This window comes from Magnolia sinica, chromosome 1 (genome assembly GCF_029962835.1).
Source record: "Magnolia sinica isolate HGM2019 chromosome 1, MsV1, whole genome shotgun sequence".
Taxonomy (NCBI): Eukaryota; Viridiplantae; Streptophyta; class Magnoliopsida; order Magnoliales; family Magnoliaceae; genus Magnolia; species Magnolia sinica.
Genome location: NC_080573.1, coordinates 21900163 through 21972251, shown reverse-complemented (window position 1 = coordinate 21972251; position 72089 = coordinate 21900163). Strand labels below are relative to the sequence as shown.

At 40.4% G+C, this 72089-nt stretch overlaps 2 protein-coding genes across 7 annotated transcripts; one reads left to right on the top strand and one right to left on the bottom strand.

Annotated features, from left to right (window-relative positions):
• Positions 1-21056: 21056 nt before the first annotated feature.
• On the top strand, positions 21057-42264 carry LOC131242817 (peroxisomal membrane protein 13). The gene is made up of 5 exons (XM_058241718.1): positions 21057-21207; positions 38023-38253; positions 38344-38675; positions 41632-41724; positions 41802-42264. The coding sequence occupies exons 1-5, from the start codon at positions 21183-21185 to the stop codon at positions 42015-42017; spliced, it is 897 nt and encodes a 298-aa protein (XP_058097701.1). The 5' UTR covers positions 21057-21182; the 3' UTR covers positions 42018-42264.
• A 3503-nt stretch (positions 42265-45767) lies between these two features.
• Positions 45768-65885, bottom strand: LOC131242796 (probable sugar phosphate/phosphate translocator At3g14410). 6 transcript variants are annotated; one of them, XR_009169731.1, is made up of 9 exons: positions 65678-65885; positions 55345-55452; positions 53637-53671; positions 49031-49143; positions 48644-48905; positions 48277-48545; positions 46336-46514; positions 46185-46248; positions 45768-46090 (listed from the first exon to the last, which is right to left on the bottom strand). XR_009169731.1 is itself a non-coding variant. In XM_058241707.1 (9 exons), the coding sequence occupies exons 1-7, from the start codon at positions 65768-65770 to the stop codon at positions 46357-46359; spliced, it is 1038 nt and encodes a 345-aa protein (XP_058097690.1). In that variant the 5' UTR covers positions 65771-65885; the 3' UTR covers positions 45768-46090; positions 46185-46209; positions 46336-46356. The 6 variants fall into 6 exon arrangements, 2 of the variants coding, with proteins under 2 accessions (XP_058097690.1, XP_058097681.1); XR_009169734.1 differs by having other exon boundaries at positions 46191-46248; XR_009169733.1 differs by having other exon boundaries at positions 45768-46027; positions 46191-46248.
• Between the last annotated feature and the right edge of the window lie 6204 nt (positions 65886-72089).

The following is a 72089-nucleotide window of genomic DNA, read 5'->3' as shown; positions in this document are numbered from 1 at the left end:
TGGGTCCTACATTAGGCCCACCACACACCTATATATATATATATATATATAAACAAAAAAAAACTACTGACCAGTGGTCAGAGGGATGAACGGTTTGGGTGTAAGGCACGTACAGCAAGGTGGGATATTCACATGCATGTAGGTGGGCCCCACCCTCACACGAGTCACACGTGTGAGGTGGCCCCACATCCCAGAGACATGTACGGCAGGTGTGGATATAAGCCACATGCATCAAGGTGTCCCACTGTCCAGAGACACTGGACGGTAAGGATATAGGACACATTTACCAAGGTGGGCTCCATCCAGATGGGCGGACGACTAGGATGGGATCCACACATCAGGTGGGTTCCACTGGACTTGCTGTCTCCAATACAACAGCTATATAAATAATATAATATTATTATTATTTATTTCAGAAATGTCCAACGTCCAGGCACTGGTCATTGGATGAACGGATCTATTGACATCATCAATCCAGTAGCTACATGCTGCTGGGTCTCCATCGTGATGGACGGTTAAGATATAACATATACCTGCTGATTGGGCCCACAAACCTTACTGGCACAGATACAGCAGTTATAAGCTGCCGGGCATCTGGCCCACCATACGAACGGTTTAGATATAACAGGCGCCTTATGGTCAGACGCACAGAACTTGCTGACATTAAATACAGCAGCTGTGCGCTGCTCGTCCAAAAGATGGATGGTTTTAGAATATAATACATCAAGGTGGGTCCACGCCAGTGTGGCCCACTAGGTTTGGATCAGCCTGATATTTGTGTTATGCCTACGTCCAGCAGCGCCTGCTGCTGGATGGTGTACATACAACACATAAATGGTGGGGTCCCCAGAAGTGGATGTCACGGATGAAATACATACATCATAGTGGGGTCCACGTGGTGGTCTGGATGTGCTGTACACATCAGGCGGGCCCCACACCATTATTATATAAGAGAGAGAGAGAGAGACGGTGTAGTTGAGGGACCCCGCCACTACGGGCCCCTCTTAGATCATAACACATACATCAAGATAGGTCCCACCACAAGTGGTCCCTCAAACCATCAAAATCACACGAATCAAACCTTAAAAGAGCACCCAGCTTTGATCTTCTTGGACCTCTTCTTTCATCAACGCATGCTAGAGTTTTGAGGGATGCATTTCAACGGTGGAGATGATCATTGGATGGTTGAGATGGGAGGTGGGAAGGTGGGCCACACTAGCTTCTCCTCTTAGAAGCCATGGACGTGGGTTGCTTGGAGAGAGGAGCTTGAAAAATGAGAGAGAGAGATGAGAGAGAGAGGTGTAAGAAAAGTGATGGGAGAGAGGATGGTGAGGTGATGGGAAAGATGACTTTTGGGATTGTCTTTTGTACTTGGGAATGGGAAGAGTAATGGGTGTACTTTTGACAAATGAGGTGATTGATGTGATGGATTCTCTCAGGATTTGCAACGTGCGGCGTTTTCATCGAACTGAACGCGGGCCCACATCTCCTGGCTAGGGTACCGCATCGGCGTGCAAGATGCGGCATCAGAACCGCGGCGACGACGCGGTCACTATGATACAAGTCTGTGTAGTCGACACATACCCGCCATTTTCCATTCAACTTCTTCACTAGCACGACGTTTGCTACCCAGTTGAGATAGTAGATTTCTTCAATGAACCCAACCTCTGGGAGCTTGCCGACATCCTCTCCAATGATGGCATACCTCTTTAGTTTAAATGTATGTTGCTTCTACCTCACTGGTCAGTGGTCCGGGTTAACGTTCAGCCTGTGAACCATCTGTCACGCCCCAAACCCGAAAATCGGATTCACAGGAATCCCGATCTCCTCTCGCTGACCTGGGACTAGCAACGAACCAACCTGAATCGTGCAGGTCAGGTCGATCTCATAGAGGGGTATAGTCACCAGGTCTTCCATAGGAGACTCTCTTTTAGTTGATTCTTCTCAGGGATCAAGACATGTGATTGTCATCGTTTATTGTCGTGCTTTCACCCTTAGTGTTGTTGAGTGGCACTATTGGGCTTTATTTTGATCACCTTTGACTTGTCCGACACCTTGCTCAGTCAAGGATTTCGTGACAAAGTGGTAGGTCGACATTGTTGCTCTCATGACATTGAGGGATGGTCATCCTAAAATGACGTTGTAAACAGAGGGACAGTCGACCACAAAGAATTCGATCATCACGATAGTTTGTTGATCCTCTCCTGTGGTCATTCATTCGGAGGTAACTTTCTCTCCTACAAACCCAAGCAAGAGAGTTCGAACGGGACATAGTCTGGATCTCCCAATCCCCATCTTATCAAAAGTGGCAGTGAAAAGGATGTCAACCGACCTGCAGATGTCCACCAATATATGGTGCACCTTGTGGTTGGCCACTATCATGGTCACTACTAGGGCATTGTCGTGTGGGTGGTGGATTCCTCAGGCATCCTCCTCGATAAAGGTCAAGTTGTAGGGAATCAATTTTTGCTCCTTTATAGCCTTACTCATGAGATTAATGTGATGCTCCGAGTTGATGATATCGATGCTCTAAGCATGAGCCTTACAAGCTCTGTTTAAATCTCCACCTCCTTCGAGACCTCCAAACATTGTGCGGGTCTCGCCCATTGCTTCATTGCCATTCATGTTGCCTTGTTGCTCGTCTCTCTTGTTTGTTCATTTGTCCCTCCTCTTATGGAGGTACTCCCACAAATGTCAGTTGAAAATGAGGGACTTGATCTCTTCCTTGAGATCGAAATAGTCGGCAGTGGTGTGGCCATGGTCACCGTGGAAGTGACAGTACTTCCATTTATCCCGTTTGTCGGTGTCGACTTTCATCCTACTTAGCCATTTCAGGATCCTCTTATCATTAACTTCCATGAGGACTTACTCGAGAGTAGCATTTAGAGGAGTGTAAGAACGGAACCTACTCTCAGTCGTCAGTTGGGTGCTGACCTTTGCTTAGGTCGTCGTCCCTTATCCTCTTACTACTGACATTGGGCGGCTCCCTTTCTTCTTTGCGCTTTCTGTCCTTAGCCGAGCTGCTTGTGCCTTAAGAGTTCTTCTACGTTAAAGTATTTATGTACTCGGTTAATGCGATCGGCCTAAGAGGCCAGGAGATTCGTACCAATCGAGAAGAGGAACCTCCCTTCCCTTAAGCCAGATATCATGGCGACTAGGGCTATCTAGCCTGAAGAGCCATCCACCTGAACCGCCTCCACGTTGAAGCAGATGATGTAATCATTCAACAGCTCGTCTTCCCTCTACATAATGATGAGGAGATGAGTCACTAATTTTTTCCTATTTATCCCACTAATGAACTGAGTGATAAAGGTTTTGTTGAGATAGGCGAAGGAGTTGATAGACCTCGGCTTCAACTGCCTCTACCACTTCCGTGTTGCCCCTGACAAAGTTAGGGAGAATGCTCGGCACATCACCGAATTGGTCGAATCGTATAACCCTATCCATGCTCTGTAGGACTCCGGTTAAAAAAAAAAAAACAAACGAGCAGCAGCAGCAACCGCTGCCACTGACAGAAGGCGCAGGCAGCGCCTGCGCCAGGCTGCTGACGGACGGACCGAGCAGGGCCCTCACGGCTCAGCTCTGGGCCCCACTTTGATGCATTTCGTTCATCAGCACCGTGGAATTGATAGGTCCCCACGAACCAGCCGTCTAGCCCAAAAATCAGCTGTAAAAGGGACTCAGACGGGCCACACCATCTAGAAACGTGAGAAGAAAGTCGGAGTCGGTGAGCACAGTAGTTCCCACGGTGTGGGTGGGCGCATGGCTATGCTATCTCAGTTGTTGCTAAGTCAACAGGTGCTTGAGGAGCCTATGATGGTCGAGATTACTCGGTAGATGCACCTACTTCTACTCCATAATTTAGAGGTGGATTCTGCCTCTCCAATATCTGCATTACATGGTTTATGTTACCAGTTAAGGCCTCGACCTGGTTTTCCAAGGAGATAAGTCGACCTTCCCGATTGCAGGACCTTTGTGCAGGTGCTGCAGGAGCAGAATTAGCTTGGTGTTGTGAAGGTGGATCTTGAGGGTCTACAAATTACTCAGCTAGTGCAAGAGCAGGTTGTATCGATAGTAGTAAAAGCCTTATTTCTTCCTTTCATTATTGTAGAACAACTAGAGATGATAGGTGAGTTGGGAATAGCTTCACTGACATTTCCCACAAACAACGCCAGCTGTTGATGTAGAGATCTGGATGTCCTTGTTAGATCGTTGTGTACCTGCAAAAGCAAATAACAATGGAGACCCTGACTATAGCAGGGGACCCTTTGATGCCGAAGTTAGAACAAGCTCCTAATGGTCGGCTTCCCAAGAGGTTGCAGTCAACAGTCGATGCCGACCTCTAAGTCGAGTTAGTTGAAGTCCTACAAACCGAGTTGAATTGTTGATTGTGGTCGGGACCTATCTTTGAGGTTGAGTCGGCACTTATAGTCATTCATTGGTCGCGATAGTGAGATATCAGCCAAAGCTAAGATCACCAATTATGCTTGGTGCTCGAGCTAGTTATGGAGATCGTCCTCGGCAATCCAAATTGAGCTCTTATCCGATTTCTTCTTCCGAGCTACCTGCCTTCCATTTTCTCTCGTTTTTGTTGCTTGGTCAGTCTGATTTTACTCATAACACCTTACTAGCATGAAACTCCCTCAGGAGCTTCATCTCTACACGTAATGAAACACCTTATTCCTTGATACGCTTCATTTCTTCTCCCAATGTGTCGATATGCTTCATCTCATATCTTAATTCCTGCATATCATTCAAGTCTATGGTCAAAATTCTTTAGAGTAAGTATTATTTTCTTATTTTGATAGAATACTTTTATTGTTCATTCATCGATTGAGACACAACAATCTGCCTCTAATTTTGATGTTTTATTTCATTTCTCTCTCACTTCCTCAACTTCTTCTCTCATTTTCCATCTTTCTCCCTCTCTCACATCCTCTCTCTCATCCTCTCCCAAGTTCTTACCATTTCTTACTTCCTCAACTTCTTCCTCTCTCATTTCCCATCTCTCTCCCCCTCTCACATCTTCTCTCACTTCCTCTTTGAATTCTTCTCTCAACTCGTCTCCCACTTCCTCTTCTTTCCCCTTGAACTTCTTTTTTCACCAACTTCTTCAACTCATTTTTCACTTCTTCTCTCACTTCTTTTCTCTCTAACATCTTCCTAGTAACACATTTCTCGACAACCTTTCTCGCTAACTTATCTACTCTAACTTCCAACCGTAGAGCATTATTCTTCGTATTAGACTCATCTTCAATAGATTTAATGACCTTAGTCTCTTCTTCCTCCTTCTTCAGTGTAAGCTTGGAAGTAATTAACAACTGCAGGAGTAATAATGACCTATTAGTTACAATATATAACCATATATAATACATTCCTATACGTAATAATAATAATGAATCGCCCTTACTAGCATGGTCTTGAAGACCCTTGAGATGGATTCATATCGACTTACTTTATAAGGATTCCAGTTGAGGAATCTAGGAATTCGAATGGAAAATATTCTTACAACTCACCTCTTATTGGTCGATAGCTTGGGGAATTGCTCCTATGGCCATATATGTTTAATTGATAATATGATGCATTAAACATCAATCAGGACATGCATTGAATATTTAAAAAAATGAGAAACAAACAACAAAACAAACTCTCTGAATGGGGACAACAATAAGTTAATTATATCGCATACGCGTATTCGTATATGTTGTAAGAAGGGGATAGTAACTATTCTTGTCAACATCTCCAATTGCATGCTTAGACCCATCCCTCAAATATTCGTACCCCATAGTGCCCATGGCGTAACTATTGAATTGATATATGTTATTGACCATTTCAATGTACTTATTTACATAGTTATTCTTCTATGACGATATAACTATCAGATTTTTCATGCAAATCATAAGCCCCAGCTTCACCTTATCCTTATGTTCATTCCGGATTGCAAGATACGCCCAATTTAAAGTTCGATGGTCTGGATCACTTCTGTCGTCGATCGGGCCTTTTCTGATCCACCTTGGCCATGTAACTATCCGCGATCCACTCTACATTAAAACCTTAGACCCATAATGATGGTAAATTTCAGTTCAATTAGTTTAATGATGGTGCTTAAATGTCGAAAGTCAGGTCACCAATATACCTTTGTATAAGACAGTGGATTACTTGACCATATGCCTTCCACCCAGCCATTGAGAAATCCAATAAATGTCCAAAACAAATCCTCCCAAATATCTCTTTTATAATAGGAATGTTTATAATAGGAGTGTTGTCAAAATCATCTAATATGTATTTCTTCAAAATTTGAATAAAACACCTGGGAGAGATTACTACCTTATCGTAATCCAAGCATGTGGTCCTTATTGGTTGTTTTCAACCTACATTCCAATAAGGGTTGAGATTATCATTTACTAAGGGTTGAGGTTGATAGTGGGATAGTAACAAGACAATCTTCCGTTAAGGGTCTACGTTGACGATCTTCTATTAAGGGTCGAGGTTGTCATACTGATAACCTCGACCCATATTATATGTTAACCTCAACCATGTCAAATATTGACAACCTTGATCCTTACTGGATGACAACCACGACTCCTACACTATGTACTAAAACAAGAGTGCAAAATGATTTAGGGTTGCCATTCTGATGTGATTAAGGCGATCATCGTTCCTAAAATATATCATTTTCACATTCACAACCCACAACCACTACCACAACCATCACAACAATAACCTCTACTCATAAAAATTATCGTATTCACAATCGAAATCACTTTTCCCCACAACAATCCGTTTCAATCTTCAATGGTTTTGAACTAATATCCCAAAAATAGCAAAAAAAAAAAAAATTAAACATTTCAAATATTGTCTACATACCTTGGATTACTATTTTTACGATTTTCTATTGTGAAAGAATGCATTTTACGGAAGTAAAAAAAGTCGGAGCCAGAGAAGATGATGTCAGAGACAATCACGCTGAAAAATAGCACCAAAGGGGGTGGAGGTGGGTCCCATAAAAGAAACCTTGAAAGGGAGAGGTGGGGTTGAGGTTGGGAATCGAAATATGGCTGAAAGTGCCCTTGGTTGTCAATTAACGTGAAGGTTGATTCTTAGAGTCAAGTGAGCCCCGAATAAAGACTAACAGTCTGAAGACTCGCTAAGTTGAACATGTTCAAATGTATATCAAAGGTAAATTAAGCCTCATGACCTTAACCAAACCCTCTCAGGTATTAAAACCCTTAATCATAGTCCATACTTGCCCAAGATCATCTTAGCGAACCCCTTGATAAGTATGTTAAATATATTAACTTGTTTGATGACATCGGAATCAAGGCCAATTTGTCTAGCAACTAAATTGATTTTATTTGAAAATTGTTGATGGCATTGAAGAGTGTTTGATGACATCGAAACTTAAGTTTCGATGGCATCGAACTAGCTTCGATAACATCATAATATGGCCAAAACTCTCCAACAAGATTTCAAGGAAAATCGAAATTCTCGATGCAATCGAACTACATTCGATGGCATGGAAGACAAGTTATCAATGTCATCGAAGAATGTTTAATGACATCATAATGAAGCCAAATAGTCCAGTGAGTTTTCAAAGGAAAAAATATAAATTCTCAATGACATCAAAATACCTTTGATGACATTGAAATTCAAATTTCGATGGCATCGAAGAATGTTCGATGACATAGAAATGTGGACGAAATGGTCTAAAGAGTTTTCAAAGAAAAATGAGTAAATTTTGAATGATATCGAAAACCCTTCGATGACATCGAAATTGACAGATTTCTATTATTTTCTAACAATTGATATTTTACTTTATAAAAGTTGGGGGTTGTTTCTAGGATTTTTAAGTAAGTATTTGAGAGAGCTTTGAGAGAGTTGTTCCGGGAGTAAATGTCATTCCTCTCAGGCCTTCTTTCCTCATAGGAGTTCATCATTTAATCAATTATTAAATGTAATCATTGTAAAACTTATTGCATAGATTGAACTATGAATTCCTATATTCATTGATGCTCTAACAACACATCTTAAAGATAAATATATATGCTAAATACATTGAATGCTTAGTTTGAAAAATCCCTTCTAACTCATAAAGACACATTATTAACTAGATAGGATCTATCCAAAATCTCTTATCTACCAACCTCAACATCGACATTGGAACATTTATAATTGGTTGCGGTTCAAGAGATCTGAAGAATCTTCAACAACCAATAAGATCTTTATCAATGTACTGAATATGGCTTACTCTCTTCTAGGTAAGTATTTGAGTCCACCTAGTATCTGAAAATTTTTTCTTGTATAAGATTGAGATTCCGAGTTTAGTTACCACAAACGCACTAAGACTTTTTGTAGGCCTTCGACGGGAGAATACGTATAGTGTGAAAATGTATGAACTTGTGGTGTAATGGGATTACCTCGGCTGTGCTTTACAGAAGCTTGGTGGAGCTAAGGAATGAAAGACCTATTAAAAATTATGCTAATTTAAAATCAAATTGACTAACTTAAACTAATTAACAATTAAACTAAGCAAGGTAATATAACTCTAAGGCTTCCAAGCCAATAGAGGGTGTAATCACATAGACTTCAATAGATATGCAAATAAACAACTAGTTTATATCAAGATAGTGTATATGTGTGTGTGGGATATGCTACCGATCAATCACTAAGCATTCATCTAATCATGCATGTACAATGTATATATTCAAACTCATAAGCATAATTAAATAATTGTATAAATAACAATCCCAAACACAATCATATATAGTGGTTCGACTACCTGCCTACTCCACTCCTAGCGGACGCATTCAACCCATGAGTGTACCAGATTTCACTATCGGAGGTTTTTAATCAGGTTTACCTCAAACATTTACAGCCTTATACAATGACTCTAAATTTAAGCTCTACACAATAACCAATGTCCTACACAAGAACCTGAGAGGTTTTTAATCAGGTTCACTTCAAACCTTTATAGCCTTACACAAGGACTTTAAATTTAAGCTCTACACAAGAGCCAATGTCCTACACAAGAGCCTGAGATTTTAGGCCCTACACAAGATCTAAGGTCCTACACAAGAATCTAAGGTTTTAAGCCCTACATAAATTCCAAGGTCTTACACAAGAATCTAAGGTTTTAGGCCCTACACAAGAGTCAAGGTCTAACACAAGAACCTAAGGATTTAGGATCTACATAAAGGTGAAGGTCCTATGAAAAAAACTTAGTTTGAGTTTGAGTTTACAAACTCTTAGCCTCAATCCTACATAAGGAAAGCGATTAAACTGGACTCCTACACTTACCAACTTGTCAGATTGAGTCCCTTTTGTAGTGCTTTCTTAGGTTGTTTGATCTCCTCTCTCCTGTGCTTCAATTAGCTCCCCGATGCTCCCTCGATCATGATGTCGTTGCTTTGCCAAGGCTTCAACTGCAAGATCAATAACTTTGGATGTAATGCTCTTCCGAGGTGACCAAGGTGATGAAAGGTTGGTTGAATCTCCTACAACTAGTGAGAAGTTATTTTTCCTAGGGATTCAACTAGATGGGTCTCCTAAATGATTTGGATAATGGTTTGCCAAGATTGCTTAAGTCCAATCTCTAAGAAAAAGAAGGGTTCAAGCATATCTTCAATGTTGAGGTTAAAATCCTCATTAGAATTGTAAACTCAAGGAAGATAACTTGGAACACCATGGTATAGAGGCTTGGGATGAGGGATATAAACATGGAATCTCCTAAGCTTCTATTGATCCAAAAATCCATCAAAATGCCCAAGAGACGAATGCCCTTTATAAAAAGTTCAAGCTCCAACGGTAAAAAAAAAAAAAAAACAGTCAGAAAATGGCCCTGTCAATGTCATTAAAGATTTCCTCGATGCCATTGAAATTTTCAGAAAAATATGATGTTTTATTGCTGGACTGTTCTGGACCATTTCCAATGTCATCAAAATGACCTTTGATGTCATTGAACTTCGAGTTTCGATGTCATTGAAAGGTCTTCGATGCCATCGAGAAAGTTAGAGAAAAAATTTTAATTTCTTGCTGAACAATTTTGACTCTCAATCAATGTAATCGAAGAGACCTCAATGCCATTGAGAATTTCAGAGAAAAATTTAGTTTGGTTGCTGGACATTCCGGACTCTTGATCAATGTCATTAAACAATCCTTTAATGCCATCAAAGGTTGTTCGATGGTAGCTCGATGCCATCGAACATCAATCGAATTATGTTGTTTTGGGCTAACTTTTACACAGCAGATTCACACCTCTTCTGGCCTTATTTATCATATTTTTCTTAGTCTCTTAAGGTTAAGGGATTGTGAGGCCCGTATCCTAGCCCGTACCATTCTGTATACTTCCGCGGTCCTCTCGGTCGAATTTCGACAACCCGCTATCTGTAACCGGCGTTTGTACACGATCCTGAGTCGTATCCCATATTCTAGAGATGGCTTGACCCGAGACTTGTATTCTTGCGATCATGGTGTCGCCATATTTTCGACACCGTGTCTCACATATGGAGGCGATACCTAGGCCAGAAGATGTGGGCCCGTGTTCAGTTCGAGAAAAATGCTGCGCGTTACAAAATCCTAAGAGAATATATCCCATCAAATGTCAAGTACACATCCCATCACTCCCATCACTCACACCCATTTCCAAGTACAATACCTATCTCTAAAGTCAACTATGTCAAGTACATCCATCACCTTTCACCCATCCCTCACCCATCACACCCATCTCTTACATCATCTCTCTCTCTCTCATCTCTCTCTCATTTCCTCCCAAGCTTCATGAGAGCAACTGTCCAAGCTATTTTCATGAGAGAGAGCTAGTGTGGCCCACCTTCCTACCATCCAATCCCACCCTCCAAGCTTTATCTCGACCCGTTGAAATGCATTCCATGGAGCTCTAGGATGCATTAGTGGAAAAGGGAAGAGGAGATCAAAGGTGGATGTTCATAGTATTTGATTTTGATGTAGGGTCCATATGATTTGAGACCCACTTGATGTATGCATTGTATAGGGAGGGCCCATAGTGACGGGGTCCCTCCCCCCCTCTCCTTTTCCTTGATTGCATGGCCCACCTTAATGTATTATCCTCACCGTCCGATCTTGAGGCCCACCATGTTACTACCCATTTTTGGGACAGATCTGATGAAGGAAAAACACAAATATCGGTTTGATCCAAAGCTGGTGGGCCATGCTGTCGTGGACCCCACCCTGATGCATGGTGTATCTATGCCGTCCTGCATGATGACCACCATGATTTATGGGTCTTATTACACTGTCCAGCAAGATGGACGGTGAAGCCCACTTGATGTGGAATCGGATTGGCTAGTGTACCTCACATAGCTATTTAGTTGTTGTATGGACGTCAGCCCCATGTGGGCCACATCGTGATATATATGTTTTATCTATACCGTCCATTCAACTGGACATAACCCCACACTAGCTAGGTAGCTGACGTATTTACATCAGTAAGTAGTGTGGGACGCCACTGAGATGTATGGGTCTCATCCACATCGTCCACTATCTGGGATGGTGGGACCCACCTTGATGTATCCATCCTATAATCCATGTCACCCATCTGTCTAGCGTCCAGGTCTGGACGCTGGAACTTTTTCAAAAAAAAAAAAGAAAGAAAGAAAGAAGAAAGTATGATAAAGTAATAATATAATATAATACACACACACACACTGTATATATATATACATGGTGGGCCCCATGTGGGACCCACCTGCTGGATGGTTTATAGTGTTATATTATAAATATATATACTTATATTACATGTATATATGAACGTGGTGGGTCCCATGTGGGACCCACCTGCTAGACGATTTGGCTGGGGAACCTCACACCAGCTATATAGTTGAGTTGACATCAGCAAGTGCTGTGAGGCCCACAACTATGCAGCTGGTCAGTTGACGTCAGCAAGCACTGTGGGTCCCGTTTGATGTATGTGATCTCCATGTCGTCCACCTATTTACATCCAAACCATCCATCTGGATGGTGAGCTCATCTTAAGGCTCGAGATAAAAAATAAATAAATAAGACAAATTTAATTATCAAGTGGACTACACTGCCAAAAATAGTGGGGAATGAACGTGTACCAATGAAATTCCTTTGGGGTCACAGAAGTTTTGGATCAATATGGAATCTATTTTCCCTCTTAATTCAGGTATTTGTGAGCATATGAACAGATTGGATGGAAAATAAACGTTATGGTGGGCCCCTTCGAAATTTGAAGGGCGGAAATCATTATCTCCACTGTTATTTGCAGTATGGTCCAGATGATCTTCCGTTATGATTCATTTGGGTAATGCTCTAAAAATGATCTCTAAAATAGATGAATGGTGTAAATGGTGTGACCTATTAATGCAGCCCACTCATTGTATATGAGGCCCATTGGTGCGACCATTGATGCGGCTTACTTGATGTATATTGAGGCCCATGGGTTACGGCCCATTATGATGTATATTGAAACCTATGGGTCGTAGCCCATTGTGATGTAATTGGGGCCCATGGGTCGTGGCCCATGGTGATGTATATTAGGCTCGTATGAGCGGCGCATTGTGATATTTTTGGGCTATGCGTTGAGGACCATTGTGATGTATTTTCGGCCCATTTGGTAAGGCCCATTGTGATTTTCGGCCCATTTGATAAGGCACAATGAGATGTATTTTCGACCCATTTGGTAAGGCTCAATGAGATGTATTTTCCCATAGTGATATATATTGGGCCCTTGTGTGAGGCCATGGGCCCACGATACGTTTAACTCTATGTGGGCCACTCTTTGGGAGCAATGTTGGTTAAATGTCCACATTGATAGGTGATAATGGTTAAATGTCTATATTGTGACCTTCACTTAGGCCCTTTGTCGAGGTCGATTCCGATTGTCGAGGCCGATTGTATGGGCCGATTATTGGTGCTGATTGTCGACAGCATAGCATCATGTACATGCCCATACGTATCATCTGCATGTTCATTAAGAGATGGGGTTGACCATTGCATATGTTATTGGGCAGGTTATTATGAGACTCCCTGATAGGCAGAGATTGTCTCACATGAGCGCACGGTATGCGCAGGATTAATGCATGACTGGATTATATGACTCATGCATCTTGCATTGTATGTTGTGATTACTGTGCACCCTAACGACATCAGGACTGTAGCCTCCACAGGCATGTTATGGATGGCTAGATGGGACACTAGAAATATTTGGTTTAAGCATCTGGGCACTTTAGATGTCCGTGGGTGAAAATCTCTAAACCTTCATGGTCAGGAGACGCCGTAACGTCTAGACCAAGTGGATACATAAGCGCTCGAGTGCTGAATACCAGTAGGTCACGTCTCCTACTATGTCGTGGTTGGTTGGGAGGGGGTGTCGCTTTATCCGCCTGAGTGAGAGAGCTGTAAGCTAGGCTGAGTTTGACCAGCTCCCAAATGGGTCCGCTATTGACGAGTTGGATAGGCATTGGTATACTACTGACGGGTAGGTAGTAAGGTCTTTTCCACTAGTTGGGCTGCGCGGCCGGCCGGGGCGGTAGCCAGCTTGGAGTGTACTAGACCCCGATGATGATCCTAAAGATGTACAGTATTGATATGTGGACTTATTGAGCAAGAGTTGCATACTCAGTATTTTACTCATTCATTCATTCATTCACTATTCACTCGGGCTGGTGGTGTGCAACTAATTGTTATGTATACCTTCACAGTGGCCGGGATTTCGGTTGGGGCGCGCATTAATCTAAGATCAGGAGTTTACCACAATGAGTCTGACTATCCAAAGTTAGGTATGAGACTAGTTTGAATAGAAGTACCTTGTGGTGAACCTCGTAGCCTGCGATACTGCGTACTATCATCCCGATTTCACACTCCAGCATGGTCATTCCATTCGCACTGTATATTGCATTACATCCGCGACATATAGCATTTTGGGTTACTATGTTTCTGCATTTATATGGCCTAGATACGGCTAATGGTATTCATGAACTCATCAAGAATTGTATATTGCATTGCATCATCGGTATCTGATATTTAGCTCTTTACGAATCCTCATTTGCACAGCTGATCTGTATTGCGTACTCTGATATTGCATGACTCATGGACTTGCCAGTATGTTCGATATTGTATGATTATGACATTATATTAAATACTTGGCACTTACCTTATGCACACACTTACACCACCCTCCAAGCTTTCTATAAGCTTATGCACGATAGATGCGTGCAAGTAGCGTCAGGTCGCAGCAGCGTTGAGCATGGGGCGTACAGCGGTCTTCTGGAGCTTTGATTTTGACTTATGTATTTTCCTTTCAGCATTGTATTCAAAGTTTATATTAGTGGATGTGTGATGATGATGTTGCCTTTGTGATTTGGGTAAACTTGTGGTTATGCTTTTAACGAGATAAATGTACGTTAAAAAAAATAATCCTCATTGTAGGATCCCAGGATCGGAATCTGGCGTATGCGCGCTGGGAACTGAGAATGGGTACTATGGAGGCTGTCAGTATCGGATTCGGCGATCGAAAATTTTGTGAGCCTAGTTTCCGAGTTTGGGGCGTGACAAGGATGATCAATTAAGTATTTCTATTAGGTCAAGAGCATCTAGAGGTATATGAGTTATTTTGGGTTAAGGGTTAGGTTCACCAAGGCACCTGTTTTACATGTTTATTGCTCCTTGATATTTGATCTTCACTTGTTTCTTCGGTCTTCAATTTTCAAAGGCTCAATTGACTACTTGACATAATGACTCATGTGATTGACAAATAGAGTATAAAAATCAGTGCACTAAAATAGTATCCTTATATAAGATTGTTTTTGTAGTTCTTGTGTAGAACTTATAATTTTTGTGTAAAACTTATAGCTCTTGTGTAGGGCTTGTCAAGTGCCTTGTGTAAGTTGTAACGGTTTATAGTTAACCTCATTTAAAACCATTGGATAGTGAAATCTGGCACACTTTAGGAGAGATTGTATCAGTCAAGAGTAGAGTAGGTACATAGTCAAACCACTATACATCGTTGTGCAATGTGTTGAATGCTTTACTTCATGTCTCGTGATTGATTAACTGCTTAGTATGCTTTAAACCATTCCTGCACAATACATGTTTGATAAAATTCCACAACTATGTATATCACTATCTTGATTTTATTTGTATACTTATTCTACCTTAAATTTCTCTACCTAGGTGATTAGAAGTAAATGCTTGCAAAAAGAGTTAATAAAATTTGAAAAGTCCTATTCACCCCCTTTAGGATAATTAAACATATTTCCAAGCTTTACTTGTATCAGTTACTCGCAATTTCAATGGCCCTGAGGTCATTTTTGACATTATAAACATATTTTCATACGATATATATGGGTCTTATCTCTCTGAAATTTTGAAGAAGGTAATAGCCTAGAGAATAGCCGGCATCTTCAGATTTGTTAGCCCACAACACAACAATAGTAGGTATTGTTCCAACTATAGTTGAGCATTTTTTTCGTTGTGGGCCACTGATAGCTCAAAACAGCGTGAAGGTAACACCATTTTTGAAAATCTTGGGCTACAAACATTATCAACGAATTGTATCTACCTTTCGATGGGCCCTGTGATCAAACGGATGCAACTTGTTCCATTGGGAAGTGTAATTGTTGAAACGTCTCTTCTTTTTTCCTTTTTGGTTGTACCAACTTACAATTAACCAAATACCATACAAACTAAGCTCTATGGCCCCTAATGATGTTTATATGTCATCTAATCTGTTTATAATATCACAAATACATAGATGGATGAAAGGAAAACACAAATATCATATTTATACAAAATTCTATGGACACTGGGAACTTTTCACTGGTAGCATGCAACTCACACAGTTTCTTGTGATGTAGTCCACTTCATCCATAGATAAGCTTCAAAATTTAGGATAATATATTAAAATGAGCGGGTACAATGGATGGATTGTGTGCATGAAAACCTTGAATCACAGTGGGTTAGGAGCATTACCATCCAACGCAAGACCTCTCTACCACATCATTACCTGCTAGCCGCCTGGCGCAAGGGTCCATGCATAGACAATTTTGCTCGAAAAGTTATTAAAATTTTGTTAAAAAGTACTTGAGAGAAATATTTTAAAATCCTCTTCCTTTTGAAAAACTTGACCCTAATGGTAGTAGATATAAAATCCCCTTAAAAAGGTGAACACGTTTGACCAAAATGGAAACTGAGACTAAATAACAACAAATTTGTAGGACTTTAGTGGGCCACGAGAGTAGCAATGTGCTGAGTCCACTTTGATACTATAAGACCAAGGCCTGGCCAGGCAATGCCTAGCACTTAGTTGGGCTAGGGTCCAGTTGTCCTGACCCATTTAATCAAATCCCTATTTTCCACTTGAATTTTCCTAATCCATCAGTTGACCAAGTGGGCCACATATCTACCGAGCGGCCCAGATGCAATCCGCACATAGTGCACAATCGAGGATTGAAACTACATATATATTTCTAGGATGAAACACATGCACATGGGAACTCCCACCCAGCTGGGCTGAGATGGCTAGAGCACAAGCTTAGACTGAGAATTGAATGGGCCATACATGCCCAGCCAGAACCCAGCCCATGGTCTAAGCTAATAGGTTCCAATCCGGTCTAGGCCAGGTGGGCCTGTCGCTTTGGAAGCGGATTGGCTGGTGTACTACACACCACCGATCTTGCTGGTGTGTTGACATCGCCAAGTTTTGTGAGTCCTATAATGAGGTATGTGTTATATCCAAGCCATCCATCTATTTGGTGAGCTCGTCGTAAAGCTTGAACCAAAAAATAAGACAAATCCAAAGATCAAGTGGACCACACTATAATAAGCAGTGGGGGATTGCACCGCTACCATTGAAACCCTTCTTGGGTCAGAAGTTTTGGATCAATATGATATTTGTTTTTCCACTTCATCCATGTATTTTGTGACCCTATGAATAGATTCGATAGAAAATCAATGTTACGATGGGCCCTACAAATGTTTTAATGTGAGATTCATTGTTCCCACTTTTATTTGTGATGTGGTCCATATGAATTATTTTTGGGCTCATGATCTTAAATGATCTCGAAAAATGAATGAACAGCGTGGATATAATAAATACATAACTGTAGGGGTAGGTTACTTTGATCTCCTCTGGATCTTTCCTACACTTAGGAGCTTGAGGAGCGTCACCGCTCGTCTTCACATGACACGTACCCATAGCAGCCAGGTTAGCAGCCAGGTCGGTGGTGTATGGTACACTAGCCAATTCGCTTCCTATCCCATTAGGGGGCAGATTGGATATTGACAAGGTCAGTAGCCAAATCGCTACTGAAGGGACATCACCAAGCTCTATGGACCCCACCATGATGCATGTGTTGTATCCATATTGTCCATCAATTTTTAGAGATCGTTTTATGGTGTTACAAAGAAAATGAGATAGATCTAAAGTTCAAGTGGACCCCACCATGAAAAATAGTGGGGACAGTGACATCCACCGTTCAAAACTTCTTAGGGGCCACAGTAGGTTCCGATGAAGCTGATATTTTTGTTTTCACTTTATATATCTCTATGTTAACTTATGAATAGATTGGATCTCAAAAATACATCATTGTGGGCTATATAAATATTTCAACGGTGGGTGTGATGACTCCCATGGTTTTCTGTGGTGGGTCCACTTGAAATTTAGATGTATATCATTCCCTTTATAATGCAATAAAACGATCTCTAAAAATGGTTGGATGGTATGGATACAACACATGCATCATAGTGGGGCCCACGGAGCTTGGTGACGCCACTTTAGTAGCAATTTGGCTACTGACCTTGTTAGTATCCAATCCGCGCCCCAACGGATTGGCTACTCCCCTTGACACCAACTCGGTGGCTAGTGGTTGGTGCTCTATGGGCCCCACCATGACTTATGTGTCTCATCCATTCTATTCATCCATTTTTACGGATCATTTTATTGCTTGATCTCAAAATTAGAGGGATATAAATCTAAGGTGGACCACACCACATGAAAGCAATAGTGATTGGATATCAATCATTAAAATCTTCCTATGGCCCACTGTACTGTTTATTTGACATCCAATATGTTGATCAGGTCATATAAGGGCAGATGAAGAGAAAAAACAAATATCAGCTTGATCCAAAACTTTTATGACTCCCAAAATGTTTTTACTGGTTGACCCTCATTTAACACTGTTTCCTGTAATGTGGTCCACTTGAGATTTGAATATACCTCAATTTTGGACTTATACTGTAAAATGATATGTAAAAACAGATGAATGGCATAGATGAAAAACATATATCATGGTTTGGCCCACATAGCACCGACGACTAGCCATTGGCCGGTGTCAGGGGAGTAGCCAATCCGTTCCCTCCCATTACCACCGGTGGGCCACCCCTTCGGTCGATTTTCTCGGTGTGAGCACCTCTGTGCAGTTGGTCGGGTCAAGAAAATTGCTATAACAAGAAATGTTGTATAGTCACTCGCCTTGCGTACGGAAATTAAGAAAATCTGTGAGGAGATCAGAGCCGTTCATCAGACCATACTCAACATTTAGATTCGATGTCTAAAAAAGTAGACTACAAAATAAATGCATGGTTACGAGAACTTAATCTACGGAAATAATTAAAAATTGTGTAATTGCAGCCCTCTTGATGATACTACAATTCCGATTTTGATATTGGGATAATTAATCGGTGAGGATATTCTGATGAATGGCTCCGATTTCTCACATGTGTGAGTCGAGTGTACTTGAGTGATTGCACAAATAATTTCTGGGACTCGTTCCACGTTCCTTAATAAAATAAAATAAAATAATAATAATAATAATAAAAAAGGAGGGAAGGTTCCTGATCCTCACCGATTATTCCTCAATAGAAAATTATACAGGGGAAAAATGATGCCGATGGGACATCTATAACCATCTGATATAATATACATTTGATTTCTGCATCTGAACCGTTAAGTGCATCCTTTCGAGGCTTCTGTTTCTAAATCTTTTGATGCCCGTCCAGCCTCTCGGTCCTGGCCGTCCATCCATTTTGACAGGTCACCCGAGGGCATGAGCCCAAAAAAGAAGCAGATCTAAGGTTCAAGTGGACCCCACCGCAGGGACCATTGGTGATAATGGTGCCTGTATACCTTTCTAGGATTTACCCTCTGATTTTTATTTACCATCTAACTCATTCATTGGATTACATAAGCTTTGTTGAAATGAAAATACAAATATCAACTTGGTTAAAATTTCTTTCTTCTCAAGATAGTTTTAATAGTGGGCATTTAATCAATACGGTATAGTTTACTTGAGTTTTAGATATTCTTAATTTTTGAGTTGCATATGCAAAGTATATGTTTGATTTTTTATTTATTTAATAAATACTATAATAATTATTTACCTATGCAGTTGCCGCATCATAGGTCCCTAAGGAAGGGTGTAAATAAATGTAAACCCTACTGTGATATGTGTAGCTTATCCATGCCATTTATCCGTTAGGCCAGCTTCTTTTAGGACATGAGCCCAAAAATGAGGCAGAATGGAAGATCAAGTGAATCACACCATGGGAAAAAATGGAAATTGATCACTTAAGAGTTAAAAAAGCTTCTTGGGGTTAAGAAGTTTTGGATGAAACTTATATTTATTTCTCCTTTATCAATGACTGTATGTGACTTTATGAACAATTAGATAATAAATAAACATTAATATCGGCCTAATGAATGAAAAGGCTTTTAATGGTGGACATTTAAGCCCATTGTTTCCTATGGAAGTGGCCAATCCAGCCTTGCATTTGACTCATTTTTGGGCTCACACCCCTGTAACAGATGAACGAAGTGGATATATTACATACATCACAATGTGGCCTACAAATTTAAGTAAGCTCTTTTAAACTAATTTTTGAGGAGAAAATATCCACCAAATTTCAATCAGGGTTAAAAGGTAATAATGTTTTATTATTATTATAAACTATTTACATATGAAATAAAAAATAAAATAACCTAAAAAAATGACGTGGAAAAATGTATGGACCGAGTAGATAAACACATACATCACGGTCAGCCCCGTGGAGCCCTGATGAAATCCGCGTCCATCCGGTCGGCGTCTGAACGCACGCGATATTCGGTATCCTCGCTTTGTATGGCATCATTCTATAAATTGGTACGCGGAATCGAGGCACGTTTTTCAAGCCGCGGTCAGGTTCGCACCCACATCGCTGGTTCCGTTCCGGAAGCGGATTACGTCCTACCCCCTCCCGTGCAGAGCTCTAGTGGCTACCGTGATGTATGGATCTTATCCACACCGTCCATTCATTTTTTCGTATCATTTTATATTATAAGCCCAAAAATTAGACAAATCCAATGCTCAAGTGGACTACACAAAGGATATTATTAAACTCTTACCGTTGAAAACTTCTTGTGGGCCACAGAAGCTTTGATGGAGATGATATTTCTGTTTTCTCTTCATCCAGGTCTATGTAACTTTATGAATAGGTTGGATTTTAAATCAACATCACGGGGGCCCTAGAAAATTTTCAACGGTGAGAATCATTATCACCACTTCTTCCTGTGGTGTGATCCACTTGAGACTTATATCTGTCTAATTTTTGGATATGTAACCTAAAATGATACGAAAAAAATTGATGGACGGTGTGGATAATACTCATACATCACGCTGGCCACTCAAAGCTCCTGACCGTTCACAGCTGGAGACGGGCGGGGGCAGGACGTAATCCGCGTCCGTTCCGGATCGGCGAAGTGGTGCTCGTGTTTTAAATGGTGGTAATTCATACTTCTATGTTACATGCAATATATCTAGGTCGATCCAGACCGTCCATATACTGGAATCTCTTGTGGAACGTACACATTACAAATCCTCCCGACGGAGGGACCTTAATCGTCTGACATTGGCTTACATTTTCTTCTGAACCGTCCATTTTAGATACACTAGTTGGATCAGTAAGACCATTCTCTAAGTGTGAGTTTCTGATTGTGATCCATCAAAAGCTGAGACCAGGATCGGATTAATATTTTGACGGTATGGATGGAGGTGCATTTAATCGAGGTGTACGATGCGTAAGGCATCACCATTTTAAGAATGGTGTGAAACGCACAAAATAATGTGAGGGCATTCCATTTGTCGGCTTTGGGAGAGAGGAGAAGAGAAGAGGAGAGGAAAGCTCCTCCACGCTCATGTCGTTGTTCTGCCATGGAATCCAGACCTCAGCTATCAGGTCTCTCTCTCCCTCTCCATCAGCTTTTTCTTTTTATTTTTATTTTTTGTAATCTGGAATTGTTTCTATTAGGATAATGATCTGTAAAAAAAAATCGTTTTCTTCTGGATTGGAATTGGTTTGGAATCAAAATCTGGAGTCTGTATGGCTCAATTGAATGAAATTCCTGGATAGAAATCTATAGAAAGAATCCATGATGAAAATCGAGATATAGCTCTTATTTGATTGATTTCCAGAAGTTCTGATGTGAAATTTCGTTAGGGTTTTATATTCTGATTGTATTTTGGGACGGTTTGATATTTGAATTTGATGGAATTCTCCTTAAAGATCTTCGTTGATAAAATTCTGTGGAAGGGCTGCTATTTACGCTATTATTAATACATACTCCGTTTTTGTGTACTATTGTATCACCAAGAGTAGAAGAAAGGGTGTATCTGTCAATAAGGGTGGGTGTGGAGAGAGAGAGAGAGAGAGAGAGAGAGAGAGAGAGAGAGAGAGAGAGAGAGAGAGAGAGAGAGAGAGATTCTGGGCAAGCCACCATGGCACAAACATGCGAATCCGGGCATCAATATAATGGTGCGTTCTGATGGATGGATTGAATGTCGGACCTATCTTGCCATGTTGGCACGTGTGGCACATACATGATCGTTATTGCACATGCGTGTGGGCTTAGCAAAGCTTAAAAAAGAATTTTTGTAATTTTCTTTTTCAAATTGGGTTAGACCCGATGTGAGTTTGTTACATTGTAATAGCTACACATCCACGGCATAGAGGCATGCCCATACACTAATCTAGACTATTCAAATTGTGTTATATGCTTTTGATGGATCATAGCCTGAAAATTGCACCGATTGGATGATTCTCACCATCTGATTGGTGGTTATTGAGTGGAAGGTTTATGGCAATGGTTAAAAGTGCTAATTCAATTGCAATAATTGTGGCCTAGATCATCCGACTAGCGTGATTTTTGGGTGATGCTCTGCCATAAGTAGGGCTGATGTTTTGGATGGTCAATGGTCCAAATTCAACTAGCAAAATTGTATAGCTAAGATGTGTGCTATGGGTGTATTGCTAATGTTCTCTTGCAGCATAATCTGGCTCACCTGATTCATTTGTAGACTTCAACAATGTGACTGTTGATTTTCTTGCATGAAGCTTGATATGGCCATAGCCTTGAATTTTCCAAAGCATGATACGTGGTTTAGTGGACTATAGTTGTGGCATTTTTTGCCGTGATGGTAGAATACTGATTTTTCATCGATCTCTGGTGCTTGATGGTAAGAAAATATGTCATGTTACATAATTTACGGTTTTGGCCTCAGATTGTTTACAGAAAAGTGTATAGGGTTTTGTAGCTCCATTGACTGAAATTCAGTGTGAGGATTGGAGGCTGGTACAGTTAATAAGTCAATGATTCATATTGAATGGACATTACATTAGTGAGTCAATGATTCCTATTGAATGGACATAAAGGAAATGTAGCCCGGTTCTGTCTCAAGGTGAGAGCCTCGAAAAGGTTTCATTGTTTCCTGGCAACACAAAGCAGGCTAGAAAAAGCGAGTGGGGATGTAGGATCATAAACCATTCTTTTTGTTTGGTTGCTTACTTTGTATGGTTCACCTATAGAGCTTGATGATGAGAAATCATTTTTTTTTTTCATGTCAAATTTATTAGGCTGCTTGTGGAACCTAGGTGGAGGTGAAGCTTCTAAATCTTGACAGTGTTGTTTTCAATATTTTACCGGCTGGTTGTGTGGATCGTTTGGAGAGGTCATTCAACAAGGTGATAAATGATATGGTTGTTGAGCTGGGTAAAGGAAAGACCCCGATACTGGATATTTTCTCTTTTGGCTTGTTCCATGCCTTTTCAGAGTCAATAGAGGGAGATCTTATGGAGTCGCTTCATGAACCATGAGTTCCATGAGAAAGGGAGATTGAGAAAAGGTATTAACAATACTTTCATCACCCTTGTCTTGAAAAAGGTGCAGTAGTGGTAATTGAGTTTCATACCACTAGCCTTCATGGGAGCCTCTATAAAATTGTAGCAAAGAAAATAGCTTTTTGGCTAAGGGAAGTCATGGAGTTCATAATTTTGCCATTTCAAGGTGTGTTTGTCAAAGGCCATCGAATCATTGATGGGATTCATGTAGCCATGTCTGTATTGACTTGATGGTGATTTTTAGTGGTTCACTCAATAAAGAGATTTGTGACGTATGGGGCATTCTGTGGAAGATTGATATGGAGAAAGCTTATGCCCATGTAGAGTGGGTTTTCATGATGTAGCTCTTGTAAAGAATAGGCTTTGAGAAAAGATGGAGTAGTTGGAGCAAAGAATGTCGTTAAACTAGCTCTTTCTATTCAAATTAATGGCACTCATGCAGGGGCATTTTCACACTGGGCTCGAGTGGGGTCGCCTATGGGATGTAGGGGCACACTCTGGGTGGGCGAGGCCCACGGAGGAGGTCTTGTGTTCGAGACTCCTCACCGGTGGTGATTAATGCGCATTTCACACCGGGCTCGAGTGGGGTAGCCTGTGGGATGCGGGGACACACTTGGAGTGGGCAACCCGTGTGAGGCGGTACCCATGTGATTTGGGGCCCGCAAGGGGGGTTCGGCCGAGGTCCTAACCCATGAGATGTGGGGCCTGGGCTGTGAGATAAAGGGATTAATTTGTCATACTCTAACAGTTCGAGCTTTTAGAGCAAGTGGTTAATTGTCCTGCATCACACTCCTGCCATGTTCTTCGCTAATTTGAGGGCCCTAAACAATTTTATTCACTTTCCCCTTTCCTTTCACCATTGTAGTAGAAGGTCTTTGTAGGTTGTTTGTGATGCAGGCTGATCTGGGCCACGATGCATGGGCTAGGCCTAGGTGCATTAAATCCGAGCCCAATAGTTGGCCGGTCAATAAGGTGGCCCAAGCTTCCTATTTAGGTAACTAGCCTATTTAGGTAGTTAGGTAGTGAAATCAATCAGCTAGCCAAGAATAATTCAGTAGTCAAACGTTTTTAATGCATTTTTACCCCTTTATATATTTTTCATATTTCTAATAAGTCATTGGTTGTCAATGACGTTATGTTTTTCCTTGTATGTACGTTTCAAAAGCCTATATTAAGGCCCGAGACGAGTAGTATAGAGGCATATTGAAATTGAAACAAATCTCTTGAGTTGTTCTCTTCTATTTGTTTGTGTTCTTGTGCTTAAGATTGAAGGTGCCTATGTTTGGGCGGATCCTTCCCATCAGCCGGCTGTGCCAGTTTGGTATAAGAGTAGGTTCCAACGGCTGGGTTGAAGTCTTGGAGCAACAACAATCTCACTATTATTGTTTCTAGGTTCTTTGATCATAAAGTTCTTCCTAATCTCCTTTATTTACTTCATTGCATCCATTTCTCCTACCCCCATTCACCTTTTTTTTTTTTTGTTTCTTTCTTTTACAAAACCCAAAAGTCCAATTTACAAGGGGAGATTGTTGAAAATTTTTTCAATCATCAACCCCCGAAATCAGCACCATTCCAACTCATTAAAAACCCCCAAATCAGCCCTAGTTCACCCATAAAAAAATCCCCAAAATCAGCCATATTCCAACCCATTAAAACTCCCCCAAAATCTGCCCATTCCATCCCATTGAAACCCCCAAAACAAAACAAAAAGAAAGAAAGAAAAAAAAAAGGGAAAAGAAAAAGAAAAAAAAAAGAGAAAAAAGAAGAAGAAATCAGTTGTATTCTGTCCATTACTTTCTGGCATCACGATGTCTACCTGTAATGGTAACATCTATCAAGGGAGACTTATCGATCAACAATGAGACAATTGCATCACCAAGCTATTCACAAGGGTAGTCAGTCTGGAAATCGATGTTGACTAACTACGTGGAGAACAACATGGTGAGCAACTTGATCTTATTGGAGATCTTGATGGTGGTCCAAATCCACGACAAGGGCTCCAACTAGAACCTTTGGTGAATCAAAATGGTATGGGTCATTGGGAGTCTATTTATGACTTCATGCAATGGCTCTCTGCAGCTTATGACACCGCGATAGAGGTGCCCAAGAAAGATGATATTACCAAGAAAGTACGAGTTGAAGTTTCGGACTTCAATAGTCATCTTGATGTAAAAGCTTTTGTCAATTGGATTACAATGCTGAAAGATTATTTTGCATGGTATGACATGGATGATGCCCAACGAGTGGCCTTTGTTAAAGTCAAGTTGAAGGGCCCAACAAGAATCTGGTGGCAAAGCATTGACAACAACAATCTCATCATGGGTCGTCCTGCTATCACCAGGTGGACTGACATGAGGGAGAAGCTGGAAAGTAAGTATTTGCCTATAAATTACATGGATACTCTTCTCCAGGAGCTCCTTGCGTTCAAATAGGGAACTTTATCTATGGATGACTACACCGAAAATGATGCGGACATCAGTGGTGCACCATTTAGAGTGTACCAGAGGAGGAGGCATCGCCGATAGAGTAAAGGAGTTGATATGGATGGACGTTGGGTCCTTAGGACCCATTTTCTGACGCGCTACGAGTGCAGGAGCAGCATGACCGCACCTTGACCATAGGTCCATGGGTCGGATTTCACACGCTACCACATGAGTGTTTTATTTTTAGGTGTTTTTTTGTTCTTTTCCTTATTTCAGGGGCTTTATTACACTTTCTTTACTTTTTTTTTTTTGGTTATTTTCTTGTTTTGAGGGGCTTTAGTGCACTTTTACTTTTTTTCATAGCTTATATATACATTGTGAGAAACCCTATTTTCATTATTATTGAATGAATAGAAATTCGTCTCTTTTCTTCCTATTTACTAAAGAGATTAGGGTTTCAGGATTGGCCCTTGGGTATTGAGGATTCCATCCCGATTTTAGGTTTCCCTCTTTCTAAAATCTTCGAGGTGGAGGAAAAGGTAAGAATCATCCTCATTTTCTTTTGCCGACAAAATGACCTATACCTTCTTCATCTCGAAATCCTCATCCTTCACCCCTTTCGTTTCTCTCTAGATATCCCCTTTCTAGTTCGAAGGGAAAAGAGGAATGGTTAGTCAGTAGAATCAGATCTAAGCTTAATCGTGGACTGACTTATGCTAGATCCGAGATATCCTCATATCCTGAGGTCATCCCTTTTTACTGTTTACGTGATCTTATGCTAAGGGGTATGATGCTGACGGAATAACCTCATCTTTGTATTGAGATTTACCTAATCCCTTTGATTGGAAACGATTAGTTGATTGGTGTATTTATTTGAATATTTTAAAACCTGATTATATATGCATCTAGAGTTAGGGTCATTACATGTCCCTGCATCAAATTTGGTATCAGAGATCAGTTTTAGCGTAGGTCAGTTTATTGTCAATCCGTCTTTGTAGTTAAAATTTTCTACACAAACCCTTTACCCAAATTTTAAAAACCGCGTGATTGCTCTGTGTAGGGGGCATATTTTGTTGAGTTTAGTCGGCCCTTTTTCCTAGGTTTTGTTGAGTCCCCATATAGATCTAGGTCATATAGGGTAGTTGTATTGCTTTGATATCATCGTTTTTACCCCTTTCTGGCACAAAGATCTAGGGCCATTCACTTGTCATTCCTGGTGTATGCCCACGCGCATTGGTCATGGGTTCGGTCTCCATTACACCATGGACTCCGATCAATTTACCAAGCTTATGGATCTAAGAGAATGGATCAATAGTTTCGAACCTTGAGGGATAATATCGCGTAACAGTTTGCGCATCAGGATGGTAGGTTCATGCGTCTAGAGGAGAAAGTTGTGTGTATAGAGGCTGGTATTCCAACCGCCATTATAGGTGGAGCCTAGGCGACCCCTGACACTAGGGATGTCGATCAGTCCCAAGCTGTGGGCCCTGATCCACCTAGGGATGGTTTGGTCGTAGACCAGGCCCGTGGGCCTGGCAACAGACACGATGAGGTGTATCCATTACTACCCATACACAATCATAATCCTGTTCTTCCTGCTCAATGGGAAGGCCATGATGGGGTGCATCGTCAGCACCCCCAGAGATATCATGCGCACGAGAACCCTATTTCTAGGGTCATGAAGGGCATCAAGGTTGACGCCCCCAGTTTTGATGGGAGATTGGACCCCAAAGTTTTTTTTTGATTGGTTAGTAGACATGGACCACTTCTTTGAGTGGCACGGTTCGCCAGATCCACGGCGAGTTGGGTTCCGCCAAGATGAAATTGGTGGGACAAGCAAAACTATATTGCAGGAATGTGGAGCGTCGCCGTGAGCGATCTGGAGAGGAGCCAGTTCTCTTTTGGATTGAGATGAAAGAGTTGTTGCGAGAGAAATATGTTCCCGTTTCTTACAGGCAGAGGCTGTTGGATCAATGACACACTTTGCACTAAGGATCCATGACGGTGATGGAATACATCGCCAAGTTCGATGAATATATGATGAGGTGCGATGTGGATGAGGACCTTGCTGTGGTTCTCTCCCGTTTCCGTATGGGCCTCAGGCTTGAGCTTTAGCTAGAGCTCACGCTTCACATGGTCACCAGTTTGGAACATGCTTACCAGGTGGTGTAGGAGCTGGGGCACTGTGTGTCAATCCAATGTGAGGGGGATTGATTTTTGACCTACTATGCCTACAGTATGATGCAGGGACATGTGATAACCTAACCTTAAATGCATGTATAATCAGGTTAAAGAATATTCAAATAAATACACCAATTAACCAACTGTTTCCAAACAATAGGATTAGGGAATTCTCAACACAAAGATAAGGTTATTTTGTCAGGATCATGCCCCTTAGCATAAGATCACGTAAACGGTAAAAAAAGGAAGATCTCGGGATATGAGGATATCCCAGATCTAGCATAAGTCAGTCTATGAGTAAGCTTGGATCTGATTCTACTGACTAACCATCCCTTTTTTCTGTTCAAACTAGAAAGGGGTATCCAGAGACAAACGAAATGGGTGAAGGATGAGGGGTTCGAGATGAAGAAGGTATAGGTCCGTTGTCGTCAAAAGAAAAGGAAGTAGATGATTCTTACTTTTTCCTGCACCTCGAACCCGAAATCGGGGTGGAATCTTCAACACCCAAGGGCCAATTCTGAAACCTTAATATCTTAAATCAAGAGGAAAAAAATAAACGAATTCTTATTCATTCAATAATAACGAAAATAGGATTCCTCACAACATATATATAAGCTATGGAAAAAATAAAAGTGCACTAAAGCCCTTGGAAACAAGAAAAATAACAAAAAGACGAAAAATAAAGAAAGTTGCAATAAAGCCCCTGAAACAAGAAAAATAACAAAAAAAATCCAAAACTAAAACACCCATGTGGTAGGGTGTGAAATTCGACCCATGGATCTATTGTCGGGGTGCGGTCATGCCGCTCTTGCGCTCGTAGCGCGTCAGAAAGTGGGTCTGATGGACCCGTCGTCCATCCACATCTGGTACTCTGTCGGCGACGCCTCCTCCTTTGGTACACTCTAAAGGGTGCACCACTGATGTCCGCATCACAGTAGCTCCGCAGGGAGCGAGACCCCAGGTTGGAATTCAACCCAGACCTCAACCTGGTACCCAACCAGTCAACATATATCGAAGTAATAATATGGCTAGACCAAGAACTAGGCTCGCGATGCCAGGGCAGTGCTATCGCTGTGGTGGCATGGGTCACATCGCTGCCGAGTGTTCAAATAAGGGTGGGCGCATTGCCTTTTTTTCTGTACACCCTACAGAAGAAGTGACAGATAAAGTTGATGGTGACTAGGGTGACGAGGAGATCATTATCCCCTCCCTTGACCCGGCTAGTGATGTCGAGGATGATACTGTGGAGACTATCCCACTTGCAGTGGTGAGGTGTGCCTTGACCCAGATAAAGGAAAGTGAAGATTGGCGCAGAACTACTATTTTCTATACTTACACCAAGTGTGGAGAAAAGAACTGCAAAGTGATCATAGACAGCGGGAGCTGTGAGAATGTAGTTTCCCCAGTTACTTTGAGTCGGTTGGGGTTGAAGCCAGTCCCTCACCTCAAACCCATACAAAGTTTCTTGGGTGGATGCGACATCCCTTCCTGTGATCCAACAATGCCTTATTCCGATTGAGTTTGGACCATACAAGGACAAGTGGTGTGATGTGGTCACGATGGACGTTGGCCATATCATCTTGGGAAGGCCATGTCTCTATGACAAAGATGTCACAATATTCGGGCGTACCAATAATTGTGTATTTAAGTAAAGAAGCTTGTCTTGAGCTCACTCCTTCCCAAATCGTCAACAGGAGCGAAAGATGTTGCGTCCCCAGGTGGTCCTAAGAGTCAAAGGGAGCCTCAGTAGAAGTCTCTCCACATCATAGATGCTAAGGAGTTTGAGAGAGAGACTAAGGTGGGGACTATGGTGTACGGCCTACTAGCTAGGGAAAGTACACCTGAGGTTGCTATAGGGATACCCTAGGAGGCTCGTACGGTCCTAGAGGAGTTTCAGGATGTTTTCTCTGAGGACCTTCCAGACGAGCTTCCACTGATGCAAGACATTTAGCATGCGATAAATCTCGTCCCAGGGGCGACCCTACCAAACCTCCCTCACTACAGAATGAACCCCATTGAGCATGCTGAGTTGAAGAGGCAAGTGAATGAATTTCTTAAAAAGGGATTCATTCGTGAGAGTCCGAGCCTGTGCGCCGTGCCCACGCTTCTTATGCTTAAGAAAGACGGCACGTGGCACATGTGTTGATAGTAGAGCCATAAACAAGATCACTGTTAAGTATCAGTTTCCCATCCCGAGGCTTGATGACATGCTTGACATGATGACCACCTCTACTATCTTTTCGAAAATTGACCTCAAGAGTGGTTGTCACCAAATTCGTGTTCGCCCGGGAGATGAATGGAAAACTGCTTTCAAGACGAAGGACGGGCTGTGCGAGTGGTTGGTTATGCCCTTCGGGTTGGCTAGCAAGCTGGCTGATATGCCAGCCAAGACCGTTACGTAATAATACCTTGATTGGAAGTGATGCACTAGCTGATCCCAAGCCTGATAAAGGAGTAGGGTTGATGTCAGGTGGGAAGTGGGTCATAGATTTATTTTTTTTTTTTTCTTAGGTGTATTTTTGTAATTGTTAGAGAATGAAATGTACTTTATTTTCGCTAACTAGATAAATAGTTCTAAAATGTTTTGGCATTTGACATGTATCACATTGATGACTGACATGTTCATCAAACTTATTCAGAAATAAATATCTAAGAGACCTAACAGACATGACTCATGCGTGCATGCTAAAGCTATACATGCATGTTATTATTTAGCTTAGACTCAGAGACACAAGTAAGAGTATCATCGGAATCAAGAAGATACAACCCTCAAACATCATGTCCACCACTAATCCTCCTCCTGGCATGCAGATCCTAAACGACACTGAGAAAAAAAAAAAACATTACACCACAGTTTAGCTGTTTGGTAAGAGCGCTTGCATATAGCAAATTTGTAGGAAATGATGGAAAATGAAGTATTGAAGGAAACTGTAAAGAGGAATTTAACTGGTAAAGATTCTTTTCCAGATACTTTAGAATAAGACCCATTAGCTAACTTAATGTGATCTGGAAAGTGTGAATATAAAGTGAAGTTACCTTCCTTACTAGTTGTATGATCAATGGCGCCGGAATCAATGATCCAAGATGTAGGAGGACAAGGTACATACCCAGACACATAATTTGTAGATATTCTTGGTTGATTACTTAGTGTACCAGCAACAAATGAAAAAGCTCAAAGATCGACAACCTCTTCAAGTAGCTCGCTGATGGCACTCGACTCAGATCCGACAATAATGGAGTCAGGCTCCCCCTCAATCTTAACACTATTAGCTCCACTTATGGGCTTGGAATGAAGGTGGGTGAAGATCATAGCAATGCTCATGAGTGTGTTGATGATGGCCACAATGGATACAACTTGTCCTGGTCAATATTTTGAGAAGCTGAACGAGGCTTCCCCTTTTTTGAAGATCCCCCTTGATGATTTGGATCTGGCTATATAACTTCCAGGGACATAAGTGTATATAACTTCCGGGGAAGGTAAAGATTCCCTTCCCAGGATTTGTGTACACTAACGCTCGAGGTCTAGATGGAATCCAATAGCCCATTTAAGAACTCAAATATCCATTGATTCTCCAGCCACTCGCAGAGTTTATCTACCACAACTGCAGGCATACAATACAACTACTTCCACCGAAGGTGAAGAGCTGCATAATACTCCTTCACAGTAGGTTACCCTTGCTGCATTTTAATTGCCTTTGCTACATTTTGGTAATCACTCTATACAGCTGAAAGGTACGTGCCAAGTCATGACATTGAGGGTACATATCTGCTACAGTATCCCAAACTTCTCCCATCCAACTTTACTGTGATAATTACCAATCCCAGAGGTTGGTCTTGAAACCTAGTTCCTCCGGATGGAGAGCCTCTGTGATTGCTCATCCCCAACTTCATAGAAACTTCATTTAAAAAAATAAAATAAAAAAAATGTTAGAATGGATTGCAATGTCTATGCATGAGACGAGGATTTTTTAAGTGGGTGAATGGGGAAAATTGGGGAAATCTTAATTTCCTCCATTTTTATACAAAATTGAGAATGGCTTTTTTATTACTTGTTTTGTATATCATTTGATATGAACTCATTGCACTGGTTTTTTCTGATAGCACATGGTTTAGGTCCTTATAAAATAGAAACTTATTATGTATAGTTGTTTTTGTCAATATTTTGATTCCTAAATGTGTAAACATGTGTCTTTTAACATCTCCTGAAGTTTCACTGAAAAATTCCTCCTCTTCTCCAATGTTCCCCAATGTTTCCTCCAGCCAGTTACATTTTTTTGAGTGCCGGCAATATTGATACATGTTCCCCAATCCCCGGTCATTGTTAGGTGTAAAGCTACTGATACTGTGAACAATGTTCTCAATATTTATGTAGGTTTAATTATTGTAGTTTTTGGTCAATTTTCATTCTTTTATAACTCATCCCAAGTGTACATCACAAAAATTTCCAATTTCCAGAAGAAGAATGAGAACTAACCACGGATGGGCAAGGTCCTGCAACTTGTGGTACCACACCATATTTCCCATCAACATGCCACTTGTGTAGGAAATCAGTACCATGTAAATGTAGGCCCACCATGAAGATCACCTCAGACAAACAGGCTTTTCCACACATCAGGTGGGCCACTTTGTTGAAATCAATAGACAACCAACTGTAGGACTCAACATGCAAGTGTGGCCCACCTAATGAGCAGATCAGTCTGACTTTTTACAAGGTGATCTTCATGGTGGGGCCTTCATTTTTCGTGGCACTGATGCTTTATGTAAGTGGGATGTTGGCGGGAACAGTGGTATGGTACCAAAAATTGTGGTACCATTGCTGTAGGTGATCACTTCTCAAGATGAGCTGGGATACGAGTTTCTGACTTTGGTTTACTCCTCTCAACTTTACATGGTATCGGTCTGTTTCTGCCTCCTAGCTTTTAAATATCATATGCAGTTAAATTCTTCCACTGAAGCTCACTCGAGCCAATACGTCATTCTTCCACTGAAGTGGAAACTCACTCAAGCCAATATTTCATGCCACTACTTGCATCCACATGCATGTGCTTTTTAGTTGAGACACCTCCTTGGCTTTTATTTTCACAAGTATTATTGTTCCTTGAAGCAATGTGCCACAATTTGTAAACCCAATCGTGGTGGAAAGTGAGCAAGGGTGTGGTAGGGCATTCCTTGGAAGTGAAATGCCACAATTCGTAAGCCCTGTTGTGGTGGAAAGTGTGCAAGGGTGTGCCAGGGCATCTTTGGAGGCAACAGCTAAACAACATCCAGTTGTGGTAAAAAATGAGAAATGGTTCTTGCACTTGACTGGATGGCTGTAGGTAACTTTGTTAGGTGAGAGTATGAAGTTGGTGGATAAAACTAATAGATTGGGATTAATAAACCATACTTGCAAGGTAGAAGTGGAAAAGAGCAAAACCCGGAGCAGTTGGAGACTAGGGTGCAACTTGGGTATGGGTTCAAGCTGAACCCGACAAGCCCAACCAGAATTTTTTTTTTTTTTTTTTCGGGTTGGGCTGAGATCGGGTTGGACTATGGCTAGAAATCCTCAACCCAACTCAGAGTCAGGTCAGGCTTGGGTTGAGGCCTCGGGCAAGCCAGCCCAACCCGAACTCGACCCAATAACAACTTGATATGAGTATTCTAAGGCAAAGAAGAAGTCTTAAAACAACATGGATCTCCTTCTCCACCAAATGTGGGAACAAAAACGCCAACTCAGAAGCCGATTCTATTCAAAAATCATATCTTTTTTTTTTTTTTTTTTTTCAGATTGCAAATGGGTTTTTTCAACTTTTCTAGTTCGATCCGATTTTCATTGATCTTTTCTCTCTTTGAACTTGTGTGAGCGGGAGAAGAAAAAGTGATTTTTTTTTTTGTCAATCTCTCTCTCTCTCTCTCTCTCTCTCTCTCTCTCTCTCTCTCATTATCTTTATGGATATGATGATTCAATCTGACAAACTTGACCCAACCCAAGATGGGTTGGGGATGAAGATATGATAAATTAGGTTGTGCTTGGGTTGTGGAGGTCTGGTTGGGTTGGTCACAGGTTGTCTCGATTTGAAGTTGTGTTGAGCGCAAGTTGAGCCTTAACCCGAACTGACCTGCTCAAGTTGCACCCCTAGCTGGAGATGGCTGCAAATTTTATGTACAAGGATAATACCAAGAATGGGGTACGGATAACGAGAGGATTGAATTAATAGTGGAGGGCAATCAACTTGATTTCGGACTTCCCAACAAAGTTCTTGCTGGAAAGTCACCTGTTTGGTATTTTTCAAACTTTTATCTAATCCCTGATGTTCCCCTCATGTCTTTGGGTGTATATGCTATGTTTATAGCACTGATCCTCTTATAAACAAACTGTTTAATAAAGCTGTTAAATGCATTTTCTTGGGATATTCGTCTTTCCAAAAGGGGTATAAATGTATCGATCCACTTACTAAAAAGTGTTTGTCTCTATGGGTGTTAAATTTGTGGAAGATGCTCATACGTTTTTGGTAGAGAGGGGGAGACATTCTATAGTTCTTCCTGTTCCTGTTCTTGAGTCTAATCAAATTGTGTCCGTCTTTTGCCCCTAGTAATACTAGAAATAAGATTGTTACTTATTCAATTAAGTCAAACTTGAAAGTATATGAATGAAGGAATGTTCAGAAACCCATTATTTCTCAGGACACCATGAAGCATGCTCTTTCGGCTATAGGTACTGATAGTGTTCCTACTCGATTGCCTATTTATGATAATTCTTACTTACAATCTGCCTTATATTTATCTCTTACTATCAGAGCCAAAAGACTGTATCTCTCATCCTATTCAAAGGTGAAACAAACCTTGTCTCCTCAACATCAGTCCTTTGCTTTGACAATTGACTGTTCTTTTTCCATCATTCCTTAAAAATTTAAGGAGGCTCTTATTTCTCCTCTGTGGCACCGAGCTATGGAGGAGATGATAGCTTTTGAAAAGAATCACACATGGGAGATGACTGAGTTACTAGTTGGGAAGAATCCTGTAGGTTATCGTTGGGTGTATGTTCTCAAGTACAATTCCATATTCTAATGGAAGTATCAGTGTTTTCAGTAGCGCTCGTAGCGTAGCGCTGCCATAGCGCTACGTAGGGTGCCAAATAGCGTAAATCCCCTGTAGCGTACACTACAAGGGTCGTAGCATACACTACGGTCGCGTAGTGTGTAGCGCAGGTAGCGTGCACTACGCTATAGTATTTTATTTTATTTTTCTTTGTTATAAATAGTAGTGAACTCACACCACTACTACTAAAGTTACTTCAAAAAAAAAAAAAAAAAGAGCAGTCGAATAGGGTATTCGAAACCCCTTGGAAACCTACGTCAAACGCAACTTCCTCTCCCCCTCTTCAATCTTGCGATCCAAAAGCCCATCGAATGGGCTTCTTTGGCTGATTGTTGGAGACTATAAGGAGGTCCGTTTGGTGCAGTTTCATGATCATTAGAGAAGAAATGAAGGAGAAATGAGATTTCCCCAATTCCGGTTCCGGTCGGCTATGGAGCTTCAAATTTTAGAGTTTTCATTAATTGAAGCACATCTTGAGACAACAATAGGTACGCTTGTTCCCCTTGGTGAGTTTCTTTCAATGTATAATGAAAATAACTTGTTATTTTGAGTTTTTTTTTTTTCCCTCAAATTTCCCTTTTTAAAATGCCGGTTATTGTGCTTTTTTGTTCTTTATCATTTTTTTTCATTTCTTTTTCAATATCTTTGTGGCTATCTATTGTTTTCTATGGTACGGCCCATGTGGGGCCCACTAAGGAATGCGACATTTGTATTGTACTTGACGCTCTTAACTGTGGGATTTTTATTTTGAAGAATGTGACATATATGTGTATTTGTATGTGCGTCTGAGCCTATGACTGGGCCTCTGGTTTAGCATGTGAGCCTTAGTCCACATCTCTTTCCGTGTGTCCAAATTTGCGTGATTGATATCTATGCCTCAGCTTGGGGGAGTGTATTTGTATGTGCGTCTGAGCCTATGACTGGGCCTCTGGTTTAGCATGTGAGCCTTAGTCCACATCTCTTTCCTCCCCTTTAGTCTTTATTTTATGTTTTCTTATTTGCCCCTTAGTTTTTCTTTAGAGTTTTCTTCATATTAAGGGCATATATGTCATTATACCGTTTCTCTTCTTATTATAAACAAGATAGGGCTGAGCGTCCCAACCCTACTCTCTCTCTCTCTCTCTCTCTCACTCAAATTCTCCTCCTCAAATAGGCTTCATGCCAAGGAGATCCACAATTAAAACATCTCTCTCTCTCTCTCTCTCTCTCTCTCTCTCTCTCTCTCTCTCTTTTACTTCGACAATTGATGGAAATGTATAGAGATAAGTGAAAGAATCTACTCATGGTTTTTATAAATTTGGATAATATACAACGAAGTACCTTGGGTGGGTATGTGGTTGGTGATGAGGAGGAAATGGGTCCCAGGAGGATGTGTTGATATCATCGAAGAAATGTAAGTGTGTAGTTATGAGAGTGAGAACAGCTTGTGGGAAGACAAATGAGTTCACAGTAGTAGTGGGTCTTGATTAGGGGTCAGCATTAAGGCCTTACTGGTTTGGACTTGTTATAGATGAATTGGTATATGTTGTTTTCAGATGACGTGGTGTTGGTCAACGAGACTATGGAGAGGGCAAATGCTAAATTGGTGGTTTGGAGGAAGGTACTATGCGAAGTTCGCAGAGGAGGGAGCTACGTGCCTTGACCTTTACTGCTTTTGGTGATGTATGGTATACCTGGACCCAAGGGTTTTATATAGGTTTCTAAAGTTGATGGAACGGAGCATCCTCCGGTTGGGCGATAGGACAGGTGGTGCTACCCAATTGGTCTTTAGGACACATGGCGTTTTGCAGTTAAACGTTGGGGGTCGGACCCTTCTGATTGGATGACAGTTTTTGTTGTTCGCATCCGTGCCCTACTTTAGTGGCGTGTTGCTACTGTATGGAAGCATAGTGCCATCCCTCATTTGTGCCAGCACTATTGGTGCTATAGCAGCATATGCGCCAAACGCTACTCTGTGAGCTTAGTGTTGCAGCACTTCAGCACAGCTGGTTAGCGCGCTCCTGTGTTATGTCAACAGTATCAAGCTTTAGACTCTGCCAAAGTATTAAATAATTCCCCTGCTTCAAAAAATAAAAAAAAATGTGTGTAAAACCATGCTCATCCACGTGCAGACATGCATTCTGATATTGAACACGTGGTGGGATCTGAGCTTGCAAAAATAATGGAATCGGTGATTTGATCGTCTGCCAAAAATATCATTTCATTTCCGCTCCTTAGGTCAGCCATATTGTTCAAATTATAATAATGACCATCCATTTTGCTTTTTGAGATGGCCTGATTTTCGGACATAAGATCTTAACATTGTAGACTGTGATGGAAGGTCTCCCATTAATATTGGCACATGGTCCTGCATGCAGGTCTCCCATACATATGTAGAATTAGCAAACTTCCAGTTTCCAAACTTGAAATTTAAGTATGTTTGATGAGCTGTCCTGGATTTTACAAATCGATACCTGTATCTGTATATCTGTCCTAGATTTTTAGAAACAGAGTTGTATATTCCCTGTATTTGTATATTAATCAATATCCTTTATCTGGTTATCATAGTTGGAAATCATTTTTCGAGCACAAACCTGGGTGACATTTCCTCTCCATGCATTTAAAATATATATAAAAAAACTTCTCTGTGCTTCTCATACTTTGCGTATTTACTCAGAGAATGATCATAGAAATAGGGTGTGATGAATCTCCACTAAAACAGAAATTTCTTGCATCCTGTTTTATGGGGCGAACTGCAAAACAATTTTTTTTTCCCTGAATTCTCGTCGCAGCCCTTGTCACTTTTAGAAATCTTTTTGAAACTGGTTTTGGAGTGTTTTCAGGTCGAAAAAGCCTCATGTTTCTGACATAAGCAAGAACTTGGAAAACATCTCATGCTGTTTGATGAAAATGCTCTCTTTTAGGCTTTCTGTAGACTCTGTTTTGTAATAATATATAAAAGCCAGCCATGTTCCTGGAGGCACATAAGGTGTTTGTGTCCTTCATGTAGTCTATCTGGACTTACAGTGCATGGTTCTGCTTTGATGTTTCCCTTTCAAGGGCTTTGTGATGAGTGCAAGTTGTGTGGTTATGATGTTGCTGAAAGCGGCCTGCATGAGATCAATGCTTTTTAGCCTCATATCCAGATATGCTATCTGAAGATTCTGGATGGTTTAGTGTTTCTTAGATTTTTGGAATTTGAATTGTGTCCTTACAGGTAATATTGCTCCACCAAAACCCTACGAACGAGCTGGGACCTCATCTGGTCCTGCACCTTTTAAACCTCCATCCCCTGGTAACACAAGTGATGTTGTTGAGGCATCGGGAACTGCAAAACCTGGAGAAATCGTTTCTACCGCTGCGAGGAGTTCTCCTGTAAACACAAATGCTCTTGGAAGGGCTGTACCTACAAGGCCTTGGGAACAGAACTATGGAAACAGCCTTGGAGGTAATTTTCATTCCTACAGAGTAACATTTCCTTCTCATTTGGCATATTGCTTCTACTGAGCAGTTGTCGTGATTTCCATGCTTAATGCAGGCTATGGTTCAAGTCTAAATCAGAATTCGGGCTATGGCTCTGGAATGTACAGTTCCTATGGTGGCTTTGGAGGAGGGTCGTATGGAGGTGGGCTCTATGGTAATAACATGTATAGAGGTCAATATGGCAACTCATATGGAGGTTCTGGTTTGTATGGAGGTGGGATGTATAACAGTGGATTTGGAGGCCCTATGGGTGGTTATGGCATGGGAATGGGCACGGGCATGGGCATGGGCATGGGCATGGGTGGTCCATATGGTGATCAAGATCCAAATAATCCATTCGGTCCACCTCCCTCACCACCAGGATTTTGGATTTCCTTCCTTCGGGTGGTAAGCCATACATTTTCCTCCTGCTTTCTGCAACTATTTATTTTCATTCATTGATCTGTTGCAGCTCCTCTGTTCCCTATTGTCCTTCGTAGTCTGAAACTACAAATGGAGTGTTAGCAATCTCTCTCTATCTCTCTCTCTCTCTCTCTCTCTCTCTCTCTCTTTATATATATATATATATATATATATATATATATATATATATATGGTACTATGAGGTCGACCTCATGTGAACTTCCCATGAGGTCGAGCTGTGTGGGCCCCACCGTGATGTGTAAGTAACAGGCATCCACACCGTGCATTTGGTGGGTCCCCTCTAAGTAATGGGATATCTCAAAAATCAGCTGTATCTGGAACTCAAATGGGCCACACCATCTAAAACAGTGTGAAATCATGCCTAAAACATCTAAAAGCACTTGTCGAGGCCCACCTGAGTTTTGGATATGGTTGATACTTGGGGCGACCCCTCATCCAAGTCAGACACACACAATGGATGGGTTGGATTTCTGAGCCATATCTTAGTGGGCCTTATAAACGACCAGGAAGGTTTCATTGGGTGGGCATCCACTCTCAACTGTTGTCTATGGTGAGGCCCACCTAAGTCATGGATTGGCATGATCTTTAGGCCTGTGGCCCACCATGGAAGGGTGCATTGATTAATGGGGTGGATGTCCGTCACACATCACGGTGAGGCATACAGAGCTCGACCTCATGGGTCTGCGGGCCCCACCGTGATGTGTGACGGATTTGTTTTTTTTAGTTGTTTCTTTTTTTGTTTGCTTGGATATCTCCAAAGGTAATAAGGTTTACAAAGTAAGACAATCAGGGACTGAACCCTCAATCACTTGCACACACTCATTTTGTCTCTACCAGCTCAACTAACAAGTGAGAGAAAAATATGTAGGATTTTCACTTAGGGTCTGTTTGGGAAAAGAAAAGAAGACTAATGATTATTTAATGATGATTCCTGTAGATTTCATTTTGAGGGTCTTATTTGGATAGCAATTGGAAATCGAAATAAAGCTTTCGCAATAGTCGCCTTGAATCTTGTGCATGAGAAATTGACTATGGTCAAGGTATTCCATATCAGTAATGGTCGCTACCATTACCGATACGTGTATCGATTGTAACGGCCAATACCGGGGTGTAATGACCGTTATGACACCCGTAACGGTTGAAAATTTTCTTTTGCCTGAAAATTTCTGAAAAAATATGTAGAAAATCTAGAATAATGTAAATATTTCAACTATTTATTTATTTTTTTTAAACATGTTTATGCTAGTGTAATGGTCCACTCGTTTTGGTGAGAGTGTTGTATCAGGCTGTCTAGCGAATTTGTGAACATGATCATCTATATCTAATGTTTACACATCACAATCAAGCATTAGAATTGGAAATCAGAAAAAAGGTATAAATACTACAAATTTTTGAAAAAAAAAAAGCCCCTTGGAACTTCTATTTGCTCAAATCACTTCAATATACGGTTTTAATCTTAAAAACTATAGTAAGAGTAGTCAAAATCTGTTGTAAAATGATGTAGGAGAGTTTTTGGAATGAGAAAAATGAAAACAATGAAAGTGAAAATTGGATTTAAATTGAAAAAAGTGGCCATTTTTCGACCCTTAGGGGGGTAATGGTCATTATGCCCCGTAATGGCCGATATAGTCCCAAAAAACCAATTGCCCCGTTTCACTCTTGTATTGCATAACAGTTATGCCCATTACCTATACGTGTCGGCCTTTATGGGTGTATCGTAACGGATATGGAACACCTTGACTATGGTGTTTGGGTAATGATTGCTTTGAAATCTAATGTTTTCTTTGTTAATCAAGCATGGTGGAACATTCCTTCATGGGAGTACTCATCCATTTTCTTTTCTTTTCTTTTCCTACAATCCAAATAGCCCTTTGGTGGAAAACGAAATTCAACCATGAAGAAGGAAATCAATTTCCTCAGATGTGACAGTTTCCCACATTTGTGAAAGACGAGAACACTTGAGGGAATTGGTTTTCTTTCCACAATTTTCCTCAGAAAAGAGCCATTTCCTTTTCCTCTCTAAAAAACCAAAGAAACAGGATTTCCACTCTTTTTGAGACAACTTTTTGATGATTGACCATTCCGCTTTTTCATTGAAATCATGTATAATATATGCTAAAATGAACAAGTTGTTTGAAGATTCTTTTCTATAGTTTCCCCTATTCATAGTTTTCTTAGATATGACGTTTCCCTTTCATCTTCTACCTTCTGGTTTCCACCGACCCAAACAAGCCCACCATGGCCTTAGAACAGCAAAACAGGATTAGTAAAGCTAACCCCAAATAGTTAGACTAGTCTATCGTGATGATGTATAATATTAATATATGTGGGGGTGTATATGTAGTATGTACTACCTAGCTTCTATGTGGTGCTATGATATGTGTGTATATGTCTTACCTGACATCTATTACGTTATTAAGGAATATTAGGGTATTGAGGCACAGGCCAACATTTCTGCCCAAAAGTCTACTAGATTGGAATTTATCCCATTAATTCCATTTCTTCATTGGCCCATTTTTATTGAAAGTTGACTGCTGCGATAAATATTTTTTTTTCTTAATCACCTATTTGTAGCATGAAAGACTGAAGGAATAGGGCCTTTCAAAATTTGAAAAAGACAAGGGATCTTCCAATATGGGAGGTTTTAGGACCATCCCCATCTATTATAGTACTACAGCATAATAAGTAACTTATATTAGTTTTGTTATATGTCAGTGTGTTAGAACTCAAAAACGAGTAATGCTTGTCATATTCGCTGAGCGAGCTCATCCAAGTCTGCGATATCTGGGACCATCATGTCAAGTTGAAGTACTCGGCTTGAAAATTGTGGTTTCATCACAGCTGATTGTCTTTCTAAAATTTCTTCTTCGTAGTCATTGCCTGAATTCACCTGCAGCTACATTTCTGACACTAATGGCAGATGCAAGGTGTTGTAACTTTCTTTGGTCGGATTTCAATCCTCATTGATCAGAATACCCAGGCATTCCACTTGTTCATGTCAGCGCTTCTTCAGGTGGGCTCTTATACCTTCCGTGCTTGTGTTTTCCTCATCTTCTTGCTCAACCTTTGGACTCATGGTCATTATTCCAGCTATTTGATCGATCCGGGATGTTATATGGCGAGCTTGCGAGATTCGTGCTAAGGTTGCTCGGGGTCAAAACAAAGCCAAAGATGCACCACCAACCGGGACCACCTGGAGCACTCCCTGGCCCTGATGCAAATGGGCAGAACTACATCGAGGGGCCAAAAGCTGCAAGTGGCTCATGGGACACTGTTTGGACAGATGATGGGAGTAAAGGGAGGTGAACTTGGCATCATGCAGATATGAACGGCCCTGAAATGCAGGGGCCAGAGGTTTGAACATTGCCGGCCATAAGTTGGAACTCTTGGAAGAAATGATCACTTCTGCTAGCTTTAAGGGAATTATATGTAGACAGATGCATGTATTAGTACTGCAACATGGGATATTGGCTTTTAAACGTTGCTTTTCTTTAGAAATATAAGATTTATATCAACCCATCGTTTGTAATAAAATGTGGAGATGTTTCAATGCTGGATGTTTTCTCATAGCATGTATCTGTCTGAAAAAAAAAGATAGAAAAATGAATAAGAGAAGGAGATTTGCTGTTCAGAGCAGTAGAGTGAGGGTGCTGAATGCTAGAATTGTGGGGTCATGGATCGATTACGGTTCAACACCATGGGTAAAAAGAACAAGGATGATGTAGTGGTAGTGTTGCTTCATTTAAAAAATGGTGGTGAGGCGTCGTCTGTGCACATGGCTTGTATGGACCATCCAAACCACTGATAGCAAATCACAGAGAATGATGTTGACTAACTGTTTGTATTTTTATTTTTTTTTTTCAATTCGAATTTGGACCACTCCTTAATAGCCATCAATCAAATGGTTAGGATTGCTTTGTCAGCCTGGTTTTAACTGAAAAGTGCTTTCTGATTAAGGCAACCTCATTTATCAGAGATACGTGCTACCACTGCACTACAACGTGCAGTTGCGCTGTGTTTGGGTATTTTAAGTCTCTTGTTCGTTTCAAACAATTTTTTAAATGCATTCTATAATAAAAATATAATTAGTAAAATATCCAGTCAAACTGATTAAAGACTCCGTGGTGTCTTTTTGAGGGCAAGGTGAATGCAGCACTTTTAAAATGGTGGTGAACTATCGTAGGAGCCTAGTAAGCCATTCTTTCCTGTTATGAGGTTGGTAGCCTGGTTGGCAAAATTTGGTAATTTTGAAAATGTAAACTCTATTATTGATTAAACGTTTAAAGCTCTGTATGTTTCAGAGGATAGACAAACTAACTCATTTTTTGGGCAAACTAAGTTAAAAACCTTTTTTCTTTTTGCAATAAAAATGTCTTTCTTTTTTATTCTTCTTTTTTTTTTTTGTTTTTTTTTTGTTTTTAGGGGAGATTAAAAAACAGAAATTGGTGGTTGATGTTTTTAATAGAGACATTAATTTATTGGAGGATTATTGGAAAGGTAAGAATTTGAGAAGTAAAGAACACCATTCGACTATTTATATACATTATTGTTCACACTTATTAGATTTTTTAATTAGATTTTTTTTACAAAATTTAACCCTATATATAATATTTACATCTATATGTACATGCCCAGCCCCCTCTCCTTTTTTCACTCCATTTTTTAGTGCAAATTGTATTGAACCTAAACTCTTCCTTTGAAAATTTGGCCTTTTTTCATGTTTTTTTCCCCTGAATTTTTGTCCGTATTTTTTACAATCGAAACCGAATTAAACACAGATTTCCTGTACCTGCATCTTTTTGGTTTTTTGCCATTTGCTGTTTGCCAAGCGTGGTTGGTAGTTGAGGATTTTGAATGTTACCCGTGAAATTTCAGTGTTTAATAGCTTAATAAAGAAGAATGGTAGCATAGAGCTTTGCTGAAGGCAAAGGCAAGTCATGTACACGCTATTACAAGTGATTGGATGGATGCCAGGTGCAATATACAAGCCAGGTAGGTCTGAAATCGTAGATGTTCTCCCCCAAAAGTAAATCTGGTGAGTTCATTTGGTGGGCCACAAAGTAGTTCATCGACTAAGTAAACTTTAAGCCAAGATGTTTCCAGATGCAGATTTGTTACATAAACTGTGGCCCAGCTGACAAGTGTACCGATGCGATTCTTGGGAAAGAGAATATACAGAATCGTATGCCTCTAATTGAACGGATTGGATCTGGTACCAATGTGTCATGCTGGCACTTGTTTGGGGTGTACATGAACGTGGGCTTACGAAAGCTTTCCACAGGGACTGGGGGGTCACTTTGAATAGGCCCGCCCCATCAGGTTTGGCCTCCTAAAAGTTGGTCTGATGGCCTTGAAATCTAGGCCTGATGCTTGGGCTAGGCATGGCCTGGTCCATTGGCCACATCAAATCATTTGGTGGGCTATTCATGGTTTAAAGACACTTGTTAGTGGTTCTCTTTTGATGTAAATGTATTTTAAAGATAATTATTGGATCCTGGTCAAGTTTCAGTGATCCAGACCATTGATTTATGTATAGGATTATTGTGGATGGAGGAGATCCAAAAGTAATAATAATAATAATAAAATAATTATATATTGGATTTATTTGAAATCTTTGATCACTTAACTCTTTTCCTGATAGGGCTGGCTCTGTAGAGCAAGGGCAGGCCTGGGCGCAATGGATGAGGGCAAGACAAGGCCAACCCCTGCCGGGCCCACTGCCACCCTCAGTTCTATTTACTCTCTCTATATTAGATGAATGATGATATGGTTTGCATTTTACCTGTAGAGTTTTGCTAATAACGTGGGCCACCAAATGCGTGTGAAATCCAAGCCGTCCATTAGGTGAGGCGATCGTGTAGATGCTTTGGTCCAAAAAACCGGGCCGTCCACCAATCAAGTCGATTTGTGAACTTTGGTTGAGCTCTTTTTTATGGGAGAGGGCATCCACACGGTTGCATTTCCATTCACATGGCAGAGTAACGTGTTATATGTGTCTGGTCTGTTATTTACTAGTACCAAAATAAGTGTTACCCGCTATGTGCTGGGAAAGGGAGACCTGTCGGATTTGGGCTGAGAAGGTTTGATTAATGCAGTAACTGAGCCCGAGCCTGATAATTCAGGCCATTCATAACCTGATTCAAAGATGGGGACCACCCCCACCACATTTTTTTTGAAGGGCATTCATGGCAGAGACGAATGGTATCCCACTGATTGGAGGGCGACGATATTCCTATTGAGGCAGTTTTCTTCTTCTCCTCTTGTGTTTGTGGTGGGCAGAGCATCCAGGATCCAACACAATGACTTAGGAACACTGATCCAAGGGCTGCACTTGGATGCGCTGCAAACTCAAGTATACCATGCAAACTCTCTGGCCAAGCATTGTACAATTACCTTGGCAGAGACAGATTTCGGACTGAGTTTCCTACAGCACAATTATTCATCATTGAGCACTGGGCATTTTAAGACACATGAGGGCAGCTCCATCTGCAAAACAGGCCCAGCAAAAGCAAGCGCTCAGCTGGGCCGATAGCAAATGAGTAGTAAACTCTGTTTGTTTCGTGTTTTTTTTTTTTTTTTTTTTTGTCACAGGCACACGCTGTAGTGGGATTTCACCACCTATGGGTACTCGAACCCTTGACCTGTTTTCCTGTAATTACAGTTAAGGGTACATACAATTGCACCAAATATCAACTTTCATTATCAATAATTATGAAAGTTCATGATATACGGTGCAACTAAACACATTATAAAACAAATTTCCAGGCTAATACAGGCCGAGAGGTCTGATCATTTTATCCCAGTCCAAATCTCAAAACACCCATCTCCTACCTATGCAATCCGGGAAGATCCATCCACCAGGATATTGAAGGCGTATGCCTTGCACTGCCAAGCATCATCCAACTGGCATCTCAAAGCATCAGTGACACAGAATGGGTGATTCACATGATCTATTCCAAACAAGAATACCAAACCAGGCCCATAACTAATCATAGAATTTCTTTCTTCCTTTTTTTTTTGGTTTTTTTTTTTTTGTTTTTTGTTTTTTTCTTTCGAAGAATTTAACCGACCATATAGAAATCTCTCACAGCTGAAATGACTGAGGCATAGACCTTGTCAAATCCAACCGCAGGCGGTACAGCACAAAAAAAGGTATAGTAACAATCAACTTGATGGGTGCATGCAGAATCACCTGCGAAGAAAAAGAAAAAATGCAATGCAGAACCCGTGTGGGATTTTTTACATGATAGGAACCGATGGACTCAATTCTACAGAGCAGCTCTTGTCCTGACCTGACAACCGTCTCTGCTCCCAATCTGTCAAAGAAATTCCCAAATACTTCCACATTATCATACAGTAGGCAGTAGGAGGCAGCTTGCCTACAAGAACAAAATTCAAAGGCAGTGAACAGAACCAAAAGGCTGAAATTTTATATTTAAAAAAAAAAAGGAAAGGAGAAAAGATGAAACTCACCACCACCTTTGCAGCTGAAGGATTCCTGTGTGCCTCAAATAACAGCAAACAATTAGCATCATCACTACAGCAGGAAATCACAAAGATTAGGAAATGTATGCTTGCATACAGATAATTGAGGTCCCCCTCTTGACTTGGAGCAACATCTTACCTCAGAATGGTATGTGCTCATTCATGTGTCTTCTTCACTAAGAGTTGAGGGCATGTCCCTTGGTCTGACCTGACCACCTACAGGCTTATCTTGATAGCTATTGGCTTGTTCGTGCATAACCGCACGTGCAGCTTCTTTCTTTAACTTGTAGTTATTGTAAGCTGCCACCCCGACAATGGCTGGGGAGCACCACAAAAAGGAGTTGGACAATGCATCACATGTCAACATAAATAGCTGTATGGCTGGGGAGCACCACAAAACAAGGGTTGGACAATGGATCGCATGTAAACATAAATAGCCGTCTTCTCCATAATTATTGAAGCTGCCACCCCTCACTGGGTAGGGAGCACCACAAAAAGGAGTTGGACTTATATGGATGAGCTAGGGTTTTAAGGAGACCAGTTATGGTACTCTACCACCCTACAATATTCTATATATCTTCTTGCATTGAAATTATGCAATCCTACCTTATTGCATGCACCTATATCTAATACAATCCATCCATTGCCATCCAGCAAAGATCCAATGCCAATGTAGATCAAGTAGTGGATCCCAAATTTGGACCATCAGATTATCAAGTTTGATCAAAACCTTTTTAATGGTTAAAACAAAAGTGTAACAGTTGAAAACATTTGTAAAACCTTCTAAAACCTTTTTGAGTGTTGGGCCCAATGGAAAAAATCACTTAATGAACATCTAATGTACAAGATCTATGCCAAAAGTTCCTAAGAAACCAGTAAATCCCTTATTGGCTATGTGAGTCTTAATAGACCTTGATGAAGGCACCTAGCTACGTCCACTTTTATTAGCCACATGATGACCTCGTAACATGAGCTAAAGACTCATCATCAATCCCCTTGGACAGGATGACAACATCCATGACCATAATGATGACAACAACCAGAGTCCTATAACTTGTTAGCCATGGTGGGGACATGGGACATCTATGCCATTCAAATTATCCATGAAGGTGGACACAAAAATGGATAGGCCACGGCCCAATAACAACAGGGTTCAAATGATCCTAACCATTCAATTTGAGTAGCTTTGAAGGAATAAGGGGGGGGGGGGGACCATGGGACATCTATGCCATTCAAATTTCTCATGAAGGTGGACACAAACATGGATAGGCCATGGCCCAATAACAACAGAGTAAGGAATAGGGAGCAGTTACAAAGAAAAGGAAGTGAGCTGATGATTCAGATCCAATGGAGAAAGTCCACCTGAGCAATTAGGACAGTCCAACTGGTGTGTATCTTTTGGGCTATGGCCCACCACCAGATGAGCAGTTCAATTTCATATATGCATGCCACCATTGAGGTGCATAATCTGATAACCCGCATGCTACACCATCATTCTTATTCTGAAAGATTGAAAAGAAAACAGAATACGCAATAACTTTAAAGCCCTACTTGAAAAGTGAGGTTACATCTTTAGCTTTGACAGCTTGGAAAGACTTCACTGATTACTCATAGTGTTCAACTCATATTTAGATTTTTAAAATTTTCTTCTGATGGGGAGTTCAATCACCTCCTGCTGTTATCCAGAGACTGGGCTCTTTGATTGCCTTTAAGGGTTGGGGTGTTTTTCCAGCCTTGGGGCTGTTGAGTTTTGTATTTGTAGTTTTGTTTTCTATCTTCTGTTTTTCTTTGCTCTTTTGTTGTTTTTCCTGGTTTTTTTGGCTTTGGCCTAATAAAGTTTTTCATCCTACCAAAAAAAAAAAAACTTCTAGATTGAGGGGGAAGAACAAGAGGCAGCAATAAAAAACTAAATAAATAAATAAATCAAGAAGAAGAAAAGAGAGGAAAATAGATAAAGATGCAGGACAAAAGAAAACACAAGGAAAGAAAGCTAATAAGAGAGAGGAGGTTATTCCTTAATCCTAAAAACAGAAAATGAAAAAGAAAAAAAAAAGAAGGAAAGGTGATTGTAATATATTACCAATGCCATAACCGCATAGGTTTATAGCCGTCAGCTTCGTATCTGCAAATAGAAGGGCTGACAATAAGACGACCACCCAGTCCTTGACAACTCCAGCCACACGAATGGTCAGTGCACTTGTATGGGAGATGACAAGGAAAACTGACAGATTGAGTGCAAAAGTGCAGAGGCAATTGAGGGCCAATATAACTGGTGGGAAGTTCCAGGGCCCAGCAGCGTCCATCTTCGGTTTTTCTAGAAATACCCATGGAATAAAGAGGCACAGAGCACTGCAGCAAACAAACATGAAGCATCAGGAGTAGAAAGGTCTACAAGAGCTGAGGAACATGAAGTTGAGAAAGACTGCCTGTTTGAATGGTACTTGTACCTGCATGGGCTCACATAGTACATGACAGATATGGGGTTGAGTCGGACACCCTTCTTTTTCACAAAAATCTCCATGAAAATGAGCCTCAAAGCTTCTCCAACCACCCCACCCATTTGATAGACCACTCCCACCCAGTTAACATTTATTTCCCCATAAGATGCCACAAGAACTCCAAAACTGATCACAGACATTATGAAAAGCATTCTGCAGCTCATTACTTCAAGGCCAGCTGCTACTCCGAGGATGAAAACAGCTACGGGCACTACAAAGTCCAAGGGAAGGTGACATCAAGAACAGTTGTCATGGGAAATAGAGAAAAGGAAAAGGTAATGGGCTAGCAAATGCACAGGATATGATTTCTAAAAAGCCCAAGAAATGAAAACTTACTGATAGCTTTCAACATCTGTGCAAATGCAACAGATATGTACAGGTATGCAGTGTTTCCCAGCCACAGAGTCATTGCAAACATCGCACCAATTGGAACAACTGATGTAGCATATCTGAATGTTGATGACATAATTATATTTTATTTCATGAATTTTAGCTCTCATGCAAAATAATAGTTAGGTAGATATCATTAATAAACGACAAAGTGGACAAAAGCAATTGAAACTCCAGAACCCGAACAACCAAAGCAAATTGACTATGAAGAAAGTCTGCTGTTAACTAATAGGCCAAAATCTGTAGTCACAAGGTATTAGCAAACTATATAAAGCAAGCAGGTCACCATACAGATCCATCGCATCACCACGATGGCTTTCATGCTGCCGTCTCCAACACATGGATTGTAGACACACGAACTACAACCACATGCTCGTCTCTCTCCCTCCCTCCCTACTGCATGTTTTTCCCTCCTACCCTCCCTCCCATTGAAATTTTTCGTCCACAGGGAAAAGAGTTATCATCAGTCAATTCCTTCTATTCCTCACCTCCTTGGTTTCTTGGCATACAAAAAAAACATATGCCTCCCCCTGACAAAATTCACCTTATCTTAGCAAGCTGTAGAGTTGCAGCATGATGAAAGCAGTCAACAGAGATGTGGGGAGTTCAACATATTTGATTGCTACTACACATGTGAGCAATTGAGAAGAAATTCACCATGCCATATCCTAGTAAGTCATCCAGAAGCCATTCACTATCTCACATTAAGAGCCTGTTTGGAGTGAGGGTAAACTAGGGAAATGCAAGGGAAAGCAAAAATGTGACATAAATGAGAGGTATACTTACATCAAAACTAGGGGAAGCAAACCCTTTGCAACTGTTTGCTTTGGTCAAGAGAAGTCTTGGAAAATGCTTTTTCTTTGCATTTGCAACTGTTTGGATTGCAATCCTACAAAGGGAAACTGTCTTCGTCTTTTTACTCCAAAATTGCTATCATCAAAGGCAAAAAAATTTCTCTCCATTTGACTTTTTGAAAAGAAAAAGTTAATACTCTCTTGTCGAGGAGGATAAAACAAATGTGAATACTTTGCTGCAGCAATTTGCTGCTTCCCAAACAGGTGCAAATGTCTTGTTGATGCAAACAGGTTGCATTCCCCAGTTTGCATTCTATCCAAACAAGCCCCAAGTTAATCCAGGTTCGGTGAAGCATTTTATTGGTAATATTTAGTTAATAAGATCAGATCATGTCATGTTGAGCATCTACACACGTCAAGGTATCTATACCATACATAATGCGAGCAGCATTTTTGCCGATGCAATTAGTTTCCACATGGCAGAGGCCTTTGGATATTTAAAGGATACGGGAAGACATTTCTATGAAGGGAAGGGTATTTTGGTAAGTAAAAATGTGGCTGTTCTCGGTGGTACAGTTCAGATTTCACCCACAAAAAGCCTGCAATGACTTAGGTTTTACCTGCAAGAAGTAGGATTATTAATGTGAGTCGTCCACTCTAATCTTCTTGGCATGTGGCTCGACCCAATAGTACTACTTAGGAACTGCATGACAAAGGCTGTTAGGCGACCATGACCATGATGACAGTATGAAATCCACTCCGTACATCTATTGCGTCATCTCATGCTAGGGCGTTAGCCTTAAACAAGTCAGATCTAAAACTCAAGTGGGCTGTAGAATTGGAAAAAGTAATGATGGGTCGCCCGCCGTTGAATGTGCTGCATGTTGCCGCACACTTTTACTCCGTCTCTCTCTCTCTCTCTCTCTCTCTCTCTCTCTCTCTCTCTCTCTCTCCTTTTTTTGTCTCCCTTCCTCTCTACAAGTATGTCGCATGTGCCTTATCCCCTAGTGTATATAAACCAAGAAGCCCTATCGACTAAAGATCCAATGAAATAGTATGAAACCAAAATCAGTTAATCTAATGCCAAAGTTGAATATAGAGCTATGTCATAAATGGCGAGCTTTCATGAGCTGAAAGAAAATTTGTTGAAGAGTCATAGATGAAATGACAGGTTAGATAGTTGGAACCAGTCCTTCCTCTTCCATGAATTTACATCATGCTAGACTAGTCAGATCATTCTTGACATCTTGTTCCTAGGAAACTGAAAAAGTGAACTGGCCCTTCAAAAGAGCAAGTTAAATGTAAACAAAGGACTGATCATGCTCTGTTACTTTTGAGGTCAATATCACGCAAATCTCCTTCCCTCTTGCTTTTGCTCTTTTAATGAAGATATCGATTGAAACAAAAAATAAAATAAAAATGACTCTGCATATTGGTTCAAGAGGAAAAGGAAGATTTCAGCTTTGTCATATACCATGTGAATGACATTTACATGCTCAATTTGAGGGGAGGCACAAAAACAATCACAAGCAGTGACTTAAATATTGACAATATCACCTGATACTATTGACATCGCATGCGGCTAATACGATACAGGGGGAGTGATTAAATTTCCTTGTATCACACAAAATATCGCAATGTATGGCCAATATTTTGCCAAAAACCATTCATAAAATTCCCTCATATAATTGACACATGCGATACATTGTGATATGTATCAGCTATAAATTCCCCCACCAAAAATTCAAAGGAAAAAAAATCACAAAAATCCATTTTCTCCCAAACTTGTTTGGGAGGAATCTGTTTCATACATGTATTGTATGATTTATCAATTATATGAACTCACTTTGGATGTAACTACATTACTTATGTCAAACAATGCATAGTTTAAGACCCTATACAAAGGAAACTTGTTGTTGATTTTTTTTTTTTTTTTTTTTGACCTTTCTCTTTCAACCAATGTTTTAAATATTGACGATACGAGCCAATATATCCCAAGATATATCTTGTATCCCACCCGTGCGATATGAAACACACAGGTAGTGCCAATATATCTCACATGTTCGATCCAATTAGCATTTTCAATTTCTGATCCTTTTTTTTTTTTTTTGTTGAAATTATGTTAAATCAGTATCAAATAGTTATTAAATCCGTTGGTTCTTCCTGTTTTGCGTGAAAAATCATGGCGTCGGAGCTTTGATTTCGATATCCATTGGTTTTTCATGTTCTCCATCTTTTTTTCAAAATTTTCTTTCAACCAGCTATCAATTGAGACTAATTTCAAAGTATTTTGATGAAATGATCATTGCATACACTCTAATTTCGAAATTTGAATATAGGTGGTCCGATTTGGGGAAAATTCAAGATTTCTCCAATTTCTTCCAAATTGCTTGCAATGTTGCACTCCAAATATGAAATCAAGCATGTTTTTTTTTTTTTTTTTTAACAAAATTTCCCTTCAACCTGCTGTCAATTGAGACTAATTTCAAAGTCTTTAGGAGTGTTTGATGAAATGATCATCACATACAATCTAAATGTTATGTATTCAATTTGAATATAGTTGCATTAGTTTAGTCAGACAACGCATAACTTAGGACCCTATACAAAGGAAACCTATTATGTTCACTCCTTTTTTGAAATGTTATGATTTAAAAGTGTGTATTAATGTCCTTTTTAACAACCCCTGAAGTTTCATTGAAAATTTCAACCATTTCCCCAATGTTTCCCCATGTTTCCCAAAAAGTGCGATAAATTACCCAATACAGACAATATATCATGTGCCAAAAAGTGCGATAAATTACCCAATACAAACAATATATCATGTGCAATAACCGATATGTATCTGTATCCCAAGGATGCAACACGTAACGCAATACCAATATTTCGAACATTGGTTGTGATTATTTTTCTTAAGTGACCCTAACTTTAGGGAAATGCTATTTCCACCAAAAATTGCTAACACCACCCAACAATGGTAGTTCAATCACTACAAAGAGTATTAGAAATCAAGGTAATCAAAATCGGATACGTAACGGCCGTTACGTAATTGTAACAGTCATAACCGTTATGCGTTATGGGGTCGAAATGGCCGTTACAAAAAAAAAAAAAAAGAAGGCCCTACAAGCCCTGTAACGGACCTTTAACAGTTTTTTTTAATAAAAAGAAAGGGGCCGTAACGGCTGTTACGGCATGTATCATAACAGTAACAGTGGTGGCCATTACCATTTTGGAACACCTTGCTAGAGATTCCTCATAATCAAATTTGCATATATATTCTTAATCTCATATATGTTCTCCTAAACTTAAACTTCACCGAGACATTCAGATTCATTAATTTTAGATTCTTAATTTTTTGGCCAGGCCGAGCTACCGTTGGCTTTGTTAGAGTTGCCACTTCTCAAGAAGCATAAGGAAGGGGGGAAAAAAAGAAAATAGATGGTACCTTCTCTTGGTAATTACACCCATAATCAGAAGTGTACGCCCAGTTCTAGACCTTCACTGTAATTAAATGTCTAGAGAAATTACAAGTGATTGCAGAAGAATTTTCTATTTGGGGTTGTTGGTCAGTTACTAATGTATCACAACTGAAACAACCAGAATGGTTAATAAAAAGGAGCTCATTGAAAATGGTAATATCAGAGCACACTTCCCCTTTTCGATGAGCTGATTGTAGGTACATAGGGGCACGAAAAACATCTATGATGAGAAAATGGCATGCAGTTCAACAACAAAGAGATTTGAGTTCATTTAGTACTCACATATCTAAAGTCATTTCCGTCTCGACCTTCATAATCTGCAAGGGAGAACAAAATGCTTGTTACAAAGTGTCAACAATAAAATCGATTGTTGGTAATCAGCCATAGTAAAGCATAGAGGAGAAATCCATATTTAAGGGTGCAGATGGGTTGGGTCGAGGGGTGCCCTGGACCCGACCCATTTAAGAATCAGGTGGGAATTTTGGACTCAAAACCAACCTATCAAGCCATTAAAATATGGGTCGGGTCAAAGTAAAAATAGCTGACCCATTAATTTATCACACCTGTCAGATTTTGGTCCCGTTTGGGTTCGGTTTGGGTCAAGTAAAGAAATTACAGTTGAGTTTTCACATAAATAATGTTCCATATTATCCAATTAGTTGTGGCTATCAACTTGGATGGTAAAAAATAAAATGGCCAGCTGTCCAAATTGAAGTGCTTAGGGTAGTCGCACTAGTGTGATTTTTGGTATATTCTCCATCTTGTAGGGTTAGGGTTGGCAATGGGCCAGGCCTGGGCCAGGCAAAATCAATATTTTGAATAGGCTTGGCAAAAAAGTTCATGGTGCGCCCCTTGCTAGGCCTATGCATGGTCTAGATAGTCACAAGTAGTGGTTTGAGTAACCACATTTTCAAAAAAGTTGGTGAACTATTGCCATAGCATAGCCCTGAAGAAAACAAAAAACACAAATGCGTAATTAACTACTTTTTCTTGGTCTGGGTCGAGTCCATTTTAGCATGACCCAAGTTGGACCCATTTAAAAATTGGATCTGGATCGGGTTAATTTTGAGAGGATTTATAATGCAGGGGCATTTCACACCGGGCTCAAGGGGGGTAGCCTGTGGGATGCAGGGACACACTCAGGGTGAGTGGCTCGTGTGAGGCGGGTGGCTCGTGAGAGGTGACCCCCACCCGTGTGAGGCAGGTGGCTTGTGTGAGGCGATAACCATGTGATTTGAGGCACACGAGGGGGGTTCAACTGAGATCCTAACCCATGAGATGTGGTGCCTGGGCTATGAGATAAAAGAATTGATTCGTCATGCTCTAACAGTTCGAGCTTTTAGAGCAAGTGATTAATTGTCCTGCATCAAATTGGTATTAGAGCGGGAGGTCTTGCATTCGAGACTTCTCACCAGGGGTGATTAATGCAGGGGCATTTTCACACAAGGCTCGAGTGGGGTAGCTTGTGGGATGCAGGGACACTCGGGGTGGGCAGCCCGTGTGAGGCAGGTGGCTCGTGAGAAGCGGCCCCCACCCGTGTAAGGCGAGTGGCTAGTGTGAGGCGGTACCCATGTGATTTGGGGCCCACAAGGGGGATTCGACCGAGGTCCTAACCCATGAGATGTGGGGCTGAGCTATGAGATAAAGGGATTGATTCACCATGCTCTAACAATTCAAGCTTTTAGAGCAAGTGGTTAATTGTCCTGCATCAATTTAGAACCGACCTACTTAGTAATTAGGATTAAACTTTTGGACCCAGACCTGCCCCATGGGTCTCAAGTTTTGGACCTAGACCCACTAGTTTCCAAAGTTGGGTTTGATATACTCATCAGGTTGACCTGACCCATTTGCACCCCTATCCATATAGGAAATTTATTTATTTATTTATTTTTGAATGATAGGTTGGAAATTCATAATCTCCTTATCCTAAAATTATTGAAAACAATATTAGATAATATTTGCTACAATACAAATCAAATAGGAGTCATACCTTGAAAACTTTGGTGAGGATAAAACACAAAACAGAGGAGAACACCATGTGTAGAAGAGTCAATCCAAGAGGATAGGGGAAGTTAATTTGCTTCGATGATAAAATCCACTGGATAATTTTAAATGAATGTCATGTGTTAGCCGAGTGAAGCAAACATATAAATTATTGTTTACAATAAAGTACTTCATAGTTACCATTAACAAACTGAGATATAAAGCATGGAGACTGCAGAGAATTAATGGAACCAAAGAATAGAGATCTCAAACTTCCAGTGAACAACATCTAATAAGTAGCTTCATACGAGAAATCAACAGGTGTGCTTTCCTGCATTTTCTGGCATCCAGATGTTTCCTCTACATAGGAGAATGAGCGCACAAGCATATCAGCAGTGACACCACCGCAATGACTAAGACCTCAATGTGACTTATCAACTCCTCATGTTCAGTCTCCAGATAGCACTTGTCATGTTTGTGTGTTTATGTTCACTAGAATAGTAACCTTTCTAGCATGTGTGTATTTTACTTCATATATCAAGCCAAGTGATGCTGTAATCACATTAGGCTATGAGTCTGTCTGTTACAAAACCACCTGTTTTTGGTTGACAAACAGTTGTCGCCATTTACTGAAGTTAAAAACAAAAAAAAAAAAAAAAAAAAAAAAAAAACCTCTTTTCTTGTGGCAGTGTTGAATGGCATGTTTTCACTCAGACAATTTTTGTATGTAATGTTCTTTTGACTATGTATGTGATTATAAAATAGTTTGCAGACCACTTTTGCAAGAACTGCTCTTTTCTTGTGGATATTGTCTAATGAATAAAGATGATGTTTAGATTCAATTTGACCCTTGAAAGCCTCTCTCTGACAATCATTATTTTTTTTTTTTTCAATATGGAAACTTGAGTACCTTCACATTCCATCAAGGTAGAAGCCGTGTATGGATAGGGAGCATTTGTCTTTTCAAAGCAAGCATGGTGTGAAATATGGGTATCTGTGGAATTATTAGAAGGCTAGACCCTAAGGGTTGTTTACAACTTAGGCACCTTGCTGCTAGCAGATACCAAGGTATTCCATATCAGTAATGGTGGCCGGTCACCACCATTATCGATACGGGCATCGGCTGTAACAGTTGAAAATTTAGATTTGTCCGAAAAATTTTGAAAAAATATCTAGAAAATCCATAATAATTTAAATATTCCAAATATGTATTTATTTTTTTTTGTTTTGAACATGTTTATGGTGGTGTAACAGTCCACTCTTTGGTGAGAGTATTGTATCGGGCTGTCTAGTGAATTTGTGAACATGATTATAAGTCTCTAATGTTTACACATCACAATCAAGCACTAGAACTAGAAATCAAAAAAATGCATAAATACTACTTTTTCAAATTTTTTTTTTTTTAAAAAAAAAAAGGCCCTTGGAGATTCTATTCACTCAAATCACTTCAATCTATGGTTTTAATATTAAAAACTCTAGTACGAGTGGTTGAAATCAGTTATAAAATGACTTATGAGAGTTTTTGGAATGAGAAAAGCGAAAAAGTGAGAAATTTTTATTTAAATAGAAAGAAAAAAAGTGGTTGTTTTTCGACCTTTACGGGAGTAACGGTCATTATGCCCTAATGGCCTTTACGACCACCGTAACGGCTGATACGGTCTAAAAAAAACCAATTGTCCTGTTTCTCCCGTGTAGCATGTAATGGTCATGGCTGTTACCTATACGTATCGGCTTTTATGGGTGTATCATAATGGATACGGAACAACTTGGCAGATGCCCTGTCGCTAATGGAAATCTGTTTAGAAATATGGCCAGGTTTCATTATTATTATTTTTTTAAATGATGATGATAGGCCATGTTTCATTATGTAACACGTATACCGTCAACTATATGCATATTATGGGAATTGTTAATCAGTTCCTATCAAGGTCAACCTTACTTTCATGGGATTCTCAGAAACATTGTTTTGTGCCAATTGGTGGCCTTCATCATTGCTTCCACATATTCCCTTCAGTTGACATGCTACCCAAATGTCAAAAGAAGAAAGGTTTGTTTTCAAGAGATCCTATATGTTCTTCCATCAGTAACAACCTGACCATATCGAGAACACCATAATATAAGCACTATGTAGAGGGCCGTAATATTTCTAGATTTGACGTTGAGTGTTAAGACAACATTTACAATTTCCTTGGTAGAGTTATCCAAGAAGACAAGATACCAAATGCTTGCTAAAGGACACTTCATATAAAGAAAGACAATAAGCATTCAGCGCCTTCCACTTTCAGATGGCACAGTTTTCACCTGTTGAGATATGCTGCAGAAAACCATCAAACCCTCACAAGCAAAACTAACAGCATTCCATAGCTTTCCAGTGTGAAACCAGCATCACCAAACCCACAAGTCAAGCACTTAGAATGCACAAAGGAACCCAAAAGAAAAAGTGGCATTCATGTTTTCCCAACTTCAATGGTTGGGATCACGAACCCGATCTTTGGGCCATGAGACACATATGGTGAGGCCTTACAGATGAGTAGTTTGGATTGAGTACAAGCCTCTCAATGGGAACTCACATACAATAATGCATATCAATTAGCATACTCATTTTCAGTTTCAAACGATTACATTTTCCAAGGTTGCGTCTGGTTGCACCTAATAAAGTGAAATTTCTTGATATTTTGCACCAAATTAGACTGATTAATCATGAAATTTCATGACATTTGGTGCATCCAAACACACCATAAAACTATAAAAAGGTACGATATTTTCTTCCATTCAACATATTATGTGACAAGATATCATGTGATTAGGAATTATCTGTTTTCTATAATCTCAACTGCCCAATGATAGGACAAATTTTTTTATTTTTTTTCAATTGCCCTAAATGGAGTAGACCCTTCTCTCTCCCTTCCCACTGAAAATTCCTTTGGAGCAGCTCAATCTTTGATGCCACTGCTATGGGAATCTTGAATAATGAGTGGAAGGAGGTGCTCAGGGAATGGGGATGAGTCCTCAGCACCTGCTCCCCTCAATGAGTCGCTGACCCTTTTCGTGAAAGGCTATCCAAAGGGCTGGCTGCCTATAAACTTTTCTAGGGTTTTCAGCCAAGCAAGGGAGGTCGCGAATATAGTCATCCCTAGGGTTCGGGGATCCGGAACCCCTCGGGGTTTTGCTTTCGTCTGGATGAGCTTGGAGGGAGAGTTGGAGTGAACAGTGAATCTACCGAATGGTGAGAGTTTTTGAGGAAGGAAAATGCTAGTCAAAAAGGCTAGGTTTGATTCGGACATTGTGAACAAAGAAGAATCTCAGAAGGTGAAGGGCAAGAAGTCTATTCGAAAAGAGGCACCAACTCGAGCCCAAGGGCAAGTGCTGGAGTCGCAGCAGAACCCAAATTGCAAAGAGGAGCTACTCCATGTCGGTTCCTCCACTGAAGAAGTCTCAACTAGGTCTAAACCTTGCTCATTCAAGGAGGCTGTAATGAGGGGAAGTAATCCCCACCATCAAGGAAGAGTAGAAGAGGAGAATTTGATGACCTCCGATGATTAAACGTTGCAAGATATTGGAGAGAGGTGGCTAGTATCGGCCCAGCCATCCATGTGCATCCTTTTGTCATACAAGAAGCCTAGCCTTCTCTGCGGAGATCGGTGGTGGTGGTCATGAAGAGTGGTGCCTTGATCTCTCACATCCAACTATGGTTAAAGGCATGCTGCATGTTGGAAGAGTGGGACTACAAGATTAGGGCTCTCAACGCCTACGAGTTATGGATTTCTCCAAAGGAGGAATTGAAAGTTGAAGAGATTATAATGGTTAGAGCTCTGTTCAAGGATGGCCCCATCTAACAAGTCGGAAGTTGGGAAAACTACTCTATATATGGGACTCGAGACGAATGGTTCCTTTTCTGGGAAATCCCTCTGGAGTTATGGAACAAGGAGGTGCTTCTTGCAATTAGAAGTTGCACAGGCTCTATCCTCGCCATTGACGAAAGATTGGAGACAGGGGAGGACATCGGTGCCGTGAGGATTTGCATCAGAACGAAAAATGATACCCTGATGCCTAAGCAAATTAAGATTCAAGTAGGTGAGGTGAGCATCCCAATACCTCACACGAGCCAATCCGGTCACGTGCGATTGAAGCATCTCAAGAGGTCGACACAGTCAACTTCAATTATAATACCTCTAGAGCAATCATTCCTTATATTAGAGGAGGATCGAGGGCAGTTCTTCTGAGAGGGTGCTGGCTCATGGGTTCGATTCTTTAACTCAGATAGAAGCTCAAGATGAACATATTGTGATGATGGCTAGGACGGATCTAGATCTCCAAGTAGCATTTCAGGAAGATGGAACAAAGGACTTGACATTGATAGACATCAATATCCAGACTGAAGGTTCTCCTTATGTGGAGGGGGAGGTCTTCCTGGAGACTTTGGATGTCACTCCTCTTCATATTACAACAAACAAGTTCGGCAATCATAATGGAGGTGAGGTTCAGACGAGAGTTGGGAGGAAAGTTCTATTGCTTGGAGGCGAGGATCAGAATTCCAACTGGGATAGAACCGAAGACATTGTGCCTCTGTATGCGTCAAAGTCAGAAGACAAGATAGATTGGATGAAAGACATCATAGACAAGGTGAGACGAAAGCTCGGCATGTCTTTCCAGGCGCAAGACGAGGATGCAATTGCTCTTGTTCGATTTATAGAATAACGGGGTAAAGAGGTGGAAAGAAGATCTGCTCGTCGAACTCCTAAGGTCTCGAGGAAATCGCTGCACCTGGAGACGTCGATCAATTTCATGGCAAGCATCAAATTGGGAGGCAAGGGTAGGAGGGCAAGATCAATTTCATGATGAACATCCTAAGCTGGAACATGAGGGGATTGGGAAGTAGAGAGAAGAGGCTCTAGGTTAAAAAGGTTTGTAGAGTCTTGAAAGCTTAGATCGTCGCCATTCAGGAAACGAAGCTCTCTACCTTCAGTGGCAACATTTTAAATGAGGTTTGGGGTTCTTCTAAGGATTATGTTGCTTTGGACGCATAGGGAATAGCTAGTGGTATCTTGGTCTCCTAGAACTCGACTGTCTGGAGAAAGGAAGACAGCTGGTGTCGCGATTTTTAAGTTTCAATGGTGCTTTTTGAAATATCATCCGAGTTTAAATGGATGTTTTTGTTGTTTAGGGGCCATGCAAGGCTGCTGTCAAATCCAAATTTTGGGATGAGCTACAGGCAATTCCCTCAAAGTGGTCCCTGACTTGGTGCGTTGGAGGAGACTTCAATGTGACACATTTTATCCATGAGAAATCGTCAGGGTCTCGTATCCAATGTTGTCATGTGAGACCACATATGCTCATATGCAATCGCATATGCGCATATCCATATGCAAATCGCATATGCGATCATGGCACATATGCGATCGCATATGTGGCATATGCGAAAATATGCGATTGCATACAACATATGCGATCGCATATTGGCCATGGCACATTGATTTTTTATTTTTATTTTTTTCAAAAAAAAACAACATTTTGCCTATAAAAAGGCTTCCAAATCTCCTCCATTTGCAATATTCTCACTCCAAAACTCTCTTAATCTATTTTTCTCTTACATTTCTTAATTACAAATGGTCTCTCTCTCTCTCTCTCTCTCTCTCTCTCTCTCTCTCTCTCTTGTATTTCCTACTTCCAAGTGATCTTAATCTCTCTCCTACATTCACTCTCTCTTGGAAGTTGGAAGATCAAGATTCCAGCACTTTCAAGTTTCAAGGAAGATAGCTTGTTGATTTTCTACAATAATAAATAAATAGCTTGTTGATTTTGTTGTTACTTCTGGTTAATTATATTGTTAAATGTCGATGACTTGATGTGTAATTGATTTTATCTCTCTCAAATGTATTTTAAATATGTAAAATTAGTTATTTATTAACTTAGAAAAGTTCTCCTTAGTTTCTTATATATATATATATATATATATATATATATATATATATATATATATATATATATATGTATTAATTTTTCAAATTTTTTTTTAAAAAATAAATATGCGGTCGCATATGCAATTGTGCGGTCGCATATGCACATAGGCATATGCGATTCGACAACATTGCTCATATCACCTCCAATATGTGGACGTTTGTTGACTAGTTGGAGAGGTTCGATATGATCGATATTCCAATGCAAGGTGCTAATTTTACGTGGTCCAATAGTCAGAAGAATCCATTCATGTCCTGGATCGACAAATTTATGGTGAACTCTAAGTGGCTGAACAAATTCCCTCTGATCCAGCCGAAAGGTTTGCCCAAAACAATTCTAATCATAGGCCAATTCTTCTTTATTTACGTACGACAGTTGGGCACCCAAACCTTTTAGGTTTGAATTGTCTTGGCTCAAAGTAGACAGATTTCACGACCTTGTGGGGAGTGGTGGAAGTCTTATCAAGGTCATGGGGATTCTAGAGTTTCGCTGCATTTGAAGTTGAAACACCTGAAAGAGAAGCTCAATATTTGGCGTAAAGAGGTGCATGGGGAGAGGGTTCTGAACTTTGTTAATGATTTCTTCCTTCATGGCCATCTCCATTCGGCGTATGGTGCAACATTCATAGCTCTCATCCCAAAAATGGAAGGAGTTGAAAATATCAAAGATTTTCGTCCGATAAGCCTCATCAAAAGTCCATACAAGATCACAGCAAAAGTCATTGCATCATGACTTTGTGGTGTTATAGGTAACATAGAATGCCAAGGAGCTTTTGTGGGAGGTCATCAAATCTTAGAAAACACTCTTCTAGCCCATGAATGTCTTCACTCCAAATTCAAAGAAAGAAAGTCAGGTATCATTTGCAAGCTAGACATCAAGAAAGCATACAACCACGTGGAGTGGGATTTCATCGATTACTTGTTGAAAAGAATGGGTTGTGGTGATAAGTGGAGAGGTTGGATGCAGATTTTGTCTGATCGGTGGCATGCTTGGTGCTTATGAATGGATCCCCTATAGGTTTTTTCAAACCCTCTAGGGGTCTTCGCCAAGGTGATCCCCTCTCTCCCTTCTTACTTTTGATAGTGGTGGAAGCTTTTATTTAGATGCTAACGAGAGGTCGACAGTCCAACCTCATAAGCGAGTTTAGAGTTTCTAACCTGGCAGCACCTATATCCCACCTTCAATTCGCAGACCATACCATCATTTTTTGCAACACTGACCCAATTATGGTGGATAACTTACACAAGATCATTGTTTGATTCGAGGTGGTATGGCTTAAAGGATGATATGGAAAAGAGCGAGATCTTGGAATTCATCTCTCTAAAGATGAAGTTTCTCTCTTTGCATCAATATCCGATTGTAAGGAAGGATCTCTCCCCCCGTCTTACCTGGGGTTAGTGTTATCAAAATCCTATGATTAACAATTCACAATTTACAATTTGAGTTGAATCTTAAGTAAAACGATTTGAATCCCACCTTTGAATCCCTTTTTATATGAATCCTATGATTTACGATTCAAATTATACTTGTTTTCTTTTATTTTAAGCTTCACTTGGCTGTCATTTCATGTTTTTAAAATAGTGGGGCTTTAAGAATCATTCAGAAAAACAAAACCTTTACAAAAAAGAAAAGAAAAGAAAAAAGAATCATTTAGAAAAGGTAAATTATTTAATTTTGTTCTTTATAAGAGATTAACTGATATATAATTCTCTTCAATATAAAATCCTAGAGCTTTTTTTATATATATAATGATTTTTTACTTCTTAACTAGTGGAAACACCAAATTGACGTATGACTTATCCGAAATATTTTTATGAATGGTTCGAAATCAAATGCCACTTTTCCAATGCAATGCTACTTTCAAAAAAGGTAACAAGAACATAAATTATTGAACGATCCTTGTATGTTTTTTAAGAAAAATTTCTTGAAGGAAAAACAAAAAAGGAAAGATAAAAATCATTTATGTAATACCATGTCATGATAGTGTTAAAGTTTTTAAATTTTTTCTAATTTGTTTATATTTTTCATATTTTTACGAAAATTTTATATATATATATATATATATATAAGAATCTTATGATTTATGATATGATTTGCGATTCGATATGATTCAACCCCTATTACGATTTGCGATACAATAACGATTTTGACAACGTTGCCTGGGGTTACCTTTATGTGTAGGGAAGCCTGCTACTCATCTATGGGATAGGGTTATTGAGAGGATAGAGAGGGTTCTCTATTAGTGGAGTCGTTACCTTTCCTTGGGAGGGAGGTTAACCCTCATCAAGGTAGCATTCACTAACATGTCACTCTACTTCGTGTCCCTCTTTAAGTGCCCCGCCTCGATTCGAAAGAGATTGGATAAGCTCAGAAGAGATTTTCTATAAAACGGTGCAGAAGATGGCAGCAAATTTCATCTTTTAAGGTGGGAGGAAGTTTGCAAACCTCTTAATGAAGGAGCTGGGGTGAGGGATCTTCTTAGTACGAACAACGCCCTCCTTGGGTTGGCAGTTTGGTACGGAGCAAAGGAGCTTTTGGAGGGAAACGATTGCCTCTAAGTATGGGCTACAAATGGGGGGCTGGGAGATCAAGGAAACCTCCCTTTATAGGGTTTCCAATATATGGAGGATGATCTTGTCACTCATGTCAATCTTCAAGAAGGGCATATCTTTCTCAATCAGCAATGGGTGCTAAGTTAGATTTTGGGACAATGTGTGGTGCAGCGACATTCCTTTGGCTCAAGCCTTCCCCAAATTGGCTCATCTCTCTCCCACACCAAATATTTTAGAGGCAGAATGTTTCTCCTTCAACGGCCGTAATGTCTGTTGGACTCCTCCCTATAGAAGGGATCTATTAGACCAAGAGGTGGAAGAGCTTCTCCAACTTTTCGATATGCTACGCTTCGTTTTCCCATCTGGTGGTTTGGATGAAATGATATGGACTGCTGATAGGTCTGGTCATTTTTCGATGAGATCTTTCTATAAGAAGTTGGGGCCTTCCACTTCTAGCATTACGCCATTCCCCCCAAGGTTGAGGCCTTCACATGGCTTGCGGGAAGGAAGAAGGTCCTTACAATTGATAACATTCAAAAGCGCTCTCTGATCATTCCAAATAGATGTTATATTTGTTATCAATCTGAGGAGATAGTGGATCATCTATTTATTTAATGTCCCTTCACCTCCGAGGTGTGGTCACACGCCCTCTCTCCCTTCACCTCGTCATGGCCCATGCCAAGCAACGTCAGGGACCTTCTTTGGGTTTGGCATAGGGAAGGGCTTCGAGTCAAGGACGGGGCCCAATGGCACATTTCTCTTCTAGCGGTTTGGTGAGCAATGTGGGCCGAGAGGTATGGACAATATTTCCAAAACTCTTCCCTGCCAATTTAGGCGGTCATAGCTAATGTCTCAGCTCTTGTTTTAGAGTGGGGATCCCTTGTAAAGCCTCCAAGATGATGAGTGGGGTTTCCTTGCAAATGCCCGATTGATGACCCTCTGGCTGTCTCTTTCTTTTGTTTTCCTTGTATTCTTTCCTCGTTGGCTGCTGCAGGCAGGCCTTTAATAAAATTCCATTTACTCTTCAAAAGAAGAAGAAAAAATTTCCTAATTGACAGTCTTTCTAAAAGACATCAAGACTACAACAAGCAAGAATCCTAATATTGACGAACACTAAATGGATCCAACAAACATCAAGAAACACCAAAACAACTGCAAATCAAGACAATGCAGCCAAAATTAGATCCAAGAGATGTACTTCAACTTGAATATGTGAGATGCGTTATAGATCAGACACTGATGCACGAGAAATCAAGACAGAGGAACAGAAATGTAGAAAGAGGATCAACCAGCAGAAATTAAAGGAAAATGCAAATTGGGTCATTAGGGTAACCGATGAGGCAGAAACCTAAAACAGTGGGAAAACATTTCCACAGTGCCATTTGGTATCACCGAATCCGCAAGTTGAGCACGTGAACCGGGTTTCTCGATCACCAAACCCCTAACTCAAAAGGCATCAAATCCAATCACAGAGAGCAAGTATCGGGTGCTCAAATCTGAAGAGAATGCAGCCTAAAAACATCGAGAAACACCAAAAGAGCGGAAATTTGGAAACAACAGAGCTGAAAGCAGATGGATTTCAAATTGAATCTGCGTAACTAATCTCAGATCGGGTGTGAATGCATGAGAAATTCAAGAAAGATAAGCGGAAGATGAAAAAGAAGAGGAGGAAGATCTGTAGCGAGAAAAGAAAGTGAAATTGAAATTAGGTAACTTTTGTTGAAGATAAGACGGTCAGCAACCCCCTGCGCACTTTGGCATCTACCTCCAAAGCTCAGATGAGAGAGAGAGAGAGAGAGAGAGAGAGAGAGAGAGAGAGAGAGAGAAAACCTTGTTGAAGAAGATCTGACCGCTGGAGAGGCCAATGTAGAGGAGAATATAGGCGTAGGTTAGAACTTCTTCTCTCGTTTTCCCCATTCTCATCGAGTTTCAGATAGAGACGAATCTTGAGCTCTGGGAGTAACCTGTTCGGACAACGGAAGATTTTGAGTATCTGTTTTTATGAGGTGTTTGGATCCTCTCTCTCTCTTCCCCTTTCATTTGCGAAAACGGATTGGCTACTCCCCCTGCCACCAGCCCCATGGCTGATGGTCGGTGCTCTGTGGGCTCTTCCATGATGTATGTGTTTCATCCATTCCGTTCATCCATTTTTAAAGATAATTTTAGAGCATTCTACCGAATATTAGAGGCAAATAAATCTCAGGTGATCCACACGACATGAAAGAAATAGTGATTAGATATCCACCATTAAAATCCTCCTAAGGGCCACTGTACTGTTTATTTGATATTAGGTCATACAGGCCCATATGAAGGGAAACAACAAAAATCAGCTTGATCCAAAGCTTTTATGGCCCCCAAAATGTTTTTAATGGTTGACGCTCATTCAACACTGTTTCTTGTAATGTGGTCCACTTGAGATTGTGATATAACTCATTTTTTTTGGCCTCATGGTGTAAAATGATCTGTAAAAATAGATGGACAGCATGGATGAAACACATACATCATGGTGGGGCCCACAGAGCACCGACCATCAGCCATTGGCTGGTGTCAGGGGGAGTAGCCCATCCGTTTCCTTCATTTCCCGTAGTCAGTGCCTGTTTTCCTGGACTTTCACTTCTCGAGTACGGATGTCAATGAGCCGCTAACGCGGCCCGGTAGAGTCAGGGTCTGGCCGGCTAAACTTGACCAAGGGCCGGACACTTAAGAAAGGCCCGGCCCAGCTTGTTGGCATTGTTTAATTATCTAAGGCCTCTTTGGAAGGTAGGATTAGGTGTTATGAAATTGCATTTCATCCTGTTCAAATGACATTTGGAAATGATGGAAATGATTGGGTTAATCCAAGTATCATATCATATAGTGCCAGATATTTTTAGAAGATATTGCGGGGAGTTTTTGGTGGATTTGGAAATCCACATCTATAGGCCCTACGTTGATGCATGTATTTTTAACACATTGTCCACCTATATCCACACATAACAAATAGGGCATGTTTGGATGGGATTAGGAGGGATGGGATCACGTGATCCCACGGCCAAATCTCACGCGTGTGTTTGGGATTTAGGTTTATGCGGAACTGTCGTTTCCCGTGAGTTTTCATCTGAAAGCCTGGCATAAGAACTGCTTCCCATCCTGTCTTCCTTGAGCTCATCCTTGCGTTAAGAGGAGGGATTTGAGGAGATTTTGAAATCCCGTCGAATTCCATTCTATTGTCTTCGTTATCCATACTTGATGAAGACGACCAGCGTCCGGTCCCGTCGTCTACAGGCCCTCCATAAAAGCATGGAGGCTGATGGATGGACGACGATCGCCTATATAGTTTTGTTATCGTCTGCTTAATTCGGGGGTGTTTTTGCACTGTGTGGGAAGTAAAAAAGGGGGTCGCTGCAAATTCAGAGAGATTGACAAGGAAATGTATATGCGTTATAATTTTGTTCTTCGATTTAATGAATTTTGTCCAATTTATGAGATCTTCATGTAGTTGTATATCTGCATATGACGGTGAACGAAACCCCGATGCAGGGTCCCTGGAGATTCATGGGACTTTGACAGCATGCGTATTTGAGCTTTAGGCTAGCGTAATCATAAAATCGAAACAGGAGTTCTCATCTTTATACCCTTATTTATCATGATCCATCGATGATGACAACCGTCATATTGATCGTCTCTACGTGTAGAGCTCGGTAGCTAATTTGTCATGTTGGGATCTCCAAAAATTCATACATCTAATTGGTAGATGAATCTTCCATACTTTGTTTGGAAACCAGACGCGGAACACAACATGAAGTTATAGATTCGATGGTTAGCACTGGATGACCAAAATGCTTCATTGGAATCATAACCAATGCACAATAGGGCCTTTCCAACGGAGGTGTGTAATCATTTGCGTGGAGGAAGCCGACCCATTGGCCTAGAGGTATAGCTCATACACGTGTTGGATGTGCGTGATGATTTGAACTACGAGTCCTTCTGCCTCCATCGTTGAGTGGCCATTGACCAGAAATTCCTTTGATTGGGCCATCTTAGCAGTTTCACGAATGACCCTTTTTTTTTTTCTTTTTTCTTTTTTTTTTTCTCTCTCTAGTGAATGAGAATTTATCTCATAAATGAAATTTCTCTATGTTACAATACTGAAACTAATGGACAGCTGATGATCTAAATCTTGCTCAATGTATTTATGTGGACCACCCCACGAGCCAATTAACCATAGTTTCTCCCCAGTTGAGCTTAATGGTGGGGCCCATCTTAACGACACAACGGCTTGTTTTTGAAAACAAGCCTTATATGTGAGCATTTTTCTTACACTAAAAGTTGTACATTTCTAATAGCAATTTACAAATTCAACTATATCATGGTTTTCATCTGATGGCTTTCATCATTCCACCAACTATATCATGGTTGTCATTATTGGACGTAGGCCAATGGGCCCCACTGGTGAGCAATCACTAGTGGGCGGGTCCCATATGTTTAGGTTTCTTCCTACCTTTTCTTTTCTGTTGAAATTTCAAATTCAATTTCAAATATGATTTTGGATAGGAGATGGGGAGAAGATCGGATAATCTGGTCTCATCCCTTCTCCTTCCTTTCCTATAAAAAGGGATGAGCTTTTCTCTTGTAAAAAACATCAATCATAAGAAATACCGAGAGTATACAGAAAGATATAGTATGTGCATAGTAATCTGTTCATTTTAGCTTGTCCTTGAGATGATTTAATCTATAGATCGTGATCCGGGGCCATCTATACCATAGGATTAGAGGTGTGAATAGATCCATCTGCTCCAATAGTAGATAGGCGAGCCGTTAGAGCGTTAATCTTCTGCTTTGTGAGGGTTCTAAAACTCGTGTAAATTGTTAGATCTTGAGGGCTCACACTTTCACTCTTCCCAACAGTGGTATCAGAGCAATCAACAGCAGATCTCTGATTATTTTCATCTAAAAAGATAAGTGGCCCTTTTACTTTAGACGAGATTCCTGTCTATGGTTTTTGAATGGTATCAGATCACTCAGTGTGCACACCATGACTCTTGATGTACACATATGAACCAAACTAAGACTCACGCGGATGCATGTACACGTAAATTCTGGACTCATGAACATGCACGCGGAGGACAGTGCACTATTCACGGTTTCGTTTGGAAGCGTCAAAACGCATGTCGTGCAGAAACATAAGAAAGAGTAGGAATTCGTGTACAAAAAGGTTAAACTCTCTTTTCTCATCCATTCTCCCTGGGAAATGATGACTTGGCCTTAACATGGCTTAGAAACGTAATGGGTCATTTGACTTGCCTCGAATCAATGGGACTTGTCCTTTACGTATATCGAACTGTAGATTTGTTGGTTCTTACATGCATCATGAAATGGATGGTTAGAGAAAGAAATAACAAGATGGACAATAACTTGTGCTGAGGATCTTTTGATCTTGGAGATTTTGGGGACAACATCTAACATAGGTGGGTGGCATAAGAACAATGGTTTGGATCACGGAGGCACAGTTTCCGTTTGTCAGAAACGCAATTAGCGTTACTCATGTCATATGGAAGTATATAACCACGGAGTAATTCGTGCAGAAAAGTAACGCTCCCTCATCTACTCTCCCTACAGGATGAAATGACTATACTACCCTCGTTTAAAGGGCATTTGCAGGGCCACACTGTGTGCGTGATATCCAAACCGTCCAAAGGCACATTTGGAATGATAATCATAGTGGAATAATTTTTTTTTTTAAAAAGTATAATTATTATTATTATCTTTTCTAAGGCTAGACTATAATGTCTGCATGCATTGTACATGTGGCAAACATGCGGACTACATCACCCACCATCATGGCCCTGGTTACTAGATGATTCCAGCATAGATTTCACTTGTTTGGATTTTACCCACTTAAACATATGGCCAAACTCTTGATGGTTAAGATTGGGTATTTCAATCCCATTATTTGGATGTTATGGATTGGCATGAATGTATCCACGTGTATAGTTATGAGTAGCTAATCAGAACTAAGGTGTGGTAAATCCACATTGTAGTCTTTTAATTCCAATGGTGGTTAACTTTAAATACTCTGACAGGGCATAAACATCCATACATAGGCATGTTGAAAGTGCACACGTGTCATTCATGTAGACCAATTCAAACTGTACAATAGTTAGACCTACTAGAATAGATCAAAACAACCAATCTTTATAGTTTCTCGATGATGGATGGCTCAAATGAAGCATAGTGTCTAACTAATCTGATTATACGGCACCATATACGGTGGGACGACTCAGAAATTGTACATGTGGCACACATGGGCTCATCCATGTCCATACCCATTCATTAGATGAGAACCCCCAGGATCAGCGACAATCCAAATACTAAGGTGGGCAGTGGGCCACACCATAAAAAAAAAAAAAAAAAAAAAGAAGCTCCTTTTTGGTGTGTCCCATTTTGGATAGGAATGATTCACACATGGATTACATTCACACAATAGGGGAGGATCCCACACATCTAGAATGCATGAATTCGTAGTTTGGATTACACGAATACATCTTGGGTGGCGTTCCACGCAACTTGAATTTGTGGTAAACTATTACCATATGCTCTAATGTTTGTGGTAATTTTGCTGGACTGATATGATCTTTCAATCACACCTATGTCCTTAATGTTGGGTTATACAATCATATCTAATTGGAAGAGGATTTGGGCAATGTATCAGTTGTCCTTGATTGTGATAAATGATCTTAATATATCAAACAAAAATGGATGAATGGTGTAGAAAAAATCTACTTTGAGAATTAGTTATATAGAGATCATTAGTGATTGAAATGATCATTAACGATGATGATCAATGTTGATGAAAGGATCCATCATCAACAATGATCATTAACGGTAAAGATCGGATCCATCACCAATGGTCACGATCACTGGTGTTGATAGAACTCTCTTTATATCAAAGCACTTTATATATATATATATATATATATATATATATATATATATATATATATATATATATATATATATGATGATGATGATGATGATGATGATGATGATGATCCGAACCGTTCATTTATCATACAACTCTATAAATGGGCCACAAAATGCTCCCTAAATTAATAGGTTATGCATAACCTGAATGGGAGTTAATTCTCCTCCACCAAATGATGCATGCAACCCATAATGGAAGGTTGTACGTTCTACAAATATAATTTTATAAAAACATCAATTTTATCTTAAAAAGAGAACTTAATTGTTCTACACCGGCCATTTGGGTATGTGGACTTTCAAATCTCATTAAGATATGTTGACTACTTTTATATTTTGAAAATTTGTATAACACGTACAAATACTGATAACCTTATATCATAGCTAAGTAGTGATACTTATGCAATGTAAAGATGACCACTAAAGTGTTAATCACTAAACAACTAAAAGGACAATATTTCGACGGTAACAACTTTGAAGATTGGTCCCGCACAGTGCGAAGCCTTCTGGACGAGGACGACATATCGCGCACATTCGATGAGGTTCAAGAGGAACTCATACTGGCTGAAAATGAAAATTTATGAGAACATAGGGCTGCAATGATCCGCTACAATAAGTGGCGTAAATAGAATCGTTTAGCTCGTAATGTCCTTATTAGCACTATGTACAAAGAACTCATATCTATGTATGAAGTGCATGACATCGTGTCATGCCCCAGACTCGATAACCGGACTCACAAGGAACCCGATGGCCGGTTCTTGCCGCGACAGCCTCCGTAGTACCCCATTCTCGACTCCTGAGGCAGGTTCCGATCCTGGGATCCTATAAGGAGGATTTCCATAATAGTATAATCAATTTTCAATATGAGCATACCCAAGATCACAGCAAGTACATCTGAGAATAATAAAGGACACACATCACAAAATCCATTAAGAATTTGAACTTTAACAAGTTTACATCAGGTTCAAAAGAACATACATAAGGTAATAAGGAAAGAGAGAGAAATCAGCAACACTGGAGTCCTCAAATGCTCAGCTCTACTCCACGATCTACTGCTACAACATCTGCCTAGAGTCTTCTGCATGTATCAATCCTGCATAAACTTATAGAAGCTTAAAGAGTGGTGTAAGTGTGTGTCAATGGTGCATAGAAGAATAGTAGGAGATGCAAGAAGGGAAACATGCTCAATGAGGATATCACCAGCCTTACTAAGGCTTATCATGAATATAATGCAATGAGTACTGGACGCCATACCAAGGCAGTGCATGAATGGGCTTACACA

What these genes read in the sequence shown, in the direction of transcription:
- LOC131242796 (XM_058241707.1), bottom strand. Translation starts at nt 65,770, where the DNA reads ATGAGAATGGGGAAAACGAGAGAAGAAGTTCTAACCTACGCCTATATT. An exon ending in ACGGAAATGACTTTAGATAT is followed by an intron (nt 49,144 to 53,636) that starts GTGAGTACTAAA and finishes ATCAACATTCAG; the next exon opens with ATATGCTACATCAGTTGTTC. An exon ending in ACAGATGTTGAAAGCTATCA is followed by an intron (nt 48,906 to 49,030) that starts GTAAGTTTTCAT and finishes TGGACTTTGTAG; the next exon opens with TGCCCGTAGCTGTTTTCATC.
- LOC131242817 (XM_058241718.1), top strand. Translation starts at nt 21,183, where the DNA reads ATGGAATCCAGACCTCAGCTATCAG. An exon ending in CTATGGAAACAGCCTTGGAG is followed by an intron (nt 38,254 to 38,343) that starts GTAATTTTCATT and finishes TGCTTAATGCAG; the next exon opens with GCTATGGTTCAAGTCTAAAT. An exon ending in GGATTTCCTTCCTTCGGGTG is followed by an intron (nt 38,676 to 41,631) that starts GTAAGCCATACA and finishes CACTAATGGCAG; the next exon opens with ATGCAAGGTGTTGTAACTTT.